This window comes from Sinohyriopsis cumingii, chromosome 17 (genome assembly GCF_028554795.1).
Source record: "Sinohyriopsis cumingii isolate HCF-2022 chromosome 17, ASM2855479v2, whole genome shotgun sequence".
Taxonomy (NCBI): domain Eukaryota; kingdom Metazoa; phylum Mollusca; class Bivalvia; order Unionida; family Unionidae; genus Sinohyriopsis; species Sinohyriopsis cumingii.
The window spans coordinates 62,244,267-62,305,214 of NC_142977.1; the positions used below are offsets into that span (position 1 = coordinate 62,244,267).

Consider the following 60,948-nt stretch of genomic DNA (forward strand, 5'->3'; position numbering starts at 1 on the left):
GAAAATGTGTATTATATGTTGGAAAATGTGTATAAAATTCCGAACTAATTACGATAGTGTCATATATGAAGTATATAAAGAGTTACATATCTGACTTATTTGTCTCACGGCTACATTGGCATACCAGCTATCAGACAAGGAAGCTTTTTCCAAATTAAAGAAATTATCTTTAGCGCGATATATTCGTTAATATGACAAACTTGCTTGGTCCTTTCAACAAGAGCTGAATGTGCTACAAAGAATATTACACTTCCACCAAAATGTTTAGGAGGACACACAGACATCATCCAAGATTAATTTTGTAAAACATTGATGAAACATGACCATATCAATACTTTTGGTTTAGTGTTTGACGGCAAAGCGACACAAGTAGGTACGTTTGTACCCAGGCATTTGAAATAAAGTGCCTTGCCAACGTACGCACCACAAACCTGTTATTCTGCATTTACCTCATGCGGGATAGGCCATAAGCCTTATTGCTGTACATCCCCGCGCCTACAGCGGAGAGCAAAATTGACTCCATTGCAGCTGAATATGCAAAGCGTGTCTGTAGTTAATCATTCGACTTTGGACACAAACATTTTCAATTTTGGAGCGGAATCTTGTCCTGGTCATGAAATGTCAGTAGTCAAATGGGCACTCTGGGGTATGACAGATCTTTAGATAGTCAGTCAAAGGGGGGTCCTGGATTGTATATGTGTTCAGATTGTAGCTAAATTCTAACCATTACACTCTTCCTTGTCCATGTAAACACTTTTAATCCTACAAACACTTTTAACCCTATGGAGTCTCACACATGTTAACCCTATGGACACATTTAACCTAGACTTTCCAATACGTACGCCTATTGAGTTCAACTCAAATATTGTTACTATATCAGATCTGTTGAGGTCACACATTTTTGACCCTATAGAGGACCCCGGGATAAGAAAACCTATCGACCATTTTAACATAATAGTTCTCGTATGACCCACAAAGGGTCCTTTAGACCCCCCAGTGCGCCTTTATTACTACTACTGTCAACATAAAACAAAAAAGAAAGGGGAGAATACTTACAGTCGATCTGAGATGCAAGTTAGTAAAACTAAATACTACATCAGATGTAGTCATGGGTGGATCAAGTAATGTTCCTTGGAATGTTCTTATCAGAAATCTTTAAATGCAAGAAAGCATAAAATAAAACCATACTCGTAGAATAAATGTGTCCATTGTTGCTGTATAATGTAACCAATAAGCCTCTAAATGCCCTACTCATACAGATTAGAAACGTGCACAAATGTCTTTAAATGCGAGAAGTAAATTCCATATTATGATTGTGGTAGTAGTAACGGTAGTAGTAGTAATAATAGTAGTAGTAGTCAGGGCTTGTACATGTGTTATTCATATTAGACACATTATGTGTATTTTTAGTAAGGAATCCTTTTAATACTGACATACAGCTACATTTCTTAAAATTTGAAAAAAATTATGTTTAGCATTGTCGCAGTCTTTGTCCCACTTTGGAAGCTGTAACCTCTGCAGCAAAACTGGGAACATCGGTTTCTGCATTTCAACAAAAAATTCTTTATATAACCACTCAATCATGTTTACACAATCGTTGATATTTAAATGTAGCAAATAAGTTATATTTTGGATATTTTGAAAAATGCCCATTATCATCGTCATCGTCCTTACAGTCATCGCTAACGCCACCTTCACTGCCATATTCATTGTATACATATCAACACTTGTAATCTGATCAAATGCACTTAACTATTTATTTTGTCAGCAATTTCAGACTACAATAGATGGGAAAATGGATGATTCTTCTGCATCATCACTATAAAAGTTTGAGACAAATAGATACAACTATGTAGAGGCTAAAACATAGTTTATGATAAGGAAACCATTATCTGCAATCTTTATCTTTAAAGAGTCTAACATTAGGTACATATATATTAATAGGTTTTCACATTTCTACAAAAGCCAAACCAAAAGTGTTTTCACTGTCTTTTGTATAACGTGGCAGTGAACAATTATCACCATCATACAAGTTATCTGCATTCAAAATATTTTCTAACATATTAAGAAGTATAAAGTCAAGGAAATGTTTAATACGAACACTAAAGCCACCACCCCACCCCACCAGCAAGGATATAATCAGCTTCTTGATATGCTGATTTTGTTCGTTCTAATTTCCCAATAAATAAATAAAGTCCGCTTTTGTTAGGATCGTCATAACGTGACGAAAATATATACAATTTTAGACAAAATATGCAACACAAAACACTCACTGCGTATTCCTGAAACTATACCTTTAAATACATGAAGTGTCTACATAAATACACTTACACTGCTGAGTTCCTACCGATAATTGTCTTTTTACATACAAGGTTTAAAGCTTTCTATCCTTCAAAAGGTATGAAACGTTTCGTCCGATGCCAACCATATCGAAATTCATACAATATGATGTAATTTCAAAGTCTTTCGATGTTGCAGCACAATAAATAAATAAATATACTAAATAAATCATATAATATTCACCATTTATGTCTTACAATGTATTCAATATTGCCTGTATTTTGGCACTGCAATCAAATTTGTTTTTCTAGTTAGAATTTACTTTGCAGCCCGGGGTGGACGAGTTGTCTAAAGCGCTAACCTTTACCGATCGCTGCCATATCACGTCTGCCTGCTTGTGTTCGAGTCTTGGGCTCGGCCAATGTGGGTATGTAATAAAGCTGTATTTCCCGTGGGTCGGTGGTTTTTCTCGGGGTTTTCCCGGGTTCTTCCTCTACCACTTACACTTACAGCGATATGCAATGCCTATGGTGCTCTGAGGAGTGGCGTTAAACCCCAAAGCAGCACACCAACTCGTATGTGCTTCAATTTGCAAAGTTTAATGTCTATCTTTCAAAAGGACAACATAGGTAATTGTATGCATATGATTCGACTGTATCCTTCATTAGTAGGTACTTGACTGTGAAAGGCAGTATAAGTACTGGCCACTTCATTTTCAGGGGATGATGCACCAGGCTCTGGTTATATTTTAAGCTGGTTCTTATATTAGCACAAGTCCTCCCTCAAATCTCTTACACACACACACACACACACACACAGACACACACACACACACACACACAGTCCCGGAGTACCAATTACGCAGAGTAGGCACCGGCCTAGGAGACCCGCTACAATGGATCAAAATAATATTGATATTGCGATGGGGGCCCAAAATTTTGACTGCCTAAGGGCCTAAGGGCTTCCACAACGTTTAATCCGGCGCACACACACACACATGATCGCGCGCGCCGCAGATACATTTCAAGTCAAAGAAGGAACGTTGGAAAGCAGGCATAAAATAAATATTTCTAAAACGGTCGGACAGGACTTACTCTACGATTTTACATTTAAAATCAAACTATGAACAAATATGCTGACAAAGTGTTCTTTATATTTTTCTGATTGTATATTGTGCATATTTTTCTATACATCTGTCTCCAAAACACCTATACAAATAAAGATTTAGTGAGGTCTTTTAGTGCATAGTATTATGTATATGTACCATTATTGTGGTTAGTTTCGAGACCTGAACCATTCTGAAACGTCCCGGTGATGTTTCGAAGCAGCCCTGGTCTATTTTATGGAGTACTATTGTTGCGATTTGCTCTTGCTCCACCACCAACACCCATATCTTAAATTTGTTAGACATCAATACCCTACTCACCCACCTGTCACAACAAGACAAAAATAATTAGTCAGCAGACAAGCAAATTTTACCAATGATACACGTTTGTCTGTTCAGTGTGTTTTCTGTCTCGTACTTTTATAGACTCAGTCTTTTAGCCCATTGAAGGATGACTAATTAAATATGTTCGATAGACGTAGCAGTAAGCGACTTTATTAACAAATCCTAATTAGTATTATCTATTAAAAAAACCTCAAACATGGACATAACAATGCATAATTGACAAGAATCACTATTAGGCCGATAAGCTGTGAAAGCTGATCTCTATAACGTAACAATTAGACATTCCAACTTAAAAATATTACCATTCACCTTAAGGTTTTGTCCCTCTAAAATAGATCCATAGATGAATATCTACCAGCCATTATTTTTTATTGTTTAGGTTTTCAAATTTAGTATTTCAGGTTTCAAAAAGTCGGGATTGGTTTTTAAAAACACAAAACCGGCAGTGGCCTTTATCGTTGTCCAGCAGGTCATTTAATGCTCCCAATAAAAAAGAAATATAATATAAACAATATATAATTAAATAAAATATAGTACAGACAAAAATTATTTTGTAGAAGCCACAGAGCATTTAAGAGACTTATAACTTAAAACTAAAGATTCAGGAGCTGATCTGCGTGCCGGTGGCATCATTAAGGGGTAAACACAAAGGATCAATATTGAATGTTACCAGAAACATGGTCAATCAATTTAGTTTGCTATTTATCATGTAGTAATTCATATTAGAAACAATCGAAGGAAAATCAAGCCAAACTATGTATAATAGATAAAATTTCATCAATAATGTAGCAGACAAAATATCAAACCGTAATAAAAAGCAATACAAAAAAAATAGCATTTTGGTGTTAATGTCAGATTTCTTGCAAATGTGCAGATCATTTTCAAACAATGGACTAGGTGATATAATCTATCCAATAAAACAAATACCTTGCTGCAGAGTTTGCAAATTAGAAATTAACAGGTAATAAACGTACTTGGTAACATTTTATAAATATAAGATTCTCTTTGACAAAACGGGTAATACATTCATATTTTCATATTAGGTCCGATCAACAAAAACAATATATATATATATATATATATATATATATATATATATATATATATATATATATATATATATATATATATATATACTGGTTCAGATATATAGTAATCAGTTTCGTACCGGGTAGGCATATACAAATTTATGTCTGCCTGAAGTAATGGAAATCATGGACATCCACATACAGAATCTATGTAGAAGCTGAAAGGCATGGGAAAAATAAAAACCTAAACACTGATAAAGGTTTGGCTGTACAGGTACTGCATAAGACATCCAATGTTCCCTTAATTCTAGACTTCTAGACTGATAGCCCGCTTGTTTAGTGCATTCTTTGTATGATTCTCTTAAAAGTTACCCAAGGTATTCGTCCTTAAATGTTTTGTTGACTAATAAATTTATCTTATGTACACGAGAATTTCGGAAAGTCGTCATCCTTTTCTTTTTTTTTTCTTTTTTTTTCGCACAACCATTTTTGAAGCACACTAGATAAGATCAGTTAACTCTTGCGCGAGGAAAAAAGAGGTTTAATACAAATCCAATTGAAAGTGATTTATTTATTTTATACGTGTTTTGAAACACAATCAAATGAAATAAACAACGACAATGGCCGCTCCCGTTAACACAATCTCAATCCTTTTCGTTAAAGATCATCAACCATAGTTTTACATGAATATGCTCAGAAACTGTTTGAACTTATAATTTCTTAACTGCTATTTTACATATATTTCTTACTTTCCATTTAACGTCGATCAATGAATATGATCAGAGAGAATTTATATCCATTGCTGCAAGATGTTCCATTTTGAAACTGATCGGTTCTCTGTGATCCTAAACATAGTTTGCTAACAAGAAAAACTAAATTAACAAAATGGCATTTTTGCTTCATTGTTTAACTGAATAAGAAAAATCCCTCAGAACTCTGTCCTGTGTAAGCCTTGCCTTGTGTCTTTAATATGGTCTTTACTTCGTAAGGGAAAGGCATATATTTAAATTATAAAGTGCATATAAAAATAATATATTGAATGTATTTCTTCCTGTATTTATTGCACATTATCCAAAAGAATACATAAAAAAATATTGGTTGAATAACTGACTCAAATTCGCAAAACATTTTAATGCTGCATATGTCTGACATTCGGACTATTGATCATTTTCTAATCGGTTGAGTTTTAATGTTACTTCTACATTTGGGCAAATCAGGATAGTTTTATATACCTGGTATTGTACCTTTTTTATTGTTCAACAATCACGCAGAGGGAGAGATGAGAGGAAGGGAGAGAAAGCGTAGACCAAATACCGTCTTTGATACTATAACATGAATTTTATACACCCTGCTCAATGCATACTGACCCATCAGATATTGGCACGATTGGATCTTGATGCGAGTTTATATATGCATAGCTAATTATCTGACATTACCAGAGACAAACAGTTCAGTCATTGTGTTTCATTATAAACGTACAATGGAATCGAGCCGTTTGATCTGTATTTTAGTCGTTTATCTTTACAAACGACATGATCAACATATTAGACAACACCATAGGGTTTGTTATAAGAAACAGATGGCTTGCAAGATATGCAATATACTGACCAGTCTGTCATATTAAAGTGTTAAAATATTTTACCTGGAACCATAGTCTCACCTCGTCACCGCTCACGACTATTACAAATTATACCTCAAGGTGCTAGCAGACGTTTTATACACAACTTTTATGCCTCGTTCACCAGCCTGATTTACAAATAAATAAAAAGTAAAATGCACAAGTGATGTCCAACAGGTCTATATTTTTTATTAGCTGTAATCAAATAACCGCAAATTTACAGGTACATTGTTCACGTCTGAAGGCCCTTATTGATACAAAGTGAAAACACAACCACTTTCCATATGTCATAAACTTGAGACAATCTTGATGTAATTCAAAACAGTTGTCATCCAACTCATTTTCTAGATATTCTACTTATCTTGATCATGCGTGTCTACTGTTATGGGTGGAAACTCATCTTTTTAGCCAATTAGTGTCATTTCACTGTCTACATACTGTGCAGTAAATATGGGTGGTCTATATGGCTCAAAGCAATTTCAAGAACAACACAAGCAAGAATGGCAAATTTACGAAATTATCCTCTGTCACCTCGGGTTCTTTAATTTGATGCTTTACGGATTAGCAAAACAAACAATTGGAGTAAGGTTCCTTGCAGAAGGACACGCCAATATCGCTGACTCAGGTCAGGTCATTTGCATAAAGCAAGTGTTTCAAATTTGGAAACAATGTAAAATCACATGATTCGTCTTCTAGATTAGGAAGACGTGGTTTTGGCTTGTAATCGTTGCGGATGAATGAGCGTGTTGTCAGCAAACTCAGAATTGTCGACATGATATATGTAATACGATGGAAAGCTGGAAGACGTTTAGGCTAACTGTAAGACAATTCACTTCTTAATGAAGAATAATTGATAATTGGCAAATGATTAGTAGAAAATAAAGACCCAAACTGCAACAATATATCTACCAAAATGTAAAAGTTGCCTCCACATACCACTATTGAACTATTGTCGAAGCAGATATCACTGCACCCTATTCATTAACATAACACATCAAACAAAATCTATTCCGGCACTTACCAGTGTGAATGAGCGTTTATTATTGAATGCATGTTTAAAATTTCGTGACAAATCGTTTAAATTGTTATAATTATGATTATCTGAAATTATGTACGATGTATAGTGGAAGTCTGATAAGAGACGGACATTAGACCAGAAAGTCCCTCTAGCTCATAACGTGCCTATAAATCACCTGCTGATCACGCTTTTACCAACTCTAAATAACGTTCATAAACATAGGTACTTGTTAGTGTTTTAGTGAGTTTCGAACACAAAGATATTTTCCTACACAATATGATGGTTAGAAATATTTTAATTTAGAGGTTCTTTACTGTCTCATCATGGAACTGTATTGATCATGAAATTGGAGAAAATGACATTTATTACGTTTGAATAAGGGAGACATTTATGACAACACAATAATGCAAAATTACTTATATTAGTATACAAATATATACAAATATTTTCCTCTCTTCTTTTTCTCTTTCCCTGAATTATGATCCTATCTAAATAGGGCTATTTCTGGAAACAGGTTTTGTTTATTCGGTAGTGCATATTCATGGTTTTCATCATCGACCATTTTGTAGTCTGAAGTGTTTCATTCTGATTCGCTTTTCGTTTGTCTTATCTTCAAAGGGAGTTATCGCATTTTTTTAAATACATCTTAGCTAGTGATGATTCCTTACTATTTAGTAGAGTGATTGTTTTGCACTCTGTGTTTGTGGTCTTTGGTTGATTTGGGGTTCTCATGCTTTGCTACCGTATAGTAGTTCCCTCTTTATCCTCGTCTGTACTTTCTGACCCTACGGAAATTCATGACCTTTCAGAGTCTACATTATAGTAGTTAATTGTGTCCTCTTTGTTTCTCCGCGTATTTCATCCCCTTTATTTTGTCTACCTTGCTTACATCTGTATTTCGTATTCTGTTCTTGTATCACAGATTCCACATTTTTATTATTTAGTACGTCCTCCAGAATGTTTGAGTCTGTAGCCCCCTCTGCTAGTAATTCTTTTGCTGTTGTGGCTACAGTTGGTGTCTCCAAGTTCTCTTTTGGCAATCGTTTTTCCATTTATTGGTATTGGTTTTGTACACGCGATTTATTCCATCTTCCAGGATCATTGTTCTTTTTCCGCAGTTACTACATTTTCTGTCACGATACATCCCTGTACCATGAGTACACCAAGAAGCAGTGGAAGTAGAAGAGTGAATTTAGTTTTCCTGTATCTTTATTCGGTATTTCGAAAGGTTATTGTTCCCGTTTTCATAGTTGAGAAATTTTTATAGAAGGCCACTCAACGTCATACCTTTGTATTATGTTTATATCTTGCTAGGCTAAAATGCAAATCTATTGTATTTACAGCAAACAATCTTTTTATGTATAGTGTTCAAATATAATTAAAGGTGTCAGTATATGTACATAAGACATATATACGACAAACGTCTGCACGGCATACTTAATTGTTTCATTTATCATATATGTTATTCTGTTTTGTTTTGTTTTGTTTCTATTTGCTTTGTTTGTGATTTTTGTCGGTCGCGCTTGCTTTTTACACTTTGTTTTTTGGGACATGTTTTTAAAGCATAAAATCTGCTAAGTACCACAAAAGTTACCAGATGAATAACTTTGATTCTCATATGAATTTCCAACATGATAGTGTATGCATTTTCTCATTATAATACTTACAGTTATGTTTTTCTTAAAAGTGGCCATGCAGGCAGAGATCTCTCAAGAAACAATCCCGTTTATACAACCATGCTACATGCACGCAGTACCGTCAAAGAGTTTGTAAGTCAGAAGATTGCTTTTATCAGGATATTTTAATGTGACGAGCTAATATGCTACTGTTCTGTGACATATGTGAACATTTACTATCGTCAAACTGACATTTGTTGGAGAAAAGGAAGCAAGTGATACATGTAAGTTGAGACTATGTGACAGCATCAGATACAGAACTGAAACATCATATATATTTAGTTGCACCAACCTATGCGTCCTTCAGTATTGTTAAAGACATTGGATTTAACTTTCACCTACCACTTCAATTTTGGCTAGAATATTTCAGAAAACTTTGTTTTGTGAAATCTGAGTTCGCCCACCTTTAAAATCTTTAGTGAAATCAGCAAGCTTATCCTAAAATGTCATTAAACGTGGAAATCTTTTATTTCAAAACATACCTAGGAACACTTAGATCTTTTTAAAAAAAGATGAATCGATTCAACTTGCCAGAAAATACAATCTTTCTGAGGTAAAGGATTCCTTAACAAAACAAGAAATAAGAAATATTTTGGTTCAGTATATGGTAGAATAACTGTTCTGGATAACAGTAAGTCTGTATCAGACTCTAACACAAAAGTAAAGGCATTAGAATTAAAATACAAGATGGAATTAGAATTGAGGAACCTGGAACTTCAGAAAGATAAAGAAGAAAAACAAATGTAAATGCAGTTACAATTGGAAAAAGAAAATAAAATGAAATTGGAGAATGAAAAAGAACAAATGTTCTTACAAAAAGAACAAATAAAGTTACAATTTGAGGAAGAGGAGAGAGAGACGGGAAAGAGAGAAAGAAAAACAAATGCATTTACAAGCGGAAGAAAAAGAGAAAGAAAAACAAATGCGATTACAAAAAATCCAAATGCAAAAGGAAGAAAGAGAAAAAGAACAAGCAATGTAATTACAAAATGAATAAATGCAACTGCAATTAGATAAATAAGAACGAGAGAGAGGGAGTATCAATTTAGAATAACAGAAAAGGAGCTGGCAAGTGAAAAGCATATTCACACTTCAAATACAAATTTAAGTTTTGTTCTTGCAAAAAGTATTAGATTAGTGCACACTTTTAGAGAAAGAGATGTAGGCAAATATTTTCTATATTTTGAAAAAGTTGCTGAAAATTTTAAATGGCCAAGGGAGCATTGGACTCAATTATTACAATGTGTAACCACTGGTAAAGCTAGTGTTATATGCCGTTCACTGTCAGTTCAACAAGGTAGTGAATATGATACGGTTAAGGAATGCATCCTAACGGGTTATGAGTTAGTCCCTGAAGCTTATCGGCAACAAGTCAGGAACTATAGAAAAGAATCTGGACAAACTCATGTCGAATTTGCTAGAGACAAAGAGTAGTTATTTGATAGATGGTGCATAACCAAAAACGTTGAACAAGATTATGAAAAGCTCAGTCAACTTGTATTGCTTGAAGAGTTCAAGAACTGTGTCCAAAATGACATAAAGTGTTATCTTGACGAGCATGGGATTGAAACCTTGGAAAATGCTGCTCGTGCTGCTGATGAGTATTCTTTAACTCATAAAGTTTATTTTGTAAGTAAGACTTCTCCTCAACAGTCTTCTGGAAGAAACGTGTTTCAGCCTAATACAAGCCCTTCTAAAATTCAAACTGGCGCAACTTCTAAATATCAAGATTCTGATAAGCTTGATTCAAGTTACTTGTTTCTTCCCACGTGTACCTATTGCAAGAAAAAATATACGTTATTTCTGATTGCTATAAACTGAAACATAGGCAACAGAATTAAGACAGACCTATTCCAAAATGCTCTTATTTGTATGGGGTCAAAATCATGGTCAATTATTCAAAGCAATACATTTATTGGGTCTAATAAACCCCAATCTGATTTTATTATGGAGAATTATGAACCATTCATATCGAAGGATTCTATATCACTCATGGGTGATTCGGCCAATCCTATTCCTACTCAAATTTTAAGGGACGCAGTAGCTTCTCAGAATCTTTTATTGTGAGGTACTTTCGTTTTTACGTAGAAGTCTTCTTCTAATGAGAGCGTTCTTATCCAAGGAGTAGAGTGAGGCTTTGTTAATGTTCTTCTAAATTGTGTAAATTTGTCATCCGACTTAGTCTCAGGACTAGTGACAGTCGGCAAATTGTCTGTTTTACCCGTTGAGGGCATTCATTTATTACTAGACAATTACCTGTAACTGGCAAGCCTTGTTTGGATCAGAAAGTCGATCCAATTGAAACAATAATTCCGTGATTTATTCCCAGCTTGTGCAGTTCTCAAAGCTATGGCAAAGAAAGATCTTGTGAATGATGTAGATAACGGAAATATTCCTTTAGCTGACACATGTATTGGTCAGGCGTTTGATGCGGTCACTTTCACTCCTTGTTTGGATCAAAAAGAAGGTATTGATCACAGTGATCCTCTTTTAACTACTCGTTCTCTTTATTCTAATCAGGGTGATAAACGACAATCACTTGTCGTCGAACAGGAAAAGGAACCCGAGATCTCCTGTTTGTTTCAAAGGGACATTAGTGAAACTGAAGCTACTGAAATTCCTGTCTGTTATTTCATTAATAATGGAATTCTTATGAGAAAATGCAGACCTCTAGAGGTACCTGCTGGTGATGGGTGGTCAGTTATCTATCACATTGTAGTTCCAAAACCTTGCAGACAGGAAATTCCGGTCTGGCCCATGAAACTCCATTGGCTGATCATTTCGAAATAAATAAAACTCATCACAATATCTTGACTCACTTCTATTGGCTAAAACTCTAAAGTGATGTTGGTAAATACTGTAGATCTTGTCGTACTTGTCCAATCGTAGAAAACCCAATCAGAAAATACATTAGGCTCATCTACAACCTATTCCTGATTTTGACGAACCATTTAGTAGAATTATGGTAGATTGTGTTGGTCCCTTACATAAGACCAAGTCAGGTAACCAATACTTGTTGACCATTATGTGTGCGTCAACGAGGTTTCCAGAGGCAATTCCTTTGAGGACTATACAATCTAAAACAATAATAAAAGCTTTGATAAAGTGTTTTCGTCAATTTGGCCTTCCCAAATCTATCCAGTCTGATCAAGGCTAAAATTTCATGTCTGGAATTTTCCAGCAAGTTCTATACGAATTAGGCATAAGACAAATCAAATATTCTGCCTATCACACTGAGAGACAAGGGACATTGTAAAAATATGATTCGATCATACGGGTAAAGATTGGGATGAAGGTATTCATTTACGATTGTTTGCTGTTAAGGAATCAGTTCAAGAATCTCTAGGCTTCAGTCCCTTTGAACTGGTCTTTGGACACACTCTTCGTGTTCGACTGAAGTTATTAAAAGAGAAACTTCTTTCTAATGAAGATACTAAATTAAAATAAATATATATTAAATAAGATACGTGTTATACGTAACACTTCCCCCATAAAGAAAAAGAAGGTTTATATAATAAAACTTTCTTTTTCCATTAATTATATATGAGGTTAAAGAAAAACATAAGACGAATTCTTATGTATTATACACATTGTACATTAAATAATACATTGTTATACACGGGAAAGTGCATCTGATATTAAATTATCTTTTCCTGTGATGTGTCTGACATCAAGATTATATTCCTGTAACAACAAAACCTATCTTAGTAGTCTTTGATTTTTGATTTTTCATCTTGCCGATGAAAGTAAAGGGGGTTGTGGCCAATAAATACAACAATCGAAGAAGGAGCTGAACAAATGTATATATGATAATGTTGTAATGCCAATATCAAAGTCAAACATTCCTTCGCGATTGTTGAGTAATTTCTTTGATGCTTATTTAATTTCTTAGAATAATAGCACACTGGATGGTCAATACCGTTCTCCTCTTCTTGAATCGAAACTGCTCCAACCCCAACATCACTTGTATCAACAGACAATTTAAATGATTGGCTGAAATTTGGAGCTGTAAGAACTTGCGTGCATTTAAGTATGATTTTCAGCTTGTCAAAAGCCTCCTGACATTTTTCAGTCTAAAGGAACTTGTTTTTCTTACTCAATACATCTGTCAGGGGTTCAGCGAGTATAGAAAACTTGGAACAAAATTTTCGATAGTATCCGGCCATACCTGCAAATCGCATTAGTTGTTTTTTATTAACAGGCATGGATAATTCATAGATAGCCTTGACCTTAGCATCTATAGGTTTAACTTGTCCATGTCCCATGATATGTCCTAAAAATGTTACACTAACACGACAGAACTCACTTTTAGATAAATTAATTGTCAAACTTGCATCTGTGAGTCTGTCAAAGAATTTCCGAATTGTTGCTAAACGTTCTGTCCAGGTGTTGTTGTAGATGATGACTACATCGATGAACCATCACAATTGTCTAGATCAGTGGTAATCATATTCATCAGACGTTGAAATGTACTTGGCTACCCTTTCATCACAAATGGATTACTTTATATTAGGGACGCCCATCTGGAGTAACAAAAACCGAAATTTCCTTCGCTTTTTCCGTTTGTGGAATTTGCCTAAATCCCTCCCGAAGGTCAAATTTGGTGGCATACTTGGCATTTCCGATCTTATCAATACAGGCATCAATTTTACGTAATGGAAATGAATCTGTTTTTCACACCATAAACCTTCCAATAATCAGTACACATTCGAAAAGTTTGTCTGGTTTTGGAACAAGTATGCATGGTGAACTCCAGCCACTTTTACTGGGCTCAATAAAATCATTCTCCAGCAAATGCTGAATTTATTTGTTCAAGTATACCTGTTTGAGAGGGTTCATCATGTACGGGTTTTGTTTCACAAGTTTGAAATTTACAATTTCAACGTCATGAAAGATTGTGTTCGTTCTTTTAGGATCATCTGGAAATAAGTGCTCATATTAAACAAAAAAAAACTTTTTAAGTTCATTTCTTTCTTGCATTCGCAAATGTGAGAGCTTCTTGTCCAGATCTTCGACAATTTATGAATTCCAAAGATTTGTGACTCCAATATCAGTAGAATCCGATGATATTCCTTCACTTAAATCTTCATTAAGTGGGACAGATACAACTAAATTAATTGCATGTTTAACCTCGCTATCTCTTTCAATATACTCTTTTTGGATGTTTATGTGACAGTTCGTTTTGTTTGTGCCTCCCAGGAGTATTTATGTTGCAACTTAAATCATTTGTTTTCCTGTCAACTGTGTAGGGTCCACAATACTTGGCCTGAAGATGATCTTGTGGTATGGGAAAGAGAGTCAGGACTCTATCACTTGGCTGAAAGCTCCTTTACTTTGAGTTTTTCTCATATCATGACTTCATTTTGGATTGAGTAGAGTGCAGATTTGCTCTTGCGACCTCACAAGCCTTTGACAACTTATACTTAAAATTAGAAACATAATCAAGAAGATTAATTTTAACAGTATTTTTCCAAGGAAATAAATTATTTCTTAAATTTGTCAAAGATTGTTGTTTTCACTCTTGCTTGTGTTGCTGTTTATTTGAGCCTAATCACGTAACATAAGAATAGGTTTACTTGGAGTGCCAGCATAAACCTGCAAATAGGCAAATGTACTACCTTTACCTTGTTGTCACTTATGTCGAATAATAGTCATCATTATTAGAATCAGTTTATCTCATTGGCATGGTTAGAAAAAAATAAATCTATACAAAGACAAAACTAACTTAATTTGCATTACATAGGTCTATCTCTAAATTATTTAGGTCTTTCTAACACTCCTCATATTGATACCTTCTAATTCAATAAATGCAAGATATGAATAACTATATATTTCACAGAATGTAGTACTTGACTAATCAGGTTAAAACCTTTGGCCCGATTTGTCTTGAGCCTTTGCCACCATGAATTAAATGTTAATATTTTAATTTTAATAGGAATGTGTTCCAGCACTGACTGTTATATTCAGCAAGAAAATTAAATTGAAATGTGAATTATAAAGGAGTGTGGTACAAGTTTAGAAGAGCAATACAAAAAGGCCGTAAGATTTCATATTCATAAGGGTCAAGGGTATAAAATCGTTTACTGTTCAAACACCATGAAAACTTATTTCGAATAGTGAACAATGAAATTTAATGTCAGGTTTAACACACCTTTGTAAAACACTGTAATCGATATCATTAAAGTGGTATTCATTACTGCCATTTTGATAGTTTTCATTGATAACATTTTCAGCAATTTTAGCAGCCTCAGTATATACCACAATATGCAATAATTTTAAATCTCTCTTGGTTTGAAATATCCCGAGCAACAAACTTTGGAATTAAAACATCATAAACCAAGTATTTTCCGCATCAGACTCATCCTCTACGGTACTAAGTGGAATGTTTAGAAAACTCTACTAATGAGAAGAGAATCTAAATAGAAAAATTGATTACATCACTGAAGATAAATCATGCTTATTTCCCCTGAGGCAGGACTATAATTAACTATTGCCCAAACTGTGTTTATTTAAGCATAGAAAGAGACCTTTAAAAGCTTTTTTTACATGTTTGGCAATGGCTGCCAGAAGTAAATCACCAAACGCCTAAAACTGATGTATATTCCTAAGACTATTTTCGAGGTTGTAAATGCCGATTAATGTTCCGGTCATAATTTTCTTTGTAAAGAATGTAGTTCAAACCTTCTCGAACGTTCTTTGTGACATGCGTAGTACGTTCCTTCCGTTATTCAGTATAGTATTTATAATTGCTTTTTTCTAACACTAAAGAGACGAGAACATTCCAGTGTAGGTAAGTAGCCATTCAAACTCTCTTTGTTTCTGATAGAAACTTGTATATCTTGCATAATTTGTAGTTTTCGCTACACTGTTGTACTGTTGAAATAAGTTGTAATACTTTTATCATGTAAGGGAAATGTTAATGTGTTAGATTGGTGTGTGGGTTTTGGGTGGAGTGGTGTACGTCCTTTCTCAGCATATGGTAAGTTCTAACTAGCGGGAAGGCCACGGGACGATACTGGTAAGCTTTGTCACATACCCACCTTGATCAAGCCGAGACTGGAATCCACAGGAGTGAAATATGCGTGATTTGTAAAGGCGAGCGTCTCAGACACATCGGCTAAAGGGGCCCCGCCTGAAATTGTTAGAAATTGTGTCCAATGTCATTACATCATATAACTTATGCTTACACTATAATAATACAGATCATAACACATGGATCAAAATATTGATCATATAATCTCATTTGCTTTCATTAAGTCCCAACAATCATTTAGGTGTCATTCGATAGTTTCGTATTTTGACACCTCCTTAATTTGTAAGGTAGAAGGCATGAAACTAATTATGATAGGCTTAGCATTTATAAATTTACAACGAAGCTAAATCTGTAGTGTGGTTTAGATTTACTTTGAGTTAGGCTTGAAAATGGGTTGGCTTGTTTGGTGACTGCCTGTCACAGATAGACAGCATCGGAGATCAAATGCATAACTTGGGCTGCAAATGAACAGCCGACTTGGCTTAAGTATTTACGTATGTCTGTTACAGAGGTAAATATCTAAAAATTAAGATGGTTGAGGGGTGATGCAAAGTATGCTAATTTGTTATAGTACTAGTGAACTTTATTCATGCATAAGGCAAATACTGATTCTTTTAGCTGACTTGTCACAGAAAAATATTCGAAATAGCTCATTGCTTTCAAAAATGAATGTAAAGCGAGGGGATGGTGGCAGTGTTGGTTCAGTATCAAAGCCATCAATTGCATAAGGAATTAACCTGACTGCTGCAGTCAAAATCGCACATGCATGCTTTCTACAAAAATCAATAGTTTGTTTTTGTTTGTATCTTCAGTGTAAAATTATTCTCAATTTTCTGCAATATGTCATTGTTGGAGGAAAATTCACCAGATAATCTGTCCTGTGTAAAACCTTAATAACTGGTGTCATTTTTCAGTCTTGTCAAATTAGATTCACTGTGCCATAAATCATTTCCTTATTACCTCCATGTCTTGAATCTGTCATAGTTAGGTATTCCAAACATACACTTCCGACAGATTTGATAGCACTTAATCATAGTAGAAGAAGGGAGTTAACTCAACACTGTTCGCGTTACCAGCTATTGCTTCTGATCCATTCTGCTAATGAACAAGAAAAGCCTTATAAGATTCATGCACGGTAATTTAATTGAAGTATTTCACATACTTATTCAGTTGATCAATATTTTCAATATATACTTAGTATATATTCCTAATTCAATGAAGAGTGCCTTAATTTAATGCTTTAACATACATATCTACTCATGATGTAATGCTTCAATACATAGATTTCCTCTAATCTATAAAAACTTAAGTTATAATGACACACAAAAACACACACATACACACACACACACACACACACACACACACACATATATATATATATATATATATATATATATATATATATATATATATATATATATATATATATATATATATATATATGACGTTTAGGGTTTTATTTTCTTGTAGGCCTCAAGGCGTATGGGAGCACACCTGCTGAAGTGATATTGCTAGTGAAAGATTTCCTTGGGAGTCAGCTGCACCAATTGTTGTGGAGCTTGCGCAGGAACGGAGGCATTTGCATCAGTTATCAGTTTCATTGTAGTGTTTGGTGAGTTATATGAAATGGATGTCCTTTTTTACATTGTGTTATTTCATCTTCGCTTTATTACTTCGCACGATTTTCTGTTTGCTTTAGATTTGATTCTATGCAGGTCAAAATCACTTGCAAATCAAACTTCTCTAAATAGCAGCAGGTTCAGCAATAATATGCGCTGGCCAGTTTGAAATGATGCAAAGGTAACCTTCTTAGTGTTCTTTAAATATTTTATCCCTACATATTCTTTTATCAACAGACGGGATGAATCTGGGTATAGAATTTCATTGTTTGCCAACTTGTATGGTTCAGTTTACAAAGAGTGGTCCATACATTTTATCTTACCTGATGAGTTGCCTCCCTTACAGTCTACCTCAAATTTCTCGGTTCTAGTATTGATTTGACCTTCTTCATGAAATCAGTGAGAGAGTTCTGGTCAATTTATGTATAGTGTGCATCGTTCATATTGTGTTAACTACTTAGCATGCACATTGTCCAGTTATTTTCCAAGAGAATCAGCTTGGCTTCTTTTACATCTTTTATTCACTACATTTTTGAGATTTCATAAATAGTACTATTTTTGCTGTGAGATATCACTGATATCACCAGGCACTAACACTACAGGATATATTTGCTATAAAAATGATGACGTTGACGTGTTACAAGGAATTATATGTTTAAGTGTGGAGAGCAAAATGAAAGTATGAAGGTGTCTCATAGCTGTTGCTCCGTTTCATGGCTCTCGATCATCGGCAACTGCCAAACATCATAGGAAACAGATGATTGTGAATTTTACACATGTTGAGGTTGCGTTTTATTTAGAATTGCTCAAAGTTTTGAAACTGAGAAGCGTTTCCCCTAATCCGACTGACATATAAATTCTTAAGGTCTCACTGGATAGTTTCGTATTTTGACACCTCCTTAATTTTTAAGGTAGAAGACATGTACCTAAATATGATACGCCTAGCATTTATAAATTCACATAGAAGCTAAATCTGTAATGTGGTTTAGATTTATTTTGAGTTAGGCTTGAAAATGGCTTGACTTGTTTGATGACTGCCTGTCACAGTTAGACTAGCACTGGAGATCAACTCCGTAACTTGGGCTGCAAATGAACAGCCGACTTGGCTTACGTATTTGTGTATGTCTACTACAGAGGTAAATATCTAACAGTTGAGATGGTTGAGGGGTGATGCAAAGCATGCTAATTTGTTACAGTACTAGTGAACTTTATTCATGCATAAGGCATTTTTTAGCTGCATTGTTACAGGAAAATGTTCAAAATAGCTCTTCGCTGTCGACAATGATGTAAAAACGAGGGGTTGGTGGCAATGTTGGTTCAGTATAAAGGCCACCAGTCGTATAAGGAATTAACCTGATTGCGGCAGTCCAAATTTCTCATGCATGCTTTCTACAAAAATCATTATTTTGTTTTTATTTGTATCTTCAGTGTAAAATTATTCTCATTTTTCTGCAATAGGTGAAAATTAACTAGATAAACTATCCAGTGAGACCTCAATCAGTTGTATCACAGCTGAAGAGAACTAAAATAACTAATGCAGCGTTAAATCAAATAAAGTTGTCTTCGTATAGTCATTTCTTTTTTAGATAGTCAGCCAGATGCACGTGTTTCTCTCAGTTAAAAAAAAACAAAATCTTCATTGGGAGTACTGGATCTTGCTGTCATTAAATTCCCCCGTTTTACTGATAGAAACAAGTGCCATTTATGTTTTGATACAGGGCTGAAAGTTCATGGATCCATTTCGTGCCACAGGTTAATAAACGTCGGCTCCAGCATCAAGGTCATTCAAAGTGCACCCAAATTTCATTTAAATTCTTAATCATTCCAATTAACTCTCTCTCTCTCTCTCTCTCTCTCTCTCTCTCTCTCAAAATCCATCTCCTAACGCAACTGCCTAACCTAAGAGCTTTGCAACAAGACTTTTCTATCCATTAGTTGAAAACCTACAATACTACCCATTACGATTTTCAGAAAGTAAGTCGCCCCATCATGCTTGCAAGATTTGTAGAAAATAAGTTGTCTTATAATGCTGACTGCAGAAAGTAATGTGTCCCAGAATCTTGGGAAATCAATAAAAATGCATTTTCCTCTACAAATCAGCAAACGAATTTCTAAATGATTTGCCTGAAAAATGCCTGATAGTACATGTATATTTACATGACTTTACACAAATGTATGGTGTATGATTTTTAAGGTGGTATTAGGTATTTATATTAAAATTGTCCGAATATAATGGGTGCCCCTCACTCCAAAATCAGACACTATATAATAAATAAAATATTAGGAAATATTGAAGTAACTATGTCTATATATCTCGAGATGAATCTTATTTCTTATTAAAAATGAATAAAATCTAATAGCAATTCTCATACTCAAATACGTCAATTGTTGGCACTTTTAAATATATACTACATACTGTCCATCTTTAAACAAAATACAATCTAATGGCAATTTTTATTAGACAAATATCTTTTTTGTCTTTTCTATACTTTTGCCATATTTACTATTAATTATGTTTATTGTATTCGCACACACTCCCGTTTGTTTGTAACCCACCACGACCACTACCACCATCGCTATAAAAAATCCAAAGCATCAAGTGTATAAAAAGATACATAAACCGTAGTCATTTCATTCATCAATGTCATAGTTTCTAACCTGATTGTCGCCAACACAGAAAGTAAGTGATGCAAGCAATTAAAGGCTGTATGACAGCATCGGATACAATATTTAGAGGCAGAAATATCTGAGTTTTGTTGAAGGAAGTTAAATTGGACTTGATCTTTCAGCCATAGTATCATCAACCATGTAATGCTATAGGTATGTTGATCGTTTAGCTCTGTCAGCTGACCATTATGGTATTATATTTACTTACCCATTAGTTCTAATTTATTAACAAAGTGTTTGAGAACAATGCTACATATCGTAACTTGTATAAATCTTCTTCATAAGCCATGTCATATCGTAGGTACACTCTAAACTATTCTATTTGTTTGATAATGGTTAAAAAATAAAGACAAATAATGATTTACAATGACAACAAGTTTTACAACAATACATTCCAAGTATTTACCATGCTCAACAATGATTTTTCCTCTTCCGTGAGCTTGAATACTCGTGTTATCCATGTTCAGAAAGGGTTTTAATCTTTTATACAGAACACCTTCAAAATTCTAGTGTTAGACTTGTATTATTCACATTAATAATAATTAGGTATAAAATAAACAGTTTTGTCATTAGGCAAGAGTACTTTGATAGTTTTAAAAAAAATGTGAATAGGTTCACTTAGAGTAAAACATGCAAATCTGCTAAGGTGTTACTAGAAATTTTAAATCAGCCACCAATGTTGAATAAGCCACATATCCATTAGAATGAGTGCATCTCATTTGCATGGTTAGGGTAAAATAAATCCATTCATAAGACAAAATGAACGCTATATGCAAGTTACGTGTATATTCCGAAAAATCTTTATATGCATATCTTATTAATTAAATAATTGTGAGATACACGGATTAAATATAAATTGCACAGAGCTTAGTGATTTCATTCGCCACTTTAAACCCTATCATCGGATCTTTATTGCGTCGCAGCCAGCATGAATTCTATCTAGTTTTTTTTTATTTTTCTAAAAGCTTCATAGACGTTTTATGATTCAGCACTGAAGTCTACCATTATGTACAGAAAATTAAATTCAACCTTGAATTAGAAGGGGAGTTGATACTATCTCAGAAGGGCTATCAGAAAGACCTTAAGGTTTCAAATTCACAATAGTTAAAGGTATATTGACTTGGTCCATCATCAAATGCTTTGTCCAAATGTAATGAACATTACCTCCATTACGAATTTACAATGTAATTATTATGCATCATTTCTATGATGACAGGTGTGCTCTATGTATGGTAATATGTATAATGTACTTATCTAGGACACGTCTTTCAGCGTTTAGCAAGTGAATTTTGTTACCTGCATTGTGTATTGGAACACGCTGACTCGCGATGTTTTGACACGATGTGATAAACTGATTCAGTATGCATTGTAACCTTGTATAACTATTTTGTGCATATTTTGCATGTTAGTCATAGAAGTATAACGAAATTACCTTTTATCATGTATAATTCCACCAGGGCATGATCAAATTATTCCATATTTCCAATGTTTTGCTTTGCACTAGCCACCAAAATATGTAATAATCCGCCATTTGCACTCTTTTGGTCAGTGAGTGCTATGGAATTTCATTGGTTGATGGTTACATGACCTTTTCCTATAAATAGCACCACGTACATGTAATGTAGAGTTTCACTATTATCTTGTCCAGCGTTCGGAGCAGACGGAAGGAAAGTATCGGGTCACGTTGTACCCATGTCATCTATTCTATAGTGCCTCATGCTATGTTGGATAAACATAGTCAAGTTGTAATGGTTAGCTCCAACGAAATTTAATATGCTTGCTTGACCTTACGGGGAATTCCAGAACTTATTCATGGGGTGACGTCTGCTACCGTATTAGTTGATATGATTTCACCTTCTTCGAATTATCACCGCGATTAACCTATATAAGTGAAGGCGAGAGATCATTACGATATATATATATATATATATATATATATATATATATATATATATATATATATATATATATATATATAAAATCCTGGGAAACATACAAATTGTTCCCTCAGGAACTGATATATATGTATATTAAAGTTAAGTCACTTCTAAACCATCACTCTTCACTTTCGTTAGAAGCCGAACTCACGTTGCACCTTCGCCTTACGATATTCACCACCTTCAACACCTGAAAGTTAATACTTCACCTTATTCACCGCCCCGATTTAAGCAACTATTTCTTGTACTTCCATAACGTGAATTCTATGTGATATAAATCATTACAAATATATTCTTAAATCCACTCAGAGAGAGAGGTGTAGAAGGTGCAATATTTGAAGCTCCATTGAACCTTCCCCCACGGGAGTCGATCACCTTTGTCTTCCGTGATTCTCTGGTTTACATAAGTTTGGTATTAAATCTTAAATGTTTATGTATATGTAACTGTATTGACATTCAGTAATTGCATGTTCACCTGCTCTTGTTCTTAAGGTAATTTACAAATAAATAATTTCGATGTTGATTATATACGGTCTTGTATTATTCTTTATAATCAAAAGCTAGACAGGAGGACCCAAAATATTGTAGCATAAAACGGCATTACACAAACACCATAAAAACTCATTTGGAATAGTGAACTATGTAATGTCAAATCTAACACACAGCTCTAATGCAGTGGATTCAATATCCACTAAAAAGTATACTTTTCATGTGCAGCAGTGTTTAAGCAGTTGTGGCTGCATCGGTATATAGCACAATAATTCAGGTATCTCCTGGTTTTAAAAATCCCCAGCAAGAAAATTGTGTCCTAAAATATAATAAATAAGTTAGTTTTATATCTGCATCTAACTGAAGCTCCATTGTACTGTGTGTTCTGGTTACAAAACTCCAGTGATAGAGAGAAACGTCAAAACAAAACTAAGCTACAACACTGAAAATTAAGCTGCTTTATTTCAACAGAATCTCCAAGGAATTATCAGCAATACCCATTTTTAATATGACTATGATGTTGACCAAGTGTAGAAGAGGACTAGATGTGTTTGAGATTGAAATGACGTTTATTAATAATACTACTGACCAAATATCATAAATATCTCTGAATATGTTTCAGATATATGTCCATACAGGAAAACTTAAACTCAGACCTGAAGCAAATGTTGGCAGGGGCGCTACCACTGTCAAATAAAATGACACATATCTCGCCTAAGGCAATAAGATATCAGACACTACGGCCCAAATTATTTTCATACCTTAATATATAAGAATTTATTTTAAGGCATTTTCCCATTCCAACTAATGACAGTCAGTTGTGAGTGTTGATAGAGGAAAGTTCAGTAAATTTATAAGTGCATCGTCCTTAATGATTTCTACGACACCTGTTTCAATTTTGTTATTTGGTTCAGAACAATGGATATGTTAATGAAAACTATATTTATATTTTCACGTTAATAGCGATATCTTTTGCTCATTTACAACCAATTTAGAGATCTTCATTTCATCAATATACTTGTAAAGTTTGATAAAAATTTCCATATACATTTTGAAGAGTTGGCAATAGTGATTGTTGAAGAACTGACAAGACATGATGCATGATGTGTGCAGGCCAAAACTTCAACTTCATTATAAACGCGAATTAAAACCCACCCTGATAAACATTTATGATATTTACCTGACTATAGCAACCACTACATGTAGCAAATTGTGTGTGTGTGTTTGTGTGTGTGTGTGTGTATGATTTGGATCTTTAACGTAGCTTTAACATTGTTTCACTAATATCGATATGACGTCTTCAGTACTACAGTTCATAGTGATCTCTAGCACTGGGGCGTAATGCCGCAGACATGTAGCATCATGTCCCAGGCAGTCACATTATCCTGACACCAGGCTGACCAGTCCTAACACTAAACTCTTAATGCTAAGCGCCAAACAAGCTAGCTGCCAGCACTATTTTTATAAATCTTTGGTATGACTCGGCGGGGGTTCAAACACCCGACCTCCCGCATCCAATGCTCTAACAACTAAGCACCGGTATGGTCCAAATATTTTGTTAGTGACGTTATGAGTTTCCTGGATGCAGGTAAAAAATAACAGACACACAAAACCGCATATGCAGGTAAAGTTATTATTCCTGAGTAACAAAGCATCAGACTTGTGCATAAATATATCTTTGCTCATGAAACGAAGAAATTTTATTTTATTTTTTTACAAAATTGGACAATAAAGCTAACATCTATGTTACATATAAATACATCAAGCGTCCGTTAGCACAAATTTTAGGTCGCTACTCCTAAACTACTCTTAGAAAAGCCACATTCATCCATGGTCTAGTTCGTCCCATTTGGAAATGGTGCCACTCGGACATCTAATATGGCTGCCACAGCAGCATGGTGGTTTTTTTTTTTTTTTGCCATTTCTCTTGAAGAGGAAAACATTGAGACATAGCGTTTTCACAGCAATATTCCATAAACTGTATCTTTGGGCCTACATGAAAACGATGCCGTTTGAATATCCATTATGCCCGTTATAGCAGCCATCTTGAAAATCTTGTTATCGCTTATCCTCATGAGAAAATGTCCATATCAATATGGGATTTTCACTAGATTATTTGTTATGACGTCTAGTTGGTTACAAATAAAAATGGTGCCGAAATGATATATTCTAATGCCATTATGGCTCCCGTCTTGAAACGTTTGTTAATTCTACTCCTATTAAAACTTAGGTCATATCACTTTGGGGATATTGCCATAAGACTTTAAAGTTTTACAAATATGTGATCCAATATGGTAATCATGGCAAAGTCTTGAAAGTCTTGTTATTGCTACCTTTCATGACTGGGCAGTTATACCAACACGGGGTTTCAATAAAAGATATTATATCGTGTTGGTTTTTAACTGAATATGGTTCTCATCTGATATCTAATTTCTATGGCAGCCTGAAATCTTGTCGAAGCTACTAACTAACGAAAATTCATATGACATGAGATTTCCACCAGCAATCATATTTCTCTAGTGCGTTTGTTTCTTCCAATGAATTCGTGCCAATCATATCTCCAAAATGGCCACCATGGCGCCCCTACTAAACATATAATAAGTAGTTATATTCCTGAATGGATGTTTTTGTGTCAAATGTGTGTAGCAATGCACTAGACTAGAGAATATTGTACCATACTGAGTCATTTTCAACCACATTGGCCTGTTAAAAATCAAAACAGAATTTAATATAGTACGCTAAAATTGTATCATCTGCAAACAACAGTAATCTTCTCATCTGTCTGGGGTTGGTAATCCATGTACATTAAACACCAAAAAGCTACTCAATAAACACGCCTCATTATCTCTTGGTTTTATACTGAATCCCTATTGGAACTTATCCCACTATAGCTCAAGTAAAGTGTTTTAATATTTATCACTTGACAATTGCAATTATATGAACAAAACACCTGTTGATTGTAAACAACAATTATGATAATATCTTTCATTTGTGAATGTACTAAGTCTCTGTTCCTGTGTATATGTGCATTTGTATTTGGTGTAAATAGAATACATTCATGAAATTACACACCGAAGTACCGACGACACGCATATAAACGAGGAATTCTCGGTTGGAAAAAGGCTTGATTCTTCTTCCTTCTAAGAACAATTTTAATCCAGAAAAACTTAACAGCATATTTTATAGAAAGGTCCCCGTTTACACAATTGGATTCTTGTTTCGTGATTTTGGAGTGTGTCATTTTCCTCCAAGCGGTCAATGGACCGAACTTGTAAAGAGATGTGTGTTGTCAGAGTACAGGTTTCCAAACATTACTATGTGCCTTTAGATCCCAAAATTAAATCACATAGCTGAATTAGAAACAGAAACGCGGGTGCTTATAAAGGACCGATTGATGTTTATTATTATTTCATACACGTATGTCAACAGTGGTAATTTAGAAAAGTTACGATCATGATGTACATTATGAATACAATAAATGAACCCATGAAAGAAACCAATATTGAAAATATGTTCAAGTTCCTAGTAGATTTGTACCAATATTACTTAATTATCCAATCTTAATTTAAGGTTTGCAGTGAGGATTCATACGTTAATCTGTTGAAATGAAACCCTTTATATTTAACACTTTTACTATTCAGTTGACTATATCTGACACACACACACACACACACACACACACACACACACACATATATATATATATATATATATATATATATATATATATATATATATATATATATATATATATATATATATATATATATATAGTGTAAGAACGGTTGTGTAACTCATCACAGATCCTTTTATAGTGACATGAATTAATACGCACCTAATTTGGGCGTTACTCACATACTTCTTCAATTACAAGATAAGAAGACAGAAGTCAAACATCAATCCCAAGTAAAAAAAATAATTATAGTAATATACATATTTCGTCGACGTAGTTACAAGATTTGTGGCAATATGTGCAAGCAAAACAAACTGATGTATGTATAAATTTTTGTCTTTTTACACTATATGATTTGATGACCTTGATTTACAGTATGCATTAATGTGTGCATTCATAGTTTTATTGTGAAGGAAGTCTCACGCAAACAAGACACAAAATATGAGCACATCAAACATTAATGTCTAAAAGTAAAGTGGTGTTAATCAGGTATTGTTGCACTCTCCTTCTTTTAAATATATATATAGGGTTTAGTAATAGCTAAAGCGCAAGAATGTTCAGCAGTACCAACCACTATAATATATCTGTATTAACATTCATACTCATCTACTCTTTTTAAAGTGAGCTTTACACCGAATGCGACCAGTTGATCTGAAAACGATTTAATAATTTCTTCGCGCTCCCTATTCAATAGCAGCCAGCCGCACAAAATACCTTTCAGAGATAATTTAAGCTGTCAAATGTATGGTTTAATTGACTCGGAAAATGAACTGTTAAAGTAGTGTAACAATAAAGTGCACTGTTCTCACCATTACCAACAAAACATTCCACTTACAATGAGTCCAGTAATTATTCAGAAAGGTATTTGCCTTTCCATGTGAAATTAAGTCAAATTCACGCGAGCGTTCAAAAATAGGATCAATTGTCGTAACAGTACATAAAATTCTTACAACAAGCAGGTCTCCCAGGAAACCTTTCATACACATAACTGACAAATTATACAGCTTTACGGCTTGGATACGATTGAAATAAATCTTCCGTATTCAACTGTGACCATTTTTCACATGTCCATGGCATTGACAGGTAAGAAAGGCATTTGCTGAGTATATCTGACAATTTAGATGCCAATAAATATTACATGATACTTCATCATATGTCAATTAACACCAATTCAATAGGCTATAAAATCAATTAATCATTAACTATAATGTGTGACATGGTTATTATCAGGACGCAATACCGCCTTCGTTATAAATATTTTCTTCCCCCAAAAGTATGAGAGGGGTATATAAATCTAAATATAAATCTAAGTAGGACCAACCATGGCTCATTGGTTATAATCAGATTCTGAAAGGATGCGGGTTCTAGTTCTCCCACCGAGTATGCCAGTGTGTAATGCGCTCCGGCAAGATACTTTATTCCAATTGCCACGGCATTAAATAACATACCTGCCTTCCTGTGCCGTTAAACACCAATCAAACCAATATAAATCCAGATAACACAGTTGCTACATTTTATGTACATTACAGCAGCAGGGAAGTTGAACAGACCAGTGCGTCCAGCCAAAATAAACCTTCCTACGAGAACTTTCTCCGTAGAAGCCTCGGAAAGCAGAAATAACGCCTTCTACGGGAGCTAATTTTCATGCATTCCAGACCAAGTGCATCGGGTGGTCGCGCCGTGTGTGTTAGTAAATATAGCGTCCAGGACAGGAAAAATAAAAGTCAGGGAATAATTTTTTGTGTTATTTTTTTGTTGCATGGTTGGGCTGCTTTGGTCCATTTTACGTCACATTAAAATGATATACTTGAAAATAATATGAGTTCGAAAACTAGTACAGTTGGAGAGCCTCATTCTGCTAGGATAGCACGAGAACAATTAGCGGCACTAAGAAATTTATTCCAGCAAAAGAATTATTCAAGAAAAAAGTTCGTGAGCACGAAGATACGCAATATGGAATTACCGAGATATCTTCGAAATGGTTAAAGCCAGTTACCGAAACAACCGAAAAAGTTTTACTTGGTGATGTGAAAGATCAGGATATCAGAAAACGCGGAATTCTTCCTGTGTTGAGAGATATTGAGGAACACACTCGAATATTGCCGGATTTGCCAGCACAAATACCGAAAATACTACCGAAGGCACGAAGTTCAGGAAATGTTGCTATAAGAAGACAAATTATTCTCGATGAAATTAAAAGTAATTTTACCGATGGTGGTTGGAAGGTGATAACTGAAATGCCAGCTAAAACTCCCGATGATGTTATTAAATTTGGTACGTTTGCCGAAGATTCCTTTCGCAGAAAAGGCTCTTTTTTAACAGATGCAGGATTAAAAAAATTTAAAAAGCGCGAAACTTGGATTAATACATTATTCAGAGCTAGATTTGGATTAACGCAGGCAAGTAAAAAAGATCCAGTTTATAATTTATATTTATCAAGTGCGGCTGAAAAATCGCGGTATAATGAAGAAGGGGCAGAAATATTAGAAGAAGAGCCTAAAACTTCACGAAGAAGGAAAACAAAACCAAAAGAAAAAGTTCAACCACAGGAAGAAGAAATTCAACCACAAGAAGAAGATATTCAACCACAAGAAGAAGATATTCAACCACAGGAGTTTGAATTTCGACCACAGGTATTAAAAGAAGACTTTCAACCACAGGAATTAGAGGCTAGACCAAAAGTAAGAAGTCAACCTCAGAAAAAAGAGAGAAAACCAAAAAAGAAAAAAGATAAGAGCGACCAGGAACCAATATTTCATCCAAGCGACTACAAAAAACCTGCGGACAAGAGAGTTCGATTATTAACTGAGGAAGAAATTGCATCTCGTTCAAGAGAGAAGATTGATTATAGTAAACCTGCTGATATTTATTTGAGAGAAGACAATATCAAATATCTCAAAGATAGCGGTGAAAGATTAGATACCGCTGCGAATTATACTCCAGCGAATATAAGAACATACGTGAAAAAAGAGCACATTGGATCAATCACATCAGGAGATTGGCCGGCAGTAATTTATTTTGGTAATTTAGGGAGGCCAATAAATATATACGATCACGAATATTTAAAATTTTTAGAGGAGGTTAGTGGCCACAAAAAATTAATTGCAAGCAGATCACCACAATATCCTGGAAAAAGAACACCATCACCGGAAGATCCTAGACCAAGCACACCGCCACCGCAAGATACTAAAATAGGAAGCGGATATACCATTTGCCCTGACAGCGTCGTCAACGATGTATCTCGCCTCGAAATATTAATAGAAGGAAAACGAGCCGGAAATAACTCTCATGAAATAATCAACGAGGCTTCAGATATTTGTCAGCGATTATTTCGTGGTGGTGTTATTAACTCCCACATTTACAAAGAGCTTGTTGACGAACTCATCGATTAAAACAACACAATTAAAATAACATGATAGTTCACAAACATCAACGCAGACCTAGACAGGTTCGCGTAGCTAACTCTCGATTGCCCGTATATAAATATATTCACGGCAATGGATTCGGCGATATTGTTGGAAGCCTCGTTACGCGAGTAGTCCCTAAAATCGGACCCGCAGCTAAGCAAATTGCATCAAAAGCAATAGGAAAAATTGTCGAGACTGTCATCTCTGGTATTGGTAATTTAGCCAGTAAAGGCTTCAATTTTGTCAAAGGCAAAATATCAAATTTTATGCGCAAAAAAAAGCAGCCAGTCAAATTACCTAGCACCAGCGAAATGCCCCCCGAGGTCAGTAAAGCTATAAACGACGCAGCAAATAAAAAAATAAATGAGCTAGCACAGGAAGTTGCTAACACAAATCTCGCAAAGGAAGTGGCAAAGGAAGTAGCGAACACAAGTTTCATATCAGGCGGCGGTCTTCGTTTTAGATGATATTCTTAATAATAAATGTTCGCACAAGTGTCAAACGAAGTGTTCGACATGGACGAGCCTGTAGGTAGAGACACCTCCGTGCGTGATTTCCAGTATTACTCGTACGATACAGTGATACCAAATACACCTAATCGCATTGAAATTCAAGTTCACGATACAACGAGATATTTTCTTCCATCTGAGGCATATATCGAATTTGTTGGTAAAATTTTGAGACATGACGATACCGCCTATGGAGGAGATTTTAAAATCGGATTTGTCAACAATGGCATCATGGCATTATTTAAGAGCGCCACTTATATGATTGATGGAAGAGAAATTGAATCAATCACAGGCAACGCTGATGTTGCAACGACGATAATAGGTCTGGCCAGATACTCGGATGATTTTATCAGGTCGGCAGGTCCTAGTATGATGTTCGCCGAAGATAATTCCGATGAAGCTGATCATGTCCAGTATAACATCGGTAGACCGAGAAATCACGCTAATAATGCTGACGCCGACGTTAGGCCTATTATGATGAGCACCAATGATGATTACAACCTTGGATTTGCCATACGGAGAAAAATGTTAAATGGAAATGAGAGAGATTTTTCTTGTGCAATTCCGTTATCTCACATTTTTGGATTTTGCAGGCATTTCAGGAAAGTTATTTACGGAGCGAAACACACGATTTCTTTTGTTCGAGATGACACAAGCAATGACAGAGCCATCTGGCGAGAAGCAGGTGCGGGTGTAGGTGATCGAGGTAAGGTGAAACTATCTAAATTTACATTGTGGATGCCAGCGATAGTTCCATCGATAATTGCGGAAGAAAAATTATTGTCATTCATGAATCAAGGTGGTAAGTCTGTTATGTCCTGGCTAACAACTACGACTGACTCTATCGACGTTAATATTAACGGAATGTTTACCTGGCGAATTGCGTCACAACAAGGTGTCTCGGCACCTAGACACATCTTTGTTGCTCTTCAAGCTGCAAATAGATATAATCAAGGGAACAGTCACATGATATTCGATGCATTCGCAGCAACAAACGTGTCATTAAGGATAAACGGGCAACAAGAACCATCCGAGGATATATCGATTGATTTTGTCAACTATTCTACGGCCCGCGCATATCATCGATTATTGTGTTTCATGGGTCGTGATCAAAATATCGATACTGGATTGCAAATATCACAGTTAGATTTTAATACTCTTTATCCTATCTATTACTTTTCCCTGGAACATCTCGATTTGGTAAAACAATCTGTCGTTGATATCCATTTCAAAGCCACAATTAACACAGGTGGAGCAGCAGCAAGGGGAATCGCGGTGATTCTCAGCGATAGAACAATGATCTTGGAAGGCATCAGCGGCAGAATGAGAGTCATCGACGCTCCTGTCGAGAAAATGTAACTTTAAAATGAAAATCGAAGATTTTTAAGATTTTTAAGATTTCTAAATTTAGATTAAACGATTATTAATATGCCATACGAACACGTCAGCGTAACTCTGACCCCGGGTCAGATGAAAAAACTCCAAACAGCAACAGCAAAGCGATGCGGTGTGAAATTAACCCTGAAAAATGATCAAATTCAGGGCGGTCCTAACAAACTGTCGCTAACTAGGGGTCAACGTGAACGTTTCACCAAAGTCAAATCAGCGAATTCCGGCGTTCATGTGAATCTTAGTATAGGTGCCATCAGAGACATGGTCAAAACGGGCGGAATTTTCCCTTTCCTAGCTGCTATTCCTGGATTATTATCCGGGGCTCTTCCGGCAATTGCAAAAGCGATAGGATTAGGTGCGGCCGGAGCTGTAGGCGACAAACTAGTACACAAAGTAATGGGAGGGCGATATGGTAAAAAAAAGGGAAGCAGCCTTTATCTAAGACGCCCCCCGTACGGATCCGGCCTAAGATTAGCGCGCCCTATTCAAATTTAGATTTATTCAGCGAAGCAAAGAAAAAAAAAATAAAGTTTTTCAGAGGCGTATTTATGCGGGATCAACTACCAGAAAAACCAAATTCCACCGAGACAGGAATAATAAATCTCGATTCAAATACCGGCCCTGGCACACACTGGGTCGCCTACGCGATTAATCCTCGCGAAGTTGTTTATTTTGGCTCGTACGGACTAGCTCCACCAAAAGAATTTATCGATTACGTGTCAATGTTAAATATTCCAATTTGGTATTCGACACTTCCGACGCAGACGTTAATGGATCCACCGATATGCGGTCCTGAATCAATTAATGTCCTTGATGCAATTTCAAAATCATCCGGTCCGTATCATAGAATCGTATTTGAATACGCCGCAGATAAGTATCATGGTTGATATTTACGGAAGGTTCCTGTACAGGAAGAAGGAAGTAGCTGACGTCGATCTATCAAAGTTCGCCACGAGGGATGATATTAATAATCTTTTGTCGCTGTCAGAAGTAGATCCTGGCGAAGTTGCTGTTTTTCAGAGCCGCGAAGGAAGATTACAAACCAGCAACGTGAAAATAACCGATATAATCAAACGAGACGAGTATAACGATCGTATTGATCAATTTACTCGCTTATCAGAGTCGGTATCAAAATCCATCGCTGATATCTCCGATTTTGTAGCGAAGTTGCCCCTGAAGGCCGATATCGCAGACATGGAAAAAAAAGACAGCGAATTATTAGCGGCGTTGCTTTTGAAGACTGATAAGGTATTACACGACGATCTCAGTGATAGAGTGACAAAAAGACTTAACAGGCTAAATAACGATCTTAAAAAACTCGACGATACCTTAGCTAAATTTAGTAAAAAAATTGAGGAAGATATAAAAACATCCGTCGATAATATCTCCACCACCGCAAACGAGCTAGCAAGGAAAAAAGCCGATCAAGCATCGCACGATGATCTCAGCGATAAGGTAGGAAAAGTCAGCAAGGATATTACTAACGTTTTCACCGATATTACCGAGATAAAAACCGTAATGAGTCAGAAAAGCGATAAAACATCACACGACGATCTCAGCGAGAAAACGAAAAAAATTAACGAGGATATTACTAAAATTAACGATGAAATTTCCAAGATATACCAAATCACAAATGAAAAAGTCGATAAGACATTACACGGCGATCTCAGCGAAAGTGTGAGAAAAATCAACGAGGATATTACCAAAATCAACGAGGAAATTTCCAAGACGCGTGATTTGGCGCCTCAAAAGGTTGATGTATCGTCGTATGACGGAGAAATTCGAGATTTAAATGCGAAACTTCTTGACGCAACTACAAAAATTAACGATATTAGAGCAAAAATATCGTCAGCTAATCTTGAAAAATTAGCGCGTATTAATATACCATCCGAGGTAGAAACAAAAAATCTTCCCTGCCATGTACCATTTGTGTTAAAAACACACAAAGGTACATGGACACCCGAGAATAACACATTTAGCTTTACCATGCCAATTACTGGCATATATTGAATATATTTTATCTCCGTGATAAAATTCAAAATAATAACCAGATATTTTAATATCCACGACGAATTTTTAAATATTTTGATGCTTGCAAATGACACGGAAACATTTACGCTAGAACCACCAGATAGAACCACGACAGAACCAACCCCTTATTTTGCAGTTTTCGAATATTTATCCGGAACATACCACACAATTGGTTAGATAACCTAACTAATAAATGACTGCATCGGATTACCGATACAATCAGGCGCGTTCATGGCAGGATTCGTTAAAAAAACTCCTCGACGAATATCAAACAAAAATAAAAAATATCAGCGCAGATTAGTTGCCATCGATGTTGCTGTGTACGCGGTAAGCGCAATAATTGCCGGCGCAGGTATAATCTTATCCGCGGTAACAACAATCGCACCGATCATAGCAACGATAATAATATCATCGACAACAACAATCGCGGGTGTTCTCAATATTATCGCAAAAAAAATATCTTCATGTACAAATGAAAAATTATCCCTGTACACGAGTAAACTATCCCAGGTCAACGAGGCGTATTCGAAATTATCATCGCTGCTTTCTGAGAGTCTCAACGATGGCGTTATATCCGATCTAGAATTTTCAGCGATGATAAATATCTACTCCTAGATTGAACAAATGAATATCAATAATGTCCGAACTAACTCAGATCGTGACAAACACGACACCGCCGATAACAACGCTGATATCGGCAAGCTGAACCAGGCCAGAATTTAGTATCGATTTTCCAACACCAATTAGCGTTAAAGAAATTGCGCTGTCACAGTTACGCGTCTATAATAGCTGGCCCAATGTTAGATCAAAACCATTCGGTAGATTATCGCCGAATAATTCACTTGTTTTTGCCAATAAAAACAAACCCGATGGAACTCCCGATTGGATCGTCGTTGGCATACCAACAGGCAGTTACGAAATTGAGCAAATCGACAAGGAACTTACCAGTAGAATATCAAACATAACCGGCGATGCTAAGCCAGGAATAAAAATATTAGCGCACGAACCAACGTTGTCGTCGATAATCGAGGTAAAATCGCCATATGTCGTTGATATTTACCAATCATCGATTAGGACAGTTCTAGGTTGGCCCGCAATCACACCTCTGGCAAAACCAAAAAAAACAGATGTTTTTATTCCAGGTTGGCACGAGGAAGCTCCTCCAGAACTACCGGAGCCAAAAAAATCAGATTTTATCACCGACGAAGGATGGTACGGAACTATCAAACACAAGTCTCTAATCCACAATGCCATCAACATCATGAATATCCACAAATTTAACATGTTAATGTTCGCTTTTACTTTTAGGGACGAAAGAATTCTCTCGTGGTTGGTTCTTCCCAAAATTCCCCCCGGCGTGAAAATCTTCGACGCTACTAACATTAACAGGACAATATTCCCCATAGAAGGCATCATGATAAGAAAAACCATCAACGAATTTAATCAAGAACATAAATTACATTTAAATTTATTGCGGGAATCCTTTCATGAATGCATCTTAAATAAATCAGGTTCATGCAGCGAAATTATCGGACGTGTGAAGATTTTAAATCAACTCGCGAATGATGTTGAATATTATCACGACATGTTCATTCGGGCGATAACCGATGATATATCAATTGCCGATTATGTTCTTCCTATTAGCAGCTTCACGTTGATCAGAAATTCAGGAGAAAAACAAAAATTCATGAGAGTATTTGGATTAACCGAGGAAACGCTACCAAATTTCAAATTTCCCGATTATGACGTTGATAAAATGAGAAAATCCGTCACTGATACCATCGATGATTTATTTCCGAAATTACACGCCGCGTGGACTAAAAAAATACAATCGGAATCAATTCTCAAACACAATAATGATCAAACGGAAGGGGGACGGCATATCTCGCCGGGTATCGTCAATATAACGGAGGTTATCGCGATTTATCTTCACGCGGACGTCGTTTGAAGGTAGCTACAACGCAGATGCGTCTGTGTCAGAGCAGGCACAACAGGGATTTATCTTGTATTCGTTTTCACCTAGCGCCTCTCCGGGTTTTTTGATAATAAAAGAGCCAGTAAATCCGTTTTACCTGCGATGCCACAATCGATTATTATCGAAGATAAATTTCAAACTGACGGATCAAAATGGAAATTTGCTTGATATACGCGAGGAAACATTAAGTATCAACTTGCTGGTGAGATCGTAATCTTTCCGCCAAAGAAAAATGGCCAAAAAAATAAATAAAAACCTGGAAATTTTTCAAAATTAGTAAATTTCTTAATTTTGATGGGGTAAATACCCGTCAAATTGAGTAATTTATATAATTTCGTAAATCTGTTGGGGTAAATACCCGTCAAATTGAGTAATTTGTGTAATTTTATGTTTTTGTTGGGGTAAATACCCGTCAAAATTAAGAAAATTGTACAATTTCAGTAAATAAATTAATTTAGTAAATAATAAAAAAAAAATAATAAAAATCAGGGAAATTAAGAAATTTGTGTAATTTTATGTTTTTGATGGGGTAAATACCCAACAAATTGTGTAATTTATATAATTTCGTAAATCTGCGGGGGTAAATACCCGTCAAATTGAGTAAATTATATAATTTAGTAAATTTGATGGGGTAAATGGTAGTCAGAAACAAGAAAATTGCACAATTTCAGTAAAATAAATAAAAAAAATAATAAAAATTAGAATCGAAGATTCTTAAAATTTTGTTTTTTTTGTGGCAAGAATCAGGAATCTTCGATTTTAATTTTACTCTCATCGACCAGCTTTTTTAGCTGCCTGACGCGCGAGCTAGTTATTTTTCTTGACTCGTACTCGTCTGATAAACTCGATCTCACTTTTTCTACCAACGTCGATAATTTAACAAAATCCTCGATTTGATCATCACTGACAGTCGCAAGTGATTGATACATCGCAATCTGGATTTTCTTTATAAACTTGTATTCAGATGGTAGCGTGTACCTGTATTCGAGTTTTCCTTGGACGATTGTCTCAAATTCGGACCGGATTTTACCTGCGTCCAAATCAGAAGATAAATTTACATTTTTATTTTTCAGATCCTCGATGGCTTCGATGATGTTATTTATATTCTCCTCGTTCATTTATATTTATATTTGTAATCTTCAATTTAATTTTAGAAAATCCTGAGATTTTTAATCGGATATTATCGGAATATAGTAAAATTCGAACCATTGGCCGAATTTGTAGGAAAACGTCGCGTTGATTATTTTTTCTGTCGCACGTTGCACCGATGCTGGATTAATACTAAAATATCTTGCAGCGGCACTCATCGACGTGAATACAATTTCCTCGCTTGTTTCTCGATTTACTGATTTAACCGCCTTAGATGGTTGCCGTACGCCACCGGCATTACCAAATTTGGAATTTTCACTCGGAGTTACCGCGCGAAGATTGAATATCTTGTTGTTAAGCTTATCTCCGTCGATGTGGTCGATAACAAGACCGACTTTTATTGGTCCGTGAAAACATTCAAATACAAACTTATGACAAAAATAACTTGCACATCTTCGTTTTTTGTTTTTGTTAATGGTAAAAATAAGATAACCTGAATTACAAACCTTACCGACCCGATTCTTTGTTCTAATATTTCTAACGATACCATCGGACGACGCCTCGTATCCAGTGATCGCTGGGTGAGATTTAAACTCGTGTGTCATTGTTGATGCAGGAATCTCTGATTTCAGGCTTATATATGATAATCTATATGTCTAAATCGTTATTAGCTTGAAATCGATTAATATAATCTTCTTCGCATGTTATCACGGACGAGGATATTTTTCGTAATACCGACGCAATTCTCGATAATTCTTTCCTCCACAAGCCAAACACAACCGAGTTTTCCCGCGCGTGCCAACTTGACAAACTAAACATCGCTGTGGTCCTTTGCTACCACGCCGAATCGCATGTATGTGAGCGCCGCAATAATCGCCTCTGCAGGATTTGTCACAATTATTTGTTGAACCGATTAGTATCCATTTGCAATGCATTATAATTTAAACATATGTCTAAAATATAATCATGGACGCATTTGATCTTGATGAGGCAGAATATATTATACCTGAAGTTGATCGGGCCAAGAAAGAGTTCTTCGATGATGGAGCGATTCACACTTGGTCGACATGGAAAACAAATTCCATCGATGCCACGATGAACCTGGAGCGAGCTAAGAAAATAATCGAGCATATAAAAACCGAACACAAAGAAGAGCGATTTATCTTTGGAATAAAATTTATCGCACAAATGCCTGATGATACCTGGATTATTCGCGATAAGCGAGATCCTGTGCGTGGTGGTAAGAAAAACGTTGTTTTTGATAAAAATTCTAAACCCGGATTGTTACTGGGAATCGATGGCCCTTATTATGCTAGATCCTATCCAGCCAGCGCTGTTGTTTATGGAATTTATCGGCTGAATAACAATCCGGACGTAAAAAACCTACCTGCGATGAAAGAATCACCGATGATAAATTGCGTGGCTGAGCGTGTTATCGAACATATGAAAAACGCTCGACGTGGATCTGGTTTGACTCAACTGAGGCTAGATAAAATTAATGCGTGGGCGAAGACTGTCGCTGATGGTGCATCGTTGGACGATGTAGCTGCGTTGAGTAAAAAACTTAAATTTCCAATCACGGTGAAAACGTTATTGGGAGAAATATTATACTCGTCGCCGTACAGATCCCGAGGAGCGCCAATCGAGATTATCGATCATAACTCCCACGCGTGGTCGCATTCGGTAATGATATTTCCGCGGGATCGTGTGGTTAAACTTTATCCTGTAGATGTTGAGAATTTCGCGGAGAATAATTCCGATGATATGTTCAGATTTATCAAAAAATTAAGCGCATCTGATCCAATATCGATATGGTTATTCTCGAGCGAGGAAAGATACGATCAGTTTATCCTGCCATGCGGCGATATTTACAGGGGCGAAATATTACACGAGTCGATGAGAAAACTTGCGATGAAATATTCGTCGAATCCCGATCAGTTACTGACAAATTGCTTTACAATTCCGTCTGTGGCCGCTCACGCCGCTAGAGAGAAAAACTCGTGGAAGCCTACAAGGAACGAATTTCTCGCTGATATTCAACTTAACTGTATCGAGTATGGCCATGGTGGTTTGTGGAATACCAAGTACGATTTCGAAGATATGATCTCCGTTGACATGAGCGCGTGTTATCCTGGAAGTTTCCTTGGATATGGCGATTGTGCCGATTATTTTGCTAAATTCGGCCATCCTACCAGCGAAATGACAAGGGTAGCAATTAACGGACCGTTGCCTGATTTTGTCATGACCGGATTCGCTTGTGTAACGTCCTTTGAGTTTGCTGAAAATCTACATAAAATCTGCTATATTTGGTTCGGCAAGCATTTCTCCCAGCATCGTTGGGTTCCTACGGTATTATTGAGATATATGCTAGATTCGTCGATGTTAGTATCGTTGACGGTGAGTGAGGCGATTATATCGTATAGGAAACAGACCGATGTGTGGTTGCCAACAGATTGTGATAACGCGAAAGATATCGGAAGAAAAATAATTGGTAAATTTACTCAAGGTGGATCCGTTGATCACAAACATCGACACGCTAGGTTGTTTATCAACGATGCGGAGATGGATTTTATAATCGCCGATACGGTATCACGAGGAATATTTTGTAACAGAGAGAATATTATCATCGATGGAGCAAAATTAGGTACCGTGATTAGCTACCTTGACGGAGAATCAGCGCAATATACGCATTTGCGGTCGTCGATGCTCGCCTATGTAAGTATAAATTTACTCTCGATGATAAATAAATTTTCTGATATCGCAGTAAGGGTCGCGACGGATTCGTTTTATATCGATAAAAAATACCAAGATAGGTTGGAAAATTTAATCACCGATGGTAGCTCATGGGGAACCTGGAGGATAAAAAACGAGGATATCCTAGATTATTGTGAAGACGCCGATGTCGAAGATTGCGATGAATTTCATCAAGGTAAATTTGGAGAATCTTCGGCGGCCGCATCTGCGTTCGATCCAATTTCACGCAGCAAATTTGTTTACCTAAATGGGCCTGGAGGTAGCGGTAAAACAACGCGAGTAATAAACTTATTTGCGAACTCCGATATGATCGTATTGACTCCGACACATAGATTAGCGCGAGAAATAAAGCAGCGCGGTGTTAATTCTTGCACGTACCATAGCTATTTCAAATACAGCGGTGGATCATGGGACTCGGTGCGAATGGGAGACAAATATATCAACAAGATCATAATATTTGATGAGATTTGCACGGTAAATTTAGATATTTTAAAATCGATCTTGACTTGGTTGGAAGGGAAAAATACCGCCGTAATAATGTGCGGCGATCACGGCCAACCTAATCCTATCGATGGCGAATCTCCCCACGAATGGCTCAGAAGCTTCGTTGATTATTCTGAGGATTATAGATCGACTGATATTTTGTTGACCGAATTCAAAAAATTAATTCGACTACAACCGAATAAGATTCAATGTGACGTCATGAGGAAAATAATCGACGAAACTCCGATGAGCGATTTTCTAAATTTGTGGCGTCCCGATCATTTGATCGTTGCTAGTAGGAAAATTATTCGTGATATTATTCAGGAAATGTTATTCAAGCTGCACTGTGAGAAATTTCCAACGCTGCAGGTACCGTTATGCTACAGGCCCGCTAATACTCGACGACAAAATATTAATATTACTTTGCCATGTGGAAAGGAAAATATTTTGGTCCTGAATGATATTATCTTTGTTGATATTAGGCTTGTTAATGACGCGATAAATGCAGAAAAATCACCGTGGAAATTAGGCTACGCAACAACGATACACTCGTCACAGGGATTGACCGTAGATGGTCAAGTTTGGATCGTCGATGATAGAATTTCTTGGTCAAATTTGGTATATTTGGCCCTATCGAGAGTAAGAAAATTATCTCAGCTAGGACGAATTCGAGTAAATTACATCAGTGACGCTGGTGGTAGTTGAGTATCTTCGGGGACTATTTGTAATTCTTCTTTGGTAAATCCGCGTTGAGGCGCTAACGAATCTAGGATATAAATCGCTGGTCTTCCTGACGATCTTGTTACGGCGGATATTTTGTGTGTTGTAACGCTCCAGGTTGGATCGGTTGCTCTTTTTCTGCCTCCTTCAGCCTCGCCTTCCTTATATAAATATCTGACTGTGACGCTACCTAGTACAGGCTGAATTGTGGAATCTCGCTTTAGTGGTATATTCGATTTTGTGATTGCAATTGCGGGTTTCATTGCTATTGTTCGAGTTGTCTCGTTATTTAACGCGTTAATCACATGAGGCAATCTTGATACCCAATCGTGAGACCGATTATCCTGAATAAATTCACGCGCGTATTGGTATCCGAATAATCGTTCTGCGAGCGTTTTGTTGAATCTTTCGACGATAGCTTGATTGTGATGAACACCTACAATAACGCGACGGATTTTGACATTATTCTTTTTCATCAGTGAAGTAACCGCACCAAGAAATTCTCGACCTGGATCAACCTGGAGAAGATTCGGCCATGTTAACGGGGATCGGGAATAAATTTCGCTAAACGCCTTAGCGATCTCCGTTGCTGTTTTATTCGATAATGGCTCTGCTTCTTTATACCTGCTAGCGATATCAACGATGGTCAAAACGTATTTATATGTGACTCCGTCGACGGTATCGTGAGGAAGAAACATCAGATCCGCTTGATGGACCTCATTGGGGACGCTGACGGTGAAACTCGCGTACGGTATTTTCTTGGGCGGAGGGAGATATATTTGCCAAATTGCCTGTTTTGATAACCACGATTCAGCGACGGACTGTTTTACTTTAGCGGCTTTAGCGAGTTTGGCAATTGCTGATTTTCCTCGCCAGAATCCTCGCGGAGAATAATATATCTGTTCCATATTATTTACCAGCGCCGAACACTAATTTGCCTTTCATCGCGCCTTTTACCAGCCAAGTTGCCAATTTTTCTTTGAAACTTTTATTAGGAATCGCGTCTAATGCGTGAATTAGCTTGATATCAGCGAGATGTCTTTGTTGTAAATCTCCGCTGCGATATGCGAGGTCGTGGTAGTAACAAGCTTTATCGATTGCGTTTACCGGATCTTCACCTTGCTTTGGTTGGTCATTATCGTCGAGTCTGATATCAAGCCTCGTTCCGGGTCCACAATAATTATACCCTGGCAGATGCTTTTCTCCGGGATATTTTGCCCAGGGGGTCCCAGGTAGATTTGTCAAGGAGGCTGCGATATCTCCTCCGGTTCTTCTATTTTTTTTTTACAAATCTGAACTTGCGTGTCTTACAAACTTCGCATTCTCCTGCAATTGCGTTTCTGTTATTGCGTGTAACAATTTCGGTTGGATTTATCGTAGCTGTGTGTGTGCGACACTTAACACAATATAGATCCATGTATTCTAGTAACATGAATGTAATTGATTTTTCAGCCACGAAACGACTCGAGCAGATAAAACACCATGCGGTATTACCGAATTCGATTAGAATGATAATCATCGGCCCGTCGGGATCTGGTAAGACGCAATTGTTATTGAATTTGATCATGCGATGGCTGAAATGGGATAAGTTGTATTTGGTTGCGCCATCCGTGGACGATCAACGTTGTTATCAAGTGTTAAAGGAATTTAGCGACAATACCGATGAGGGCACAATCGAATTCATCACAGACATCAACGAAGCTCCATCCGTGGAGAATTTGGACGGCGATATTAACAATCTTGTTGTATTCGATGACGTTATGCTGGACAAGCAAACTAATCCGGCTAGGATATTCTCGCGTGGCAGACACAAAAACACCGATGTTATTTACGTAACACAGAGATACACGCAGATTCCAAAGGTGATTAGGGACAATTGCAACATTTTATCGGTGTTCAATGGCGTAGACACGCACACGCTGAGAAATATCCATCAGACCTGGTGTAACGGTGACATGGATATAAATAAATTTAAAAATTTGTTCAGCCGCGCTCAGGCAACGCCGCATGGTTTCATCACGATAAATCTTCATGATCCACGAAGTCGGTATCGAATTGGTCTTGATCAAATTTATTCATGAAAATGCAGCCCCGCCATGCAACAAAAAACAATAACACAAAAATTTATTCCCTGACATTTATTTTTCCTGTCTCGAACGCTATATTTACTAACACACACGGCGCGACCACCCGATGCACTTGGTCTGGAATGCATGAAAATTAGCTCCCGTAGAAGGCGTTATTTCTGCTTTCCGAGGCTTCTACGGAGAAAGTTCTCGTAGGAAGGTTTATTTTGGCTGGACGCACTGGTCTGTTCAACTTCCCTGCTGCTACATTACACATATAAATAAAACAGCGCAAATATTTACATCGATGTCGTAATTATTCCTATCGATGCTAGATGCTTTTCTTAATATGCCGAGATGTGACGTCCCGATGTCAGAATTGACAAAACTGAAAACGGGTCCAAAGGCACACATTACTCTGACGCACTTTTGTTATTTCATTTATTTCTGACCACAGTTAGGTCCAAATACCATTATAGAGGAAGATAATATACCGCCACGATATATTCCACAGTTGTTGACGGTCGCGTATGAGAATTTAAGGCAGTTAACACCACTATTCATTACAAGAATTTCGCCACGTATCATTATAACAGTTGCTCATATCACAATAACATATTTTGAAAATGACACGCACCAAAGTCTTACCACTTTCTATATTGATTTCTTCTAGCGCCATTTGTGGAAAGAAGAAGAGATATAGATTCATTTAGTGTGCCTATAACAGAAGCGTCTTATTCGACTTTGCATGTGTATCAATCCAAGGTTCGTGATATAGAAAAAAGCAATAATAAAAGCAATCAGGTAATCATTTGAAATATCTTCCCTTTGCTCAAATTCGTCCGTCACCACTAATTACCCATTAAAAAGGTTGACCCAGACATGTGGAAATTTCGTAGAACTTCCTTTTTTGCAAAAATTAGGTTTATTCCACTGTTATATCAATATTTGACAAATTTGGATATCCATCAAAGAATGTATTTTTTCAAAATACTATACCAATATTTAACCTCATTGCATAGCAAATATCGTCAGGTATACATTCATTCATATGTATAAGTAATCCACGTGTTAACCCTACTGACATTTAATATTGACTTTCCCATGCATACGCCAATTGAGTTCAACTCATATACTGTTACTAGAGCACTCCAGTAGGGGTCACACACTTTTGAACTTATAGAGGCCCCCAGCATATAAAACCTAGTGACCACTTTATCACAGGATTTTTGTATGATCCCCAAAGGGTCCTTTTGACCCACAGTGAGCTTTTATTACTACTATGTCAACATAGAAATCTAGTAAATCTAAATACTTTAACAGATGTAGTCATGTGTCGATTAAGTAATCTTCCTTGGAATGATATTCCTTGGAATGATATTATCTGAAAATTTTAAATGCAAAAAGGCATAAAATAATACCATACTGGTAGATTTAATGTGTCCATTGCTGTTGTAGAATGTAACCAATGAGGCTGCAAATGTCCTACTCACACAGATTAGAAACGTGCAACGCCCTTGTACAAAAGACATTAAAAATGAAAAGATAATTCCATATCATCCTTGTGGTAGAAGTTCTAGTAGTAGTAGTGGTAGACAGGGCTTGCTTAGGTGTATTATTTGCTAGTTCGTATCAGACGCATTATGTGTATTTTTTGTATGGAATCTTTGTAATACTAACATACTTCATGCTTGAAGGGCAAAACATTTTGTGGTTTATACGGAACGTTAAAACGGAAGTATAGTCAGATGGACAATAAAACCAAATAAAAATGACGAGCACTTTCGTCTCCTCCTTTCAGAGATTTTGACTTGTTCTTTACATTTAGTGGCATTGCAGCGACAAAAGAAGGTACATGAATTCAATACACTTGCGTGCCTCTGACCTGGTTAACATCTGAACTAATTTGAACGTTGGTACTAAGTCCACATCATAGAATACAATGGTTTTGTTTGAGTTCATATTTTTCTCACAAATTCCTTCAATCTGCAAAGATGATTTTTGTCGGCTAAATCTCACACTAAGCGATATTGCTATCCCAATCGACTTGCATTGCAGACAGTATGAATAAAGTGAAGTGATCGTGTGTTGAAACAAATCTTGGTGTCGTAATGAGCCTCAAATCAACCACGTGAAATCTTCGCACTGGTAGGCAAATTTGCCAAAACGCTTGTTTGGCTAGACTTGGTCGAGCAATCGCTAAACATAACCCGTGTACTTATCACTGGCTCTGTTGGATCAGGAAAAGATCAACTGTTGCTGATTATGATTTTACGATAGATAAAGTGGATTTGGTTGTACTTGATTGTACTATCGGCCGATGATCAACTGTGATAAAATGTTCATACACGATTTGAGTGTGAAGAGTGGTACCGCCAACATTGCTCCAGCCAATCCGGAATGGGAGGAGACACGTCAAAACAATTTAAAGAGTGGCTAGAGTGACAAGAACGTGTATCATCTGCACACCGGAAACAAAATTCGAATGGTTTATAGAATAAATAGAAACGGAGATCCAGGAAAACAATAAAGTCAGGAATGGATAGAGGGACGACTAAAAGAACGGCAAGACCTTTTCGGACTGTAACCCTAACGACCTCACTGAGCGATTGAAAACACTTGTGGGATCAGCTCGTGCGGGCAACAATGCACCCGAAATCTTTAATGAACTAGCATCAATTTGTCAGCGACAGGTCATCAACGATATCATCGACAGCAATACATATCGTTCGCTGACGCATGAACTTGTTGAATATACCAATGATGTATACGACGAATGAAGTTTGAACACCGATGAGTTCTCAAATAATTGATACGCGTAGATGGGAAACACTTTGCATTTTGCGCGAAGTATATAATGCGATGCAGCATGATGAAAATACAACCGACAGCTATACCTAGATGATTACAATGTCATCAACGAGACCAGAATTCAGTGTGACATTTCGGCACTTGTTATCGCTTGCAAATCACGCACAGTCGATATAGCACTAGCGTTGCTGCCAGCGTATGGTTAACAGTTAGCCTGATATCCGATCACAACCGTTTGGAGTTCTGCCCGAAAATAACTCATTTAGATTTTCAGCAGATACTGGCACCACCTGGAATAATATTGGACTCCCTGCCAGCGCGTCTGAAAAAAAAGCGATTCATTAAAACTTCGACGCAGAATCAATTTGGTGACCGGTACAGGCTCTATAATTTCTACACATGCCAATGAGCCCATGCTCAGCTCTCTAATTTCAATCGATTCAGCATCATACGCGATTGATATTAAAAAGTCATCAATAAGATCCGTTTTAGGTCGGCCTAACGACATTTCAAACGATAAACGATTTTTACTTATGGGATATCATATCGTGTCTGACATTGCCGGCATTACCTCAACGACGTGGGTCAATTTAACCTGTGAAGCTGTCAGTGATAGTTACGAAAGCAGGTCTGAAACGACAGTTGTAGTTGTTGAGGGTTATATTCTGTTTCGATTTTCACCAACAGTCGAACCAGGTGATTTGATATAGATTACCCATGCGGAACCTATATCTCATCCATGTCACAATAATCAGCAGACACGTATTCGTTTTACCTTTGTGGATCAAGTCGGACACATTGTTGATCTTAGTGGTGAAACAGACGATACAACTGTACATTACAGATATTACAAGTCAAATGATATATAATGACAGTCGTCCATGGACGCGTTACACTCGTGTTCGGTGCTATCGCGAGAAACCCCGCTTACGCGACATATTATGGAACTGGTCCTCGATGATGTTGTTCATAAAGTGTTAAGACGAGCACCAAAAGTGCTCTGGGCTTTGATGTCGCGCCGCACCAATCTCTAAACCAACTTCAATATGAGTCTTTAATACTGTCAAAAGCGCTGCTATGGATAGATTGAAACAACTGGGATTGCATGCGGTTCAATCGATTCGTGATCGAGTACGGCAAATAAATGTCTCTAGCACCACCAAAAGCGATTTATCTTCCATCAACCGACAATGCCGCCTGCGGTTGGTAAAATGATCATTGGAGATGCTCCACAACGATTGTCTGATTCAGTGATTGCAAATCTGGCAATGGGAAGAGGATGACGTTTGAGGATGTGAGTAGTAAAGCCTCTAAAGCCGTCATGCAAAGGTATTAAACAAGATCAATAATAATGTTTAAACAATGGCCCAATTCAAAGATATATCTGATTCTGCATTTGACATCAGCCGCCATTGTTAGTGGATCGAAGCAAGCGATACTCTCAGCATTACTCATACCCGGCTAGGGGTAAACAAAAACTAACAATAGAATTGGAAGTGCAAGACACGTCTATATTCTTTCTTCTTTACGAGCTATTCTTAGACATTTAGAGAAAACATGTATAGACCGATTATGTTGATTAGTCCGCTTATGCTCAGGCTGGATTTATCAACAAAAGAACCATGACCGGGCTTAACAATGCAAGTTATTACATCGATAGAAAGGAAATTGAATTAATTCTTGTCAACATAGATGTTGACACTTCATTCACTTGACTTTCCAGATACTGAGATGAGTACAGGAGAGCAGATGGACCAAAAATGATGTTGCCAATAATGCAACTAATAATGCAGATCATACACCGAACACAACAGCTCCTGCTAACAGTGTTTCTTTTGAACCAATCCTTGCTGCTCACACCGCTGTCGTCCTTGGTCCCAACCAGACATTTAACCTTGGATTTGGACACAAAATATTGGTCATTTATTGAGGTGTTCGTGCGCAATTCCCTTGAGCATGTATTTGGTTTTTTATAGAGATCTTCACAGGGTTATATTTAGACCTAAACTCAGACAGCGTCTCTGCACAAGTAAGGCAAAACTAATGGTTTGCAACAGATACAAAATAGAAGAAATGGGTGTTTGCAACTGTTCATTCATTCAACCCGAAATTCATACAACAGAAGCTACAGTTTTCGTATGTTTCATATGATCCATTATAATACTTACATACGTACACCTTTCAGAAAGAAATGACCAAACTGTTGTGATGTGTCGCTTAATAGAATATATAAAACATTAACAGAAGATGAAAAACTCGAGCATAGATGATAGGGTATCGCTCTCCAGGTTAAAACTCAGAAAACACGAACAAAAATTAAAACTTTAAATACTGTGGGTAAAACCAGGTACAGTTTTGTGGTAAAAATTGTGTATGTTATGAAGAAGTTATGGAAAAATGTGTGTTAGTAACATTAGCAAAATAAACTATTTGATATGCTTTGACAGTGTCATTTTCTCGCTCTTCACGTTAAGCACGCCCAAGCTAGGCTCTTCTTTAATAAATTCTAACTAGGAATCCTTGCATGAAAATTTAATAAAACTATATTCCTTTTTCAGTAAATGCAAGCATGAAACGGAATGCCATACAAAACTTGATTTGGTTAATTGGAAGTAAAGTTGTCGGAGAGTCATTTAGTATTTCAGGCTATATGAAAAATAATATGGCAGATAGAGATCAAGTCATGATTTTGTTTAAAAAAAATTCAAAGCACAAAATGGATGTATCAGCCATTACCAGGACTTACTATTACCAATCCAAACAGTTAGTCAGTAAAATTCCTCTAATTACGGAAGGAATACGCTTCCTTAATTACCAAAATGGGGAGCTATCTTTTTAGTCCTTTGAAAATGCACGTAAGTTGGAACATTCCAATATTTACTTGGCCCATTCACGGGGTGAATCAGGCGAAATAGTCACCAAGTAGTCTTGCATTTGCCCCAAGCAGACCCAAGAGACACAGCTGACTTTGTCTAGCATTGATTTAATTATTCAATTGTGTTTATATACCGTGCATAAATAATACAAGTTTGCTGCCTTTGGTGTAAGTTATCCCTGCAAAAGGGAGGGCGGAAGTATATAAAGAAAGAGTATTTTTCTGAACTCGATTTTGATGTGAAGTTTATGATCATACATAAAAGAAACTAAATTTCTATTTACCGAATTCCCGTCTTTAAAAAAAACAAAACAAGCGAAAAAGTGACCAGTTTGAAGCAAAATGCAACTTGTTGTACAAGTGCAAGTCCATTAATAGCATAAGTAATAACTTCATCCAATAATTCAACAAACAAACAGATGGAAAGCATTTGCCCCTGAAGATGTTGTATATTTAAGACTCTAAAAGATTTTCGCGGTTGCCGTTGTATGTTATTTCAGCAACGATGGTGAAATGTCTAAAAATAGGAAATGTTTTAACTTTTTATAATCTTTGAACAACATGTCATTATACTTATAATAATCAAGCATAAACATATGCAAAACCTTAAATTTCTCTTACTATTTCTCGTCATTTTCGTCAACTTTGTAATTTCGTCCAGATCTTAAAATCAAGCTTGGACCTTAACTTTTATTATTACGTTGGCACTTTACATTGTCGTATTTTGCAAAGGATTTTTAAAGAAATACGATTTCTAGGGTTTTTATCACTGGATGTATTGTCCATTCAAAAACAACCCTGTAAGTCTTAAGGTCTTGATAAAATAAAATTAATTTCTCCCTTGATTTTAATGCATGATTGGTGTATGTAATCTTGATTATAAAGTATACAATTTGACCTTACTTTAGATGTGCAGTTCTAAAAAAATGCTACCTTCGCATGGTTATTTTTACTATCTGGATTTTATAGGTAACTTGTAAACAAAAAAATGAGCTGATATTTTTTTTTACTTTTTGTGTATGTTGTTATGTATATTTGATTTAATTCATTTTTTTTAAATTTAATTTGTTAGTTTTAAATATTTTGTAATTCTATTATATTCTATTGTAATGTTGCCTAGAACTGAGTTCACAGTTTTTTTTAATCTTGACGTAAACGACTTTTTATAGAGACATTGTATCTAATGCTGACCTAGTTCCTGACCTTGATTCAGAAACAGTGATAGTTTCTGGCAAACAAATTTTTAATTTTTTTATTCATTCCCAGTGAAGGAACCATTAATTTCAATACAAGTTATATCCGGCCTACGTGTCAAATAACATATATCAATTAGGATTTTTCAGAGTATTACCCTCATACAGAAATCTGTCTCGCGTTTTAGAAAGTCCTATAACTCATGTTATGATAAGAATTAGCCAGTCGGGCTCTAAATCACTGACACTTGTTTTGTTGTAACCAGTTTTAGTTGAATTTTTATTTTTTTCATCAAATTATTTGAATTCAATTTTTCCTGGAAATACAAGTGCTTCTCCATAATTCTTGGACAAACACATTTACTGAAATTTACACAGAATTAAAAAAACTAAAATATTATTTTCTGCGATTCAACAAAGAACTGTTGACACATCAGTACGGCGCTGACCATAACATACGTCACAACCTTCCATTTTGGATCTCATTGGAATTTGAACTCAGTTTCATGAGGACTTTTTATCACTAGGCTTCTATTTTTAAATTCTTGGATCATTCTTAGATTATTTTTGGATTTGATTCGTAAAACCGTACGTTCGCTTTTTTCAATTTTACTTTGTTTTTCAAAGGAAATAAATTATTTGTTAAATTTTACAAAGCTTGTTCTTTTCACTCTTTTCTTGTTAAGGTTTGTAAGAGCATAAAACCTAACAATATTGTAATTCAGATTTTATTGTATAGGTTGGAAAAGTCCGTTTTCTCTATTTTAATAACTGCTAAAGATAGTATACTTTAGATTAATTCATCCTGACTGTTCGAGAACTCGGAAGCAGCTATTTGAGTAGCGAAGTGCTTAGATCATATACAATTTTCACAAGCAACTTTCAGCGACATTACATTAGTGGTAAGCCTACATTATCCCAATTGCACCTCTTGTAAAATGCATCTAACTTCACCTATGACCTGTCAAAATCTCAGACGTATATAAACATATGAAGAGTGCAACCATAAGGATTTGATGATTTAATTTTGGATTCATACCTAAAATATTTAAATTGCAACCATCGCAACAGTCTTTTTGAATAATTCACATATTCCCCCCTCCTCCAACATTATTAATAAATGGCAAAGTCTCACGCAAGTCCCTTCACCCAACCTAATGATGGAAAATTAGCTATGTTAAAAGTGCACCTTGCACTTTATCAACATTGCAACTAATGCTATTACGGGAACAAAGCTTGGCACAATTATTCCTAAGATGTCACTAATACATTTACACTTTGAAAAATGATGTCAAAGATCAGGTTCACGGAGGTCAAAATTCATATATATATATATATATATATATATATATATATATATATATATATATATATATATATATATATAACTCCGGGTCCATGACATAATTTAATCTTTTTAGTTTTTATTCATGTCCATAAGTTGTCAGCTTATCTTTAATTTGATTTCGCCTACGTGATTAGGGTCCGTTAAGAGCGTCAAATTTCATTTGCTCTATAAATAGATTCTTTCAGGTGTGTTGACAATTATTAATAATAATCTTAATAGTAATACTTAATGACTTCTTTGGGTTAATTTCTCATAGGCTGGTGGGGTTTGGATGGTTCTATAATTCAGTAACTTCCCATTAGTTAGGCTAGTTAACATGAATATGCATTATCGAAACAAATTGGGCTACATGATCTGCTACATGGGGTATGTTGTAAAATATGGTCGTAACAGAATGTGTACATAATGAGAGATCTGAGCAATCAGGTTCATTCAGATTGTGGAGTCATTTTTATTTCTTTTGTTCTTGTTGTAAGTCTGCTGACGTATTTTATGTTGTACTTAGAACTAAATCGAGAGGAAAAAAATCTGTTTTTGGACTGCTCAGTGGAAATAGAAAAGTTTAATTATTTGGACTATAATAATTTTCTGGAACTGTTGTGAATTATTCAAAGGGATTCTGGAAAACACCATCCTGACAACGTCACTATTCATGGCGGACCAATATTATTTAGGGATTTGAAATTTATACGGAACTTTGTATTCATTTGGACTTTCATAAAACCTCAGCAGGATTATTATGGATCCTCTACATAATACTATAAGTTCCTCTCACATTTTCATTTATAACTTAAATTATTTAAGTTTAATTAAATTATTTGTTAAGATTTTCAAAACGTGTTGGTTTTGCTACTTTCTGGTTCTTAGTTTGTGACTATGGATTCGTAACAATGCACGAAGGTGAGTCTTCTTTGTCATCATATTGTGTCTTTAATTTCACTACAAGTGAATGAAAGGAAACATTTTTCACTATATTTGCTTTCACTTAATGTAACAGTATTAAAGTTAAACTGACTTCACCCCATTGTTATAAGACTTCTAATTACCCTATTAATAAGGGCACTGCAGATACCCCACAAGGATATTGTGTAATAAAGAGCGTATTATCACACATATCATCAACATTAATTTACCGTTTTGTTGAGAACATATTAGTATTATATGAAAATAAGAATGCTGTACACACTTGAATATTTGTTTCAAGGTGCTACTCATACCTGGTATAGGAATTTTTTTAAGAAACATAGTTTCAAAGGTTTCACTCACTGGTTATATTATCTATTTACAAACAACCGTGGATGTAGAAGATATTTTCAAAAGAAATTTTAATTCTCTTTAATTTGGTGTAATTTGGTTTATCAAGTATACAGCTCAGGTATAAATTGTACAAAATTGCTGATACCTTTTTTATATTTTTATACATTTCATTTTAATTCACTTTATTTTCAAGTCAAGTCTCGCAAAATTAATTTTCTCTATCTTAATTCATGTTCAAATCTTAATTAGTCTAATATTGGCTAATTCAGGCTGGCATTTCAAGAGCATGGTAGCAAGTATTTTTATAAATGTGTGCTTGGCTCATGTACAGTTTCCACAACTACAATATCCAAATTAATTTTACAAGCAGTACATGAAAGAAGCATAGTGGTATTCCAGGTTTATCTCCATAAGTATGTGAAAATGCAAGCAAATTCACATTACACAAGTCACTCTCCCATAAGTGAATAATATCTGTAAAGCCCCCTGTAAATGTGCTTAGCAAGCTTTTCTATGATTAAGATGATTTCTTCTAATGAAACATAAATTTGCGGTTACGACATTTTAACTCAATGAACATATATGAATGGGGAAAAACAATTGTTCTGGCCAGCACGATTTTCTAACTTCAGACTAGATTTCAAAAAACAAATTATTGGACGGCCAATGAAATATGGAGCCGTCAGTCGGCCTTGACTAACATGGCATAATCATACGTGAAAGCAACAGTAAATTATCTCCAACTTTATTTTATAGGATTGCTAAACCATGAACAAACCATGCACGTGCATAGAGCATACGCACTAAAGAATATTTATTTCATACGGTATATTTAGCTACACCATTTTGTCCAACACATTTTCCACTTGTTTGAAATGTTACGAGGGTAGGCTCTTAACAAAGTAACAGGAAAGAGTGACAAGCATCAGGCTTTACAAAATTCAGCAGTTAAATTATTATTTTCTCTAGAATACAAAGTGAACATGAAAAAGAAACTCACGGTATTGCGAATTAAGTCCCAAAAATGATTCTAGCATTATTACAGACACAAGTCCTAATAATTAAAGTTCCGAATAAACGTTAGTAGAAATTTCAATTAAATCTAACGCTGAAAGTGTTTATGAATTTGTGGTACCCTGTATTGTGGTGTTGTACCAACATTATTTTGTTGAAATAAAAGAAATAACTGAAATCAATAATTTCAAGAAATAAATTCCAGTCCAAACAATCATCCGCCGAGGTCTTAAAGCACGAATGAATACAATTTTCAGTGAAAAGATTATACAGTCCTCTACTTGACCTCGGGTCACAATTAGCATTTTCTAAAAAATTTTACTACCTAATGGAAAATAACCTTCTAGAAACTTCTTAATTTTTACGATATAAAATGTCTGTTATAATTATAAGGTCTATTGCTCAGTTTATAATATATAACCTGGATGACAGGTGGAATCCTAATAACATAGGCCTAGAGTCAAACAAACATGTTTGCTTTAATTAATAGTATTCCTAATATCAAATCTATACAAATAAAAAATATTTTTTTTGTATTTATTAGTTGTTTACAGATTTTTTTTAAAAATCAAATAATTCAGGTCAAGTAGAAAATAAACTTGATTTTGGACAAGGTTAGGTTCAACATACAACGGTACATTAAAATAGCGTATAATGCAGAAAGAAAAGAATACAAAGCTAACAACTAAACTAAATTAATTATGCATAACATACAGACTTTCCCCCTTCTATAACTTGCCCTAGAAAGTTTAAGTTTATAACAATGGATTAATTTATTATTATGGCTGAGGTGTTAGTTACTGGACCGCCCACTGAAGTGATCCTAAATGCATCAGTGGAGCAGTCGAGTGTAGATCACAACTGATCAGCATAGTGTCAAAAAGTTTGAAGATGTCCATATATATACATATATATATATATATATATATATATATATATATATATATATATATATATATATATATATATATATATATATATATATATATATATATATATATATATATATATATATATATATATATATATGTGTGTGTGTGTGTGTGTGTGTGTGTGTGTGTGTGTGTGTGTGTGTACAGGTGTAAAGAGATAAATTAAACAGTCCTCTTTTATGACATCAGAATTGCTGAATTTAATTATAGATATAAGTGCAAAATATAGTTTACCTTCTTCATCCTTATTTTCTGTTGAATCTTTGGCCATATTAGTTCATCTACTAACTGCGATCGCTTTCGGATTCGTTTATTATGAGCCATATTTGAACATTTTATCTTTATTTGGAATCGTAAAAAGATCGCAGGAACTATGTCATGCATTGATTAAGTTATAGTAGAATGACCAAATTTAGGATATCAAGCCTTATTTAGAACACGATTTACAGCTGGAATCTTGTATTTTCTTCTATGTAAAAGTCCAGTTACCCTATATGCATCAATAAAATTGAAGCGGTTATTCTCAAAATATCCACCGTAAAATATCATATGCATTACTATTTGCAACACTTACACTGATGCCATTCAGCGTTCATAAGATTATAATTTGTCTAAAGTTTATATATTCTTGTGGAGATAAATTACATTAGATGTTTTGGGCATGTATTGTTCCTGAAATTAATATGAAGCCTCCAGCAGTTACTTCACAAGATGTAGACAATGAACTAACAATAGGAAGTAGAGTTAGCCACCCACAGCAGTAGATCCGTTTGTTCAAGGCATTTATAATATCTGAAGAACAGTATGGAAAGTAACCAGTTTGAATTGCATTAAGCTGGATGTACACAGTGTTTCCAAACTTAACATCTTCCCTTGGCACTGTGTACATCAGTTTTTGTGACAAACGATATTCTGACGTGGAAAATAACTGTTATAAGCTTCCATTGATTTGTCAAGTTAAATGAATGATATTCTTATATTTTATTTTAAATATGGATCTTTTTGACATCATTTTCTTTTTACTGAATCAGTTGGATGCGGTTTTAAATTTGTGCACACAAACTGTCCCTTACATTGTTAGCAAAACAACGTCTAATGCACGAGTCGCAAATTTTTATGGCAGAATTAATGTCTCTTTACACACTGCCCTGCCGCGAAAGTATACGCAGACAACAAACATAAGTATAATATTTTACAAGACAAACAAGTCAATTTAAATCAATATCAAGAATGCATCCATTTAAGCCAAAGATCAACATCAAATGAACAGGGTGGAAAATTCTCAAATCATATATTGAAAATAGGGTACAGACCTGACAAGAAATAATTGTATAGTAAGTTCAAAGTTAGCATGTGTCATACAGGTTATTTATGGATTCGGTACTGAATATTACGTTAATGGATGTAATTCCTTTAATAATTTAAATATATCTTTAAATGGTGAATATTCAAAAATCAACATGTCGACAATTTGTCTGAGGTCAACTTTAAGTTGTTATCTAGTTCAAACCGGACTGAATGTCTCCGTTTGAGATGTCATACTGAAAGCAGCCCGTGATGGAATAGATTCATACTACAGTGTTATTTATTTAGGTATCCATTAACATGATTAGTACCTGGCTACCGTTGTAAACATCTATAGTAATCAATATTTTCGTCTTTAAGCTTTTTGATGACATTTAATGAGTAAAGCATTCAATAAACGGGATTAAATAGACTTTGGTGACACTATATCAATACTGCAGTTTAGAACAGAAATTATTATTTACTTTGAGTAAATGCTCCTACATGTCCACATTGACATATACTTTAGCATTTTATTCTGCGTATATATGAATGTTAATGTGTTCTGAAATAAAGACACTTTTATTTATTATTAATGTGTTCTGAAATAAATACACTTTTTGTCATAATTTAGCATGCGTGTCACACATTGTCAATGTTCGATTGTCAATTTGACAAGTAATTAGTCATGTACTCCATTGAAGTTGAGGTAGATAACTCTGCTGGACCTAGATAGGATAAAAATTATACATTCACAACAGTTACATCTTTAAAAATGATGTGTAACACATCTGAAACAAAATAACATGCACGATCTATACATGAATCAACGTAATCTCACATGTTGCCAAGAAATCCCGCATTTGGTTTTAAATCTGACAGAATCTCAGCCCTTACATAATGTACCAAACATACCTAGTTTTGTTGTTATATCTGTGTACAACGGTCATGGATATTAAGCTCCGACCACACCTCGGGCTTGCGCAGTTAATACCGTTATACCTAAAAAAATGTACCTCACATTATCTAAAATTTTCTTCTGGACATGCGTAGTACATGCCTTACGTCAATCAATTTTGCCTATAAATTCGTCCAGTTGATTGTTTCCAAAGACTAGGCCGAGAAGAAACTAATATTAGGAATTAGTCTATGTGAGTAGACTTTAGAATTAAATTGGTTTCAGATAGCATATTATATTATTACACAGACGACAAAACATGGATACAAATGTTGATAACGTAATCTCATTTAATTTCATTGAGCCACAACAATCATTCAATCAATTTCACGCAACTATAACAAATCTACGGGTCCAGTATAAAACTGATGAACTTATCCCCATATCCAGTTTTCTGGCGGCCGTGCATCAATTTTACTAGCTGCTTCGAAGCCGCTTTGAGGCATCAAAGTCGCTCTAGAAATGGCACCAAAATTTGTGTGATCCTCTCTACTTAACAAGTGCTAGCACCAAACTGCCAATGTAGATCTTTTTTCAGTATAGTGGTCAATCACAGGCACTTGTTGCTATCAGTAATACGGGTCCATATTATGTTTGGTTTGTGTTTTGTGGGGTTTAACATTATTCTTCTGCACATGATAGGCTATCGATGTGGACAGTATATTTGGTGGATGAGAAACCCGGGAAGAACCACATAAAGCTACCAGCAATCTTTCTCGTACATCCACGGTGGTCGAGATTAGACTCAAACTCACTTGTTTCCGTCAGGAACAACTTTGCAGTACGTAGTGGGAAATGTAGGAATATAAATGTTTTGAGGCATATTTCGGGTAGAGGAATGGGATTGTGTGGCAAGGTGGGAGAAGGAGACATGGGGGATATTATTTAAATGAAAATGCTGACCGTCAGACTTTTGCTAGTCTATGACGCACATCCAGTCCCTGCCACCAGTGGGATATACAGATGTGTACATGTGATGTGATGTGATTTTGATTTTTAACGTAGCTTTAACAATTTTTCAGTCATATCGCTACGATGTCTGCAATGTGGCAGTTTATAGTGATGTCTAGCACTGGGGCATCATGCCGCAGACATGTAGCATGATGTCCCACAGTCACATTATCCTGACACCAGGCCGACCAGTCCTAACACTAACCTCTTAATGCTGAACGCCAAGCGAGGCAGCTGTTAGTACCATTTTTTAAGTTTCTGGTATGATTCGGCCGGGGATCGAGGCGGACGCTCTAACCACTAGGCCACCGGAGCGGTCAGATGTGTACAACGGATCCATTTATTTGTACTAATTTATGCGTGGTGACAGAAATTATACAATCATTTGACAAATGTATTTTAGTCCACTCAGACTGAGCAGGTTACTTTGAGTTATGTTGCATTAGATGTGTCTGCTTAGTTAGTTGTAAACATGGAAATATAGATCGATACATAATTTCCATTGTATAAAGATCGCTTGAATATAACAATCTTGCATGTCTCACACTAGCGTGCAAATCAGGATATGTTTAGAAACATTTCCAATCAACGGCGTTCTTTCTGTTACTGCGTATTGCATACGTTTAGAAATGCTTCCAAATGATGCATCTAAATGTTTTTCAATATTTCTTAGCCTTTTTATATACAAAAATAAAATCTTTCTTAGTTTTTATCCCCCATCAAAGTTTATATTTCATATTTTTCCATATGTCAGTGAGCACCAGTGTGATTACAAGTAAAATTTGTGAGCTTCTGTTTTTCTCAAAGATTACTAACCGGATCAAATCAATCAATCGTTAATGACAAATCATTCTAATGATTATTATGAGAGAGACAATGATTTCAGTTAAACATTTCCCGTTTCCTTCTGTCTGTGAATGCCTGGAAATTGCTAACCAGCGCAGACTTTCTATTCTTATGTTGCGTAATCTGGTTACAATACAGATATTAAAGAAATCTTTAGATTAACGTATATTTGACAAAGTAATGATAGCAGAACTTAAAACAGCCTACTTAATTTGAGTCAAGGGAACCACCTTTGTCATATGATTACATCCACAAACTATCTATATAGATATATGCACCTATCAGTTGATTTTAGCCTTTCGTAACGCATACATATACACAAGTATTTAAGACTTTCTTTATGATTATTTACAGCTGCCGACTCACTCAGAATGCCAAGTAGCACGTCCTCAAGTTCCGAAGAGTTATACACGTCGATTAGTTCCGATGACGATACGGAAGACGAAAATGAAACATTTGCAGAAAGAAATGGAGACTTCATTATTTATATGATGGGTGGAGAGGACCAAACGTATGGTCCTTTAAAACCAAAACGAAACAAGAAAAGAGGAAAAAGAAATTACAGCTGCAGTGATTTACCAAAAACGAATGGACTATATATATTCTACCTTACTGAAAAGAAAACGAAAGATCCTAAATATCCAATTTACGTGGGAGAAACAACGCGACCATTTCATAAATGTTTCCAAAGCAGTTATCTTAGTCATATTTATGATTTTTATTTAGCAAACAACAAAACATTCGACCTTTATGTTGTTGTGCTACAGCTTTCCAATCCAGTAGCCGTGGCAATGAAAAGTTTTCTCCTTAACGTTTTTTACTTCATTAGAGACAGGACAAAATCCCGTTCTAAAAGAAGATACCTTGATATTAAGAAAGTGTATTCAAAGGAACAAAGTAAGAAGAAGGTCTTAAAAGAAGTTGATTCTTTGATAGAGGAATTTATAAAGCTGAATTGCACATTTCGTAAACTGTAGAAGGAATAATGGAACACTTAGGCATATCTCTTGATTTAAATATGTGATGCTTAGTTTTTTCGACAATACATGTGACATTTCTTAACAATGTGAGGACTTTGTGAGTAATGCATATGTTTGGTCAGACATATATTCGATCACTTACAGCAGGTATATACAAATTCAAAGACACTTCAGAATATTAGCGTAATAATACCAAGGATTTAGTACAGAAATTATATGAACTAGATGCATAATTGGGCATTCTAAAGGATTCTAAATGTCAATTGCAGGTCATAGTCCGCTATTTGTAAAATATGCAGTCTCAGTGACTAGCCAAAATCTCTTGTCGATTTCTCTTTCGGTCTGCTTTTTGGATATTCAAATGTCTCCCATTATGCACCATGAGCATTCGTTTTCATAGGTAATCGTACATTTCTTTAGCAAAATTGTTCACATTTGCCAGAGTAAAGTTCCTTCAACAACGAGATTTTCTTTCAATGCCTTGTACTTATACATGTTGACTGACAATTGCATCGCAATTGAATTTCACCATTGTGTGCACAACAATGTTTTGTATATTCGATCTAAAAATGGAGAGAGTATGTGCTTACAACAGTACTGTCCGTCCTGAATTGCTCTGCGAAATGTCAGGTGATCAAAGTTAGTGCTACACAGAATGGAAATTACCTTACTTCTTGCTCAAAGTAAGTTAAGGAGATCGAATTTTGTTCGTGAGTGATATTGCTCATGAAAGAGAATAGAACATATTAAACAACGACTCTAATAAATAATATTATATGTTGTCGTACATTTATATAGTTCTACAACACAGATTGTACCAAGTAATTCACCGAGCCATTCAATTCGAATTATTATTTTTTTTTCGGTTTAGTTTTGTACATTCCAATATACCACCTGTACTATTTCTTATTAACTTTATATGCGTTCAGTTTGGTTTTTCCTGCCAGGTTACTTTATTTTCTTGTTAGAGAAATACAAAATAATAAAACTAAAACTAAACTAGGAGTTGACAAGTTTGAAAATTAATCGTAATAATGAATATGCGCACAAGTTTTGAGCGATTTCATATTGAATGGTTTAGTCAGGTGGGTTCTGTGCGACGCAGGGTATCGTGACAAATGTAACGTAAGATGCATTGCGACATAAAACACGTAAAACATATTGTGTACATAAGAAGATAGAGTTGGTCAATTATTTCGTTCTTAATTTCTATGTTTTTGTTGCAATATTAATATGCAGATGTGTTTAATGTTGCGTTTACCATCGGAGAGGAAACCATTTGATCGGATTATTTATTGGAATTACAAAGTGCTCTCTTATTCTGGAATAAAATAGTAATCGGGGACTATGGTAAATTTATTGAAAGGAGTTCTAGATATTGGATAATGACATTGTGATACATTAATACTGTTGGGACATCAGCACATTCGAGGACCTGGAAATTATTCGGAACACTCGATTCTTTTAGACTTTTGTATCATATTTTAGGATTATTTGTTATTTCACATTATTTGAGTTTGTTCCTTTTATATTTTCATGTTATAACTTGGATAATTAATTTGTTAAATTTTACAAAACTTCG

General features: G+C 35.6%; 1 protein-coding gene across 3 annotated transcripts; it reads left to right on the forward strand.

Annotated features, from left to right (window-relative positions):
- Nucleotides 1-15,784: 15,784 nt before the first annotated feature.
- Nucleotides 15,785-60,542, forward strand: LOC149779081 (uncharacterized). 3 transcript variants are annotated; one of them, XR_016415569.1, is made up of 4 exons: nt 15,785-15,860; nt 17,577-17,718; nt 43,591-43,721; nt 58,741-60,542. XR_016415569.1 is itself a non-coding variant. In XM_089939631.1 (3 exons), the coding sequence occupies exon 3, from the start codon at nt 28,729-28,731 to the stop codon at nt 29,881-29,883; it is 1,155 nt and encodes a 384-aa protein (XP_089795757.1). In that variant the 5' UTR covers nt 15,785-15,860; nt 17,577-17,718; nt 28,021-28,728; the 3' UTR covers nt 29,884-30,899. The 3 variants fall into 3 exon arrangements, 1 of the variants encoding a protein (XP_089795757.1); XR_016415568.1 differs by lacking the exon at nt 43,591-43,721; XM_089939631.1 differs by lacking the exons at nt 43,591-43,721; nt 58,741-60,542 and adding an exon at nt 28,021-30,899.
- The last annotated feature ends 406 nt before the right edge of the window (nt 60,543-60,948 follow it).

What these genes read in the sequence shown, in the direction of transcription:
- LOC149779081 (XM_089939631.1), top strand. Translation starts at nt 28,729, where the DNA reads ATGCCAGCTAAAACTCCCGATGATGTTATTAAATTTGGTACGTTTGCC.